The 72,089-nt window shown below is 35.1% G+C and overlaps 3 protein-coding genes and 1 long non-coding RNA gene across 4 annotated transcripts; 2 read left to right on the top strand and 2 right to left on the bottom strand.

Annotated features, from left to right (window-relative positions):
- Positions 1 to 5,995: 5,995 nt before the first annotated feature.
- On the bottom strand, positions 5,996 to 6,657 carry LOC136064307 (uncharacterized). The gene is made up of 2 exons (XR_010625947.1): positions 6,597 to 6,657; positions 5,996 to 6,475 (listed from the first exon to the last, which is right to left on the bottom strand). It is a non-coding gene; the product is annotated as an uncharacterized LOC136064307 (long non-coding RNA).
- A 14,848-nt stretch (positions 6,658 to 21,505) lies between these two features.
- LOC136064012 (uncharacterized) lies at positions 21,506 to 22,963 on the top strand. The gene is made up of 3 exons (XM_065765142.1): positions 21,506 to 21,655; positions 21,743 to 22,256; positions 22,389 to 22,963. The coding sequence occupies exons 1-3, from the start codon at positions 21,506 to 21,508 to the stop codon at positions 22,961 to 22,963; spliced, it is 1,239 nt and encodes a 412-aa protein (XP_065621214.1).
- Positions 22,964 to 27,858: 4,895 nt separating this feature from the next.
- On the top strand, positions 27,859 to 29,316 carry LOC136063993 (uncharacterized). The gene is made up of 3 exons (XM_065765098.1): positions 27,859 to 28,008; positions 28,096 to 28,609; positions 28,742 to 29,316. Exons 1-3 carry the CDS (start codon positions 27,859 to 27,861, stop codon positions 29,314 to 29,316), a joined length of 1,239 nt encoding a protein of 412 aa, XP_065621170.1.
- Positions 29,317 to 36,589: 7,273 nt separating this feature from the next.
- Positions 36,590 to 69,669, bottom strand: LOC111990125 (callose synthase 7). The gene is given in 36 exon segments (XM_065765058.1): positions 36,590 to 37,139; positions 38,979 to 39,164; positions 39,494 to 39,544; positions 39,623 to 40,420; positions 40,861 to 41,090; positions 41,165 to 41,277; positions 43,501 to 43,584; positions 43,743 to 43,861; positions 50,681 to 50,792; positions 50,879 to 51,053; positions 51,184 to 51,252; positions 51,347 to 51,478; positions 51,565 to 51,674; positions 52,092 to 52,243; positions 52,333 to 52,423; positions 52,533 to 52,573; positions 52,575 to 52,631; positions 52,763 to 52,886; positions 52,986 to 53,146; positions 53,235 to 53,316; positions 53,407 to 53,501; positions 59,718 to 60,049; positions 60,273 to 60,390; positions 60,476 to 60,598; positions 60,834 to 60,921; positions 61,008 to 61,084; positions 61,165 to 61,299; positions 66,279 to 66,402; positions 66,526 to 66,617; positions 66,742 to 66,828; positions 67,856 to 68,017; positions 68,139 to 68,249; positions 68,358 to 68,445; positions 68,559 to 68,671; positions 69,209 to 69,309; positions 69,395 to 69,669. Coding segments are annotated over 36 exon segments (5,166 nt in total). The 5' UTR covers positions 69,594 to 69,669; the 3' UTR covers positions 36,590 to 36,905.
- Between the last annotated feature and the right edge of the window lie 2,420 nt (positions 69,670 to 72,089).

Raw genomic sequence — 72,089 nt, 5'->3', positions numbered from 1 at the left:
TTACTATTGTTTCATTGATATTAAATATCAGAACTGGCTGGCAATTCTCTACTTATCACCACAATTCATACATTAGCAAAATAAACTAAAAAATGTAATTTAAACCAAAAAAAAAAAAACCTTCAGAACTGGTTGCAATTACTTTTACTCTAGCTTTATTTTTTTTCTTAGTACCAATGAGATTCTCAAAGAATTTTCAAGAATGGCATACAACATGAAAAACCGAAAAAACCAAATATTGTAAACACCAAAACCAATACTTAGGAATCTCTAAAAAAAAAATCTCTGCCATAACCTACAAAGTAATCAATTTTGTACAAAGAACATTATACTTTCAGTTTTCACAAATCATAACATGCAAAACCCAGAAAAACCCACCATTAAAAATAACAAAATCATGACTTAAAAGTATCTTTTAAAAAACTATCGTCTAAAATCAACAATGTTTAGATAAAATAACATTATATTTTTAGATTTCGAAATCCCACAATTTCAATCCCAAACAAAACCTAAAAATTAAAGTGAAATGATTTAGTTTAAAGAATTAGAAGGATTTCATTTTGCGGAGGTTTTCCCTAAATTAAACAAATAGAGAGGCAAAGGGCAGAGAATATTAGGAAAAGAAATTGGTACCTTTGCTTTGATGAATTTAGATATTCTAGATTGAACAAAGATAAGATTCCACTTCATCTCTGCAGAGAAAGAAATTGAATGATTTAAATCCGAAAGAGAAAAATTCAAACAAACCCATTACCGAAAATATTTAACAATAATAGTGACATATCAGAATTTCAATTGCCTCAACCCTAATTTCTAGAACCAAACCCAACTAAAAGTTTGAAACATGCCGCAAATTAGAAAGAAAAAAAATCAGAGAATGGATAGGAAGCTTGTCGGAGGCGTTGTTAATAGGCAGAGGGACTCATCTTCCGTCTCTTTTAATTTGTTTCTGGTATTACCAAACCTAGCCTACCATTGGTGTGTTTGTTTTTTTATAGTTGACATTAATGACTGTGGTCCCTAGGAATATTTTAGTTAGATGCATCTTTGGGTTGTTTGTGGTCCCATGAAGACAAATTGTTTAGTTGGTTGTGTTTCTTGTCTCTGACCCCACGTTACTTGGTGTTTGGTGTGCAATTGAAATTATTTTGCTTTTGTGTGTTGTCTCTATGCATGTGTTGGTTATGTATTTAATTACTGTTGTTTGTGCATGTGTTTTAAACCTTGCAGATGGCTGCTGAAATTTGTTTTGATTTTACTATTCACCATAGTGGGAATTTTAAGTGGAACCCTAGTTTAGAGTATGTAGGTGGTAAGGTATCTACAATGGCTAATGTTGATCCAGATCTACTAAGTCATTTTGAGATACAAGACATTTGTGCTGAGGTTGGGAGACCCATTAACAGTAGGATTTATTATTTAATACATGGTGGTGACTTAGAGCAAGGGTTAAGGTTAATTACTTCAGATGAGGATGTGACCTACATGTGTGAACTACATGCTGAATGGCTAACAAATGAAATCACACTTTATGTAGAACCTGAAGTTGAACCAATTGCTATTGAAAAACCTATAGCTGAACCAAATCAACCAATTGCAGTAGACCAGTCATGGGAAATGAATGATGAAGATGATGATACTGATGATGATCCTGATTGTGAGGAGGTGACCAATACTGTTAAAGAGTCTATGGTTGACCAAAATGATGTTAGTGAAGAACCTGTTGAGAGTTTAAGAGATGGTAGTGTTGGTGGAGCTGTGCATGTGGATGAACAAACAACCCATGGACAAACTGTTAGTAGTGAAGATGTTCATGTGGATGAACCTGATTGGCTGGAGGAAGGATATGAAGGACCAAATTATCCTGATGACATATTTGGTGCTGAGAACAATGAGGTGCCCAATATGAGAGAGCATCAAAGAGATAGTGAAAATGTAAATGAGGGAGATGGTGTGAGAGAGTAAGTTACAGATGATGGGAACAGACCAGAAGCTACTGCCAGTGATGAAGCTGCTGCTAGTGATCAAGCTGGTGATAATAATGATTGGGCTGAAAAAGCCCTTGATGATGATGATGCTAGGAGCATAGACAGGTCAGAGGATGAGGATGAGAGGGTGACATATCCAGAGTTTAATGAGAATACTGACATAAGTAATCCTCAGTTATGCAAGAGTATGAAGTTCCCAAATGTTAAGGTGTTTAGGGCTGCCTTGAGGGAATATGCAGTGAGAAAGTCTGTGGACATTAAGTTCAAGCTTAATGAGAAGACCAAAGTTCCTGTCTACTACAAGTATGACTGTGGTTGGAGGGTATACGCATCACATATTGCAGGGGAGTTAACCTTCCAGCTAAAGACGATGGTTCCAATATGTACACGTGGGAGGACATTCAAGCATAGCCAGGTCACTTCTACATATGTGGCTAGGAAATACTTAGAGGATTTCAACAAAAACCCTAATTGGGCAGTTTCTGGTGTGAAGCATCGAGTCATGCAGGATGTAAATGTTGACTTGAGCATAAATCAGTTGTACAGAGCTAAGAGGAAAGCTAGAGAGTTCATACTAGGCGATGAGAGGTTGCAGTATGGGAAGTTTAGGGACTATGCAGAGATGATAAGAGTAACTGATATGGGGAGTAAGGTGATCTTGTAAACTGAGATTACTAAGCCTAACACACAACCCAACTTCAAAAGGATGTATGTGAGATACAGTGCACAGAAAGTTAGATTCTTGGGGGGTACAGGCCACTTGTAGGATTAGATGGTTGCTACTTGAAGGGCAAGTTTGGTGGACATATATTATTTGCAACTGCAAGGGATGAGAATGACAATATTTTCCTTGTTGCATTAGGTGTAGTTGAGTAAGAAAATAAGGATTCTTGGGTGTGGTTTTTACAAACATTTGTAGATGATATTGGGAGGCCAGATGAGCTGAATCTGGTGTTCATTTCAGATAGGCAGAAGGTAATACTTGTTTTGTTCATTTTTGCTTTATACTTGTTTGTTTTTATTCTTAGGCTGATGGTGTTCATTATTGATTGTATGTATCATAACCAGGGATTGATACCTGCCATGGAGATGTTGTTCCCAACAGTGGAACATAGATTTTGTGTGAAACGCATTTACAACAACTTTAAGTTAACATTCAAGGGTTTAGATTTGAAGGCTACATTATGGAGGTATGCTGCAGCAACAACAGTTAGGGAGTTTGAAAAGAGAATGCAAGAGTTGAAGGAATTGGACAGAGAAGCATGGGAGTATGTAGCAGATATCCAACCAACCCAATGGACCAAGTCACATTTCACTCCAAGGGCTATCTCTGATTGTTATGTGAACAATCTTAGTGAGTCATTTAATTTTATGATACTAGAAGCTAGGGATAAGCCTATCATTGCCATGCTAGAGTGGATTAGGGTTAGGTTGATGACTAGAATGTACAGTAAGAGGACTGGGATAGAAAAATTCGCTAGTGACCTTTGTCCAAGCATAGTGCAGAAGCTTGAGCAGTTGAAAGTTGATTCTAAGCCATTTTCTGCTATTTCATCAGCTTGCTATATATATGAGGTTGATAATGAGTATGAGAGACATGTGGTTAACCTTAGCAGAAAGTCTTGTACGTGTAGAGTTTGGGATTTGATAGGAATCTCATGTAAACATGGTGTTGTAGCAATCTATAAGAACCTAGAGAGGCCTGAGGATTATGTGCATGCATGCTTTAGAAATGATGCCTATATGGCTGCATATAAGGAGATGATTACCCCACTACTTGGCCAAGATGAATGGGTTGAAATGAGCCAACCTGCCCTTGTTGCTCCAATTGTGTACAAGCCTCCAGGCAGGCCACCAATGAAAAGGAAGAAAGATGCAGATGAGCCAAACAACCCATACAAAGTCTCTAGGTCATATAGACCTATAAAATGTGGGTTTTGCCATCAGGAGGGACATAATTCAAGAAGGTGTAAGGCTGGAATAATTGGTGAGACACCATGGCAAAAGGAGGCAGAGAATTAAAAGGTAAAAAAAATTTATAAGTAAAGCAATAATGTGTCCATTATGACAATTATATTACAAGCCTATTTTTGATGCAAGACAATTCTTTTTGTAGGGACAAGAGGGACAAGGAACAAGCAGCCAAGTAGCCAAGCAGCCAGTCAGCCAGCTAACTAATTAGTCAACCAGTCAGCTAACCAGCCAGCCAGCCAGCCAGCCAGGCAACCACCAAGGAGGTTTGCAAGGCAGCCACCTTTGCCAACCAGGTATCCAACTAGGCAATCAGCCAACCAGCCAACCAGCTAAACAGGCAGGCAGACAGGCAGCCAACCAACCAGCCAACCAGCTACCTAGGCAACCACCAAGAGGTTTGCAAGGCAGCCAGCCAACTAGGCAACCAATGAGTAAGCAAGACAATCAACAAGATTAGCAAACAAGAAGGTCAAAGCCAACCAGTCAACCAAAGCAGCAGAGAACCAAACAACCAGTCAACCAATAAGTGGGGTAGCTAGCCATTCAATAAGAAAGCCAACCACAATTCTTTTTGTAGGGACAAGAGGGACAAGGAACAAGCAGCCAAGTAGCCAAGCAGCCAGTCAGCCAGTTAACCAATTAGTCAGCCAGCCAGCCAACCAGACAGCCAGCCAGCCAGCCAGGCAACCACCAAGGAGGTTTGCAAGGCAGCCACCCTGGTTTGCCAACCAGGTACCCAACTAGGCAATCAGCCAACCAGCTAACCAGCTAGACAGGCAGGTAGGCAGGCAGCCAACCAACCAGCCAACTAGCTACCTAGGCAACCACCAAGAGGTTTGCAAGGCAGCCAGCCAACCAGGCAACCAATGAGCAAGCAAGACAGTCAACAAGATTAGCAAACAAGAAGGTCAAGGCCAACCAGTCAACCAAAGCAGTAGAGAACCAGACAACCAGTCAACCAACAATTGGGGTAGCTAGCCATTCAATAAGAAAGCCAACCACCCACAAGCAAGTCAACTAGTAAACCAGCCACAAAAGCAACCACTGAGGCAACCAACGGGCAAACCCTACACACAGCCAGCCCAAACATCTGCTTCAGCTTCAACCAAACCACCAAGCAAAGTACCTACTGCTCAATGGTTCTTATGCAGCCAGCCCATCTTTCAGATCCTCAGGTATATACACAAACACAAACACAAACACTACCCTTTATACTTACATAATTAGATCTTGGTATGGAGTTTTTATGTATTTTGCAGGCTCGAAGAGGGTTGGTACCACCAAGGGTCATTGGGAGAGGAGATGGATTAAGAGCTGAGACATCTGGTGTAATGTTCTCAATAGGCAGGGGCAAAGGCAAGGACAAGGGCAAGGTCTTTGGAAAATGAAAATTGGAGACTGTGCAAGCAGGAACTTTACTTTACTTTACTTTTTTTTTTGTTATTGTGGCAAGGACAAGGGCAATTGTTTAGTTGATAGTGGCATGTCACCACTTTTTTGTTTTTTCCGTTATTGTGCAGAACTTTATACTGTAAAGTTATTTTGTTGTTGTCTTAATAGGGATAGAACAACCTATTGTGTAGATGAAATTTGGCAATGTTTAGCCATTAATGTTTGGTGGAGTCCACTTGTTTTGAACAATGCTTATTATTTATATAGTATGGAACGGTACTCTTACTTAGATGAAACTTGGCAGTGTTATATATGTATGGTAGTATTATATATAGTGTTTAGCCATTAATATTTAGCAGTATTATAGGTGTATGGAATGGTCTTACTTTAAAACATTATTATTTATGCTTCTTCAATTGATGTATACAGAATCTTGTGGGGTGCATGTCATTGCCTACCCAATTGATGTACAACATACACAATCTTTATAAAGAATAATAGATTGCACACCTTATTCAAATTATAATATCACATTACATAAAGAAGGTAGCATTACATAAATAAGAACAGATTACATCAAGAAGAACACATCACATAAAGAACAACATTACATAGTGCCAAATAAACAACAACATTACATAAAGAATAACATAAAGAACACATTGCATACTATATTCAAATAAACAACAATATTACATAGTGCCAAATACATGGAATGCACTTGTCAAAAGTGGTAGTACCCAAAATTATACAATAACTACAACAAATTGTCTTCAAGGCAGACACAATGGATTTGTTCCAAATTCTCCCATCCTACCAGAAAACACATAAAAAATAGCAAAAAACCCCCATGACACAAGAAGTGCAAATTTGTACTTCTGTAACTTCTCTTTAGCTATCCTCTCTCTCAACCTAGCTTTTTCTTCCCTTCGCTTGGCTTTGTTTTCCCTCTTAATAGCTGCTGTTTCCCTATCACTAGCCTCCTTTTCCTTTTCCTCTGCAACTCTTGCTTGATTCTTGTACATTATGAATCTTGCAAGGACAATGGGTGCAACTTCAAATCCACGCTTACAGGTTTTGCCATCCAACCATCTAAAGTATTTACAAGTAGGTTCCTCATCCTACAAACAAAATCAAATTTGGGTTATTCATAAAGCCAACAAAACCAAAAAACCAACAAAACCAAAAAAATAAAAATAAAAATAAAAACGGAACAAAATATGAAACCCAACTATTACTCACCACATCATAGTAGCTGCACCCATAAAACCTTCTCCCAAAATTGTTCAAGGTCAGAGCAATGTGTAGCTGATAATGGTCAGCAGAGCATGAATGGTGATTGGCACCAGAGTAATAGCTTGAAGAAGACATGTTGAGATTTCACTTTGGCAATCGGAGTACAGAGGGAAAGGGATTTTTTAGGGTTTGAAGGTAGGGAGAGGGGGAGAGCTCAGTTCTTAGGGTTCTAATTGTGTTCTAATTGGGTTCTAATTTTTGGCTTATATAGTAAAGGGGATTTTTAAACGGAAATGACTGAGATGGGTAACGGGTGTCTAATGGAGGTCTCCTCGGATGGGTTAAGTGACAAATTTCAAACCACGGGTGGGCGTTGTTAAAACGGGCCAAACCACAGGTAGATAAATTGCAATTTTCCCATATATATATATATATATTACAAAATAGAAAAGCCATCTGATTACAAGACTAAGGGTTGTAATGAGAGGGAAGTGTTTTGCTGGAGATGAGCTCTGAGGATTTTTAGACCTAAAAGAGGTTCTCCAAATTAGACTTGCCTCAGACTGGAGAGGAGGCTGCCTTATATAGAGGAAAGGAGCATCTTCAACTACTGAAAATCCGAAGGGTAGAATGCTTTCACTCGGGTGAATAATTATTTCGGCCGAAAGCAAATAGTAAAATCATAATTTCTGTCGGGGCACTGTAGAGTGAACAGTAATTGTCACTATATATGAATAGTGTTTTGTCCCCTTGCTTTTCAGGATTACTGTTCATCGTTACTGTTTGATGAATAGTAAATTGTCTGGGTATTGTAGCTGTGCAGAATCTTGCATAGTAACCGGATTTGAGAACTGTTCCAAATAGTGACTGTGCTATTTTGGAGAATCTATTCAGAGCTAGGGTATCCAATAATGTGGCTGCAGAAACTGTGGAAGGGGTAGGAGAAGTTTGTTCTACTGTCTTTTATCTATTCTGCAGGAATTGCTGGATGGGTGCTAGTCTGTATCATAATACTCCGAAGGAGGACTATGATTATAGTCGTGTTCATGGAAGGTAGCGAACTGATTACAGACGCCACACTAATTCAGGGCCTCATAATCTGGTTGTTTAGCAATGAAACGTCTTGGATCATTATTGTAATTAATCAATTGGAGGTTCATGGCTGCTTTAGAATATGGTTTGGTAGTGAAGACAGAAATTCTTCCTGTGCTACCAACAAAATGATAATTTGCCCACAAGTCTTGGGCAATAGTGAGAATTTCATTGGTGAAATAGTTACACCAACAGTCGATAAGGTTATGAGGTTCTTGGAAAGATAAATAAGAATCTCCTTCAAACCAGGGACCTTGGTAGGTGTAACCATTGATGAGAACAAGGTGTCTGGAGGGAATGACAGTCATCCAGTTGATACCATCCCATTGTGGGAGAGTGTTCCAGCATCTAATGGAAACAAATGGACTTCTGATTTTTCTGACAACCTGCTGTATGATCTGTGGGAATTGAATAATTTGATCATGGCGTGTTAGCTTGATTAGTCTAACAAACCCGTATTCAAACATTCTGGAAAGCCAGCTTGAGTTCATGATTTCTTCTTCTGTGCCATCATCTGCGCCGTCTTCATAATTGATTATGAGACTAGGGAAAGGATGGCATTTCTCATAAGCTTTGTGGCTGCTACCAAAATATTGTTCCCATAGAGACTGAGCAAGAGCATGGTCAACTTCTGCGTCAACATCCCTATTTTCTCCAAGGATTGGGAAATGGGTGGTGACCAAAACTTTGAAGTGTTCGCACCATTGATCATAGGATTCAAACATGGCCTTGCAACCAAAAATATTGGTTTGTATTTCTGGGGGCAAGTTGGCAATAGCACTTCTTAGGATAGTTTGAGCCTTAAGGCTAAACTTTGCATAATCAGTGCCCATAATAGTCATTTTATCCGTTGAATGGATATCCTCTTTGCCAAAGAGTTGACTAGTGATAGCATCATTCCGGGCCTCAAGGTTGACTAGGTATATTTCTAGGGCTTTGAGGGTTCTTTGGAAAAGGTTATTTTTTTCTAGGGTCCAGGCTGCTTGGAAGTTATCAAGGATAAATTTGATGGAGAAAGGAAGGTCATTGAAAGCATCCTTTTTCCATTGTAGTTCTTCAGATAAAACTTCCTGCAAAACAATAGCCATGTCACAACTGGAGTATGTCACCTCTGCCGGGACACAATCCTGAAGGGATGATGATCCTCTTTGGTTTCCCTTAGAGGATGCACCTTCATGCATTACAAAAGGAGAATTTCCTACTGCAGGATTCCTTTTGTCTTGAGGATAGCCCGATGTCGGTGCTTTCCCCTTGTTCCTCTTCTCTGCTGAAGAAGTCAACTTACGCCACATTGTGGTGGAATAAGATTTTTGTTTATCTTCCTGCAGGGTTTTACAAAAACAAGTTATATCAAAAGCTTTGTTTTTAAAACTGTTTTTGGAAAAACTATGCAATGTTAATGAGCAAAATCTTTTATGCAGGACATAGGGATGATGTGATGTTTCTTGGGGTGGATCAAAAAGGTTATTAACTGGGACAAGTGGATCAAGGTATTGGGCTTGAGCTTGTTTGTCAAGATGGAAAAGGTTGAGGGTCTTGGAAATTGAAACATTTTGGAGAATGGAAATCTCACTCTGTTCAGGACTTCTGAGAAACTCAAACTTCACTAGTTGGCCAAAAGGGTAGGTAATGATACCTTCACTATCTGTGGTGAAAGGATACAACAACACATAAAGGGATTACCTAATATCACTCTGTCTGTCATGTTTTTTACTAGGACAAATGTGGTTTTGAAACATGTGTTGTCCTGACACACATGGGCTTTTGGTATTTTGAATTCAATCTGCATTTTACCTCCACTTGCAGAAGTTAACCTTTCTCTGGTTTTCGTGAAGTATTTTGAGGGAATGATTCCTTCCTGAATGCAGTTGAGATCAGCACTTGAATCCATTAAGGCGATGGTCTCGAATTCAAAATCTTTGCTTATGACAATCCTGACTTTGGAGTGCCATTTTTGGAAGTTAATCCGACTGATGGTTACCAAGAACTTGTCATTAGGCGGGACAAGGTCTTGGGCTTGAACCATTTCTGCAGTTGGGTTAACTGTTTCATCAACTTCTTCATCAGAAATGTTCTGATATGAGGTTCCTTCCTCATTATCATGATGAGAAGTAATTTCCAGGTTTTTCAATCTTTGGTCAAGGAAATTGTGATCAACTCTAAGGATGGTTAGTTCTTGCTTAAGGGTTCTAACCTCAGACTTAGTTTCCTTGATTTCTCTTTGAAGGTCGTTGACTGTAACTTCCTTCTTGGATTTGGTAAATCTTTTGTAGATTTGTTCCAAATCAACTTTGGGTTCTTGAAGCTTAGTTTCAGGTTTACTGGTTTCCTTAACTAAAGTTCTCTTAAATTCTGTGAGCTTCTGAGCTTTAATGACTGGGTCTTCGATCTGTTCTATGAGATCTAAGAGGAGCTCTTCTTGCTTAGATAGGACATTGAGTCTCTTGTTCCTGCAACAACTATCCATGCATGGTATAGGTTCATCTGGGCCACTAGAGGTGCTAGAAGAAACTCTAGAGGAATCAGAGGATGACTGGTAGATCTGATGAATTTCACTACTAGAAAACTCACTATCTGAGTGGTTGAGTTCTAGGAGCTTAAAGATTTCATCTTTTCCGGCTTGGTCACTAACGAGGGTATTGATAAGGGTTTTGGCCTTAGCCTTACACTCTTTCCTGAAATGACCTTTCTTTCCACAGTTGAATCATTTGCCTGATGCTTTGGGTATGAACTTTCCTGTGGATTTGGATTTACCTTTCTTATAGAAATCATCTTTGCTATACTTTTGCTTTCTATAGTACTTGGCTTTGGTTCTATTCCTATGAGAATGTTCAGAGGTTTCCTTGCCTCTGTATTTGGACTTTCTCTTGGGAAGGATGGAAGGTAAGCCATACTGTGTACAAAAGTTTCCTACTTCGTACTTGGCTTTGCCTTTGTTGGCTTTGCTTTGGATTTTGAGATCTCTGCACATCTTCATTCCTTCACTTCGAATGGTGCTAGAGATGTCTCCAAAGGTTAGGTTATCATAATCTATGACACCTAAGGGGTTACACAGGGTTTCTTTAACCTTTTCTCCAAAAAGGGTAGGTAAACCATTGATGAACTTCTCCTTCCAAAATGGAGAGTTGCAATCACTTCTATGCATGACTCTGGTAGTAAACACATCTTCGTACCACCTAAAGTCTCCAAGAGTTTTACATCTAAGGTTACTCAACTGGTCGTAAATCCTAGATGTGATGTTACTGGGTTTTCCTACGAAGTGTTTCATGATCGTATAGACCAGGGTATTGACTCCGTCAGGGATACCACAACCTTTATCTGTGTCAAAGATGGGGAGACCTTCCTTATCTTTCTGGACAGCATGCTTGATGTCTTCCCTAGATTCTTCTGTAAGGCAATTGTTCCACCATTGGAGGAGTTTACCTGTGAATCCTAAGGAAATGAGACCTATGACCTCAGTATGGGAATGTCCTTCACTGATGTAGTTATTGGCTACCATGGTCATATGCTGGAGTCTGTTCAGTATTTCCTGTTCAGATAAACCATCTATGTTCCATTCATAGAGTTTACCTGAAGTGACAGAAAACTGGCTACTCAAGTTCCTTTCCTCGAACTGGAGGTCAAAGGGTGTAGGTTTGGGATACCAATTTCTGGTCAAGCTAGTAGGGGTTACCTTTGGGTGGGTAAGCCTTTTCACTTCTAAATTTCTGAACTGGCTTTCTAGGTGTTCTATTTCCTTGTCATTGTCTGAGGAGGAGGTACTAGAACTGCTAGAGGCTGTATGGATGTCTAAAACAACTAATCTGTTGGTTTGAAGACAGGGATCAACACTGGTTGAGGTACTAACTGGTGGAGGAGTGACTGGTTCCTTCTTCACAAGTTCCTCAAGCTTTTGGTTGACTATTTCTAAGGCTGTTTTGTCCTTAGATCTAAGGCTGGGTTGCTTAGTTGTAGGGAGCTTGACTAAAGGCTTCTGTATAGCTTTGACAGGTTTGCTAGGGCTTCCTAGTTAGGGAATAACCTTGCTGTCGACCTTGTCTTCTATCCTATCAAGCTGTTTTCCTATAACTCCTAAACACTGGTTGGTGTAGTTGTTTTGCTCTATGACCTTCTTCACTACCGTTTCTTCTGGAGTGGTAGGGGTTTTGAAGGGAGAGGCAACTAGATCTGTTCCACGGTGGTTGAAGACTATGGCTTCCTATGGTGGATGGTGAGATCTAACAACTTCTGGAGGGTTGGGTTTACCACTAGCGTCCTTACTAGGGGGTTTTGTCCAATTGGTTTTGGTGAGAACACAAGACTTCTTGTGCCACTCAAAGTGGTTCTCAAAGTATTCAAAGAAAGGGACATTACTGGATATCTCTTTCATAAATGTTTGCCAATTTGCGAGAACTTCTTTCTTTTGGTCAAGGGTATGGTTGGCTCTATAGGCTTCTCTTTTGAGTCTGTTTTTTTTGGACTCAAACTCTTTGCCTAAGGCATCCATATCAGGAGTAAATTCTTTCCTGATAACCATAAGCTCGTAATCAATTCCAGATTCTGGCTGGAAAGGATCCTGGGGTTCCTGTTGGTAGGGATTTACCATATCACTACCTGTTGGTGATGGAGGTTTTTGACTTTTCTTTTCTTCCTCATCAATAACTGATTCTTGCCTAGCTGTGTAGCAGGGTGTGCTAACCTGGGATTTGGTCTGGACACCTTGGAGCTCTAGATCTAAGTCTCTTCTAGACTTGGAAAAGGGTGCTAGAGGTCTAAATGTACTACACTGGGATGCAGGTCTATTTTTAAGAGCAATAGGGAACTGCAGGAGGCTTTGGTGTAAATAGGCTGGTGATCTAAGCCTAGGATCATCATAACATGATGGGGTGTAAGAAGGTGAACCTACTGGTGGTCTTAATCTAGAATTGTCAAAACTTATCCTAACTGAGCCATCGGCTAGTTGCTGGACAAAGTCTAGATCAGGGTTCCTTGTAGGGTTCTGGATCTGATGAGTGAAATTCTCATTTTCAATCATCCAATCAGGAGGGAAAGTAACCTGTGACCATTTCAGGGTTTTGGGAACCTGAATGTTGGCTTTGGTGTCTGTGGTCTGGATTAGGGTAGTTTCTCCTTTTACTCTCTTGTCAAGTGCTTGAACATTAAAATTCGTTCTCATGCACTTGTAATACACTCTATATATCAAGGCCAACTGTCTGACTCCGGGTAACACAAGGGTACCAAAGGTCTTGATATTGAGGGTGAGGGTTTTCATAACATGTGGGTCTTCTAAAGCCACTGAGAAGTTTGGAAAACAGTCAAAATGGACAGAACCATTACTAAGACTGGTTTCGATGGTTCCTAAGAGGCTGTCATTGAATCTTATATGACGAGTGTCTCTAAGGGCCATAAGGATGGAAGCATTTAATCCTTCTCGGATCAAAGGTTTAACTCCGACCTGGACTAAACCTATGTGGATAAAATTATATCCATCATTCATATGTCTTACCAGGGTTGCTTCAGGTAACAAGTAGCACGTCTCGTACTCCTCGTTGATACTGTAAACCTGTTCTATGGTTCTGACATGGAAACTGGTTTTAAAGGCATTCTTAAGGGTCCAAGAAGATTTGTAGATCTTGTTGGTGGGAACCCTGGGAATGTTCCAATCTCCTAGTTTTAGATCTAGATCTGATACCTCATAATTCTCCGAATTGATTACACCATCTGACTGGGGAATCTCTGGGAGGGATGTACTGGAGGACCTAATGCTGGTGGAAGAGTTACTTCTAAACAATCTTCTCATATTCATGATTAAAAGCCTAGTTAAACAATCACAACCTAATTACCTTTAACCTCAAACTCCTGGATCTATCCTTAGATCTGAAACAGGGTGTACACAAAGACAATCGCCTAATCTCGTGCAACTCAACTTCCTACTGCCACAAACCTTACTCTGAGATAACTCCCTTTCGCTCACGCCCTACCCGTCGGGACTTATTGTTTGATGCGGGACACACACTCAGCCTGGGTTTTACTGGTCTTACTGGGTTGACAACGGCACAGATCTCGGTCTTACAAGTCTCAACAGTACACATCTGCAACAAATTGGATGGACAAAAACAGAAACAAGAAGAAGCAGGTAACTGGGAAACAATTGATCAACATGAACAAATAATCAATGAATAAAAGCAGATAGATAGGAGGCTCAGCCTTCCAACAAAAAGGGTAACAGTAACAGTGGATCTAGAAGAGATGATGAATAGTAACTAGAGAGTTATCAAAAATAGATGTAAAATGTAAAACAGTTAGGAGATAACATATAAATTTAAAATAATGATAATAAATGCACAAAATAATGGATAACTATGGCGGTAGTAACTTGGTGTTGTTATCATCTTAGCCGATAATTTAATTTTAGTAGAAACCGGTTATGGCAAAGCAAGTCAGTGTATATAAACTAAAAAAAAAAAATTCTGATGGTCTCTCTTAGTTTTTGTTCTTCGCTTCCTCTTGCGTTATCTATCTAGTAAAGGTTTCTTTCTTTCTTTAAAAAAAATTGAAGGTTTCTTTAAAGGATCATAATTGTTTTGATATTGTTAAAGGTAAGTATCAAAACGATAAAACCTTATTTTCACTGCTATTGTTTTTTTTCCCTTTTTTCTCTATTAGTTTCTTGTAGGAATTGTGTATGGGGTGGATGGGGAAGAGTCCTCAATCTTCTTCTGGTCTGTTTGGATGGCATGGGATTTCATTTAGGATTTGGATTTGGATGGGTAACTTAAAAAGAGAAGAATTTGTATTTGACCCAAATCCATCCTGGAATTCAAGTTCCAAATCTATTGATTTCAAATCCCTCACTAACCATGGAATTTGGGAAATCCTCCCACAATGTTTGCGTCTTCACTGCATCAAGCTGCGACAACAATGTTAAAGCTGCAACCACCATGGTGTTCAGGTTTGTCTCTCTTAGCCTATCTAAGCTTGTTTTGGGTTTGTCTGTATTTCTGTTTTTGTTTGTATTTGAGTTGTGTGGGTTTCGTTTGGATTTTTCTATGTGGGTTTGTATCTACTAGTAAGCGTGGGTTGGTTTAGTTTTGTTAAGAAATTGTTGGAGATATTTTTTTAGAACCCCAATTTGGTCTAATTGAAATGCAATGAATTGTTTGATGAAATGCCTCTATGAGTTATGTATTTTAATGCATGATAACTTTTTGGTTGACAGTGGTGATAACTTTTTAACTAGTTTAACATAAGAAGTTTGCTTTGTGTATAGCTACATTGATTTCAAACTTTGTCTTGTTGGTAGATTTGTATCAATGCCTAGTCTGTGATGAAAGAAGACTGCCTAGTACTAATTAAGTAATTGATTCCTTTTGTTTCCATAGAATAGGAAGAACCTTTTTTTTTTTCATGTCTAATAAGCATTTTGATGGCTTTGCTTAACCCTGGAATAGCTTTGAAATATATTTATAATGTTGAGTAGATAACATCAATTCATCTCAATCCAACATTAAGGAATAGCTTGTGTTGATTGCAATGTGTAGATAATATCAATTCATCTCAATCCAACATTCTCTTTTTCTCGTTTCTAAAAAAAAAAAACATTCTCTTTTTCTCTTCTTAGTAGTTCTTTCATAGTTTTTCTCCCTTATATTAATCGCAATGTGTGGGATGCTTAGCCAAGGTATGGTCCCAAATTATGACATTTTTTTGCTTAAATTATGATGGGGTATTCTTTGTATTTGCAATTTTGGAACTGGTTGGTTTGTTTTTTGGGTTATGTTATACTACTTGGGTTGGTTTTATTTTCCTCTTGTTATACTATTAAGGGAGTGACATTGGCCATTGCACTGGGGCATTGAATTTTTCTGATTATATTTTTACATACTGTGGTAATATTCATGAATTTAAGATTCAGTTGCTTTGTTTTCTAGGTTTCTCAATTTGTTTATTTGCTTTGATGTGTACTATTCTGATTGTAGGGGTTGTAAAGGCAATCAAAAACATTGTAGTTGTAAATTTTAAAATACAAAATTTTGTTATTGATGTGTTAGTCTAAGTTTTTATGAAATTGAATTTTTGTGGATTCCTTGCCTGACTAACAATGTTGAAAACATAGTTCTCAGAACCGGACCGGACCGGGAGGTCGGACAGTGAAAATCGTGAACCATGATAAAAATCGGTTTTTTAAGTATAAAGAACCGGGCATATGTGGCAATTCCGTGAACTCCTAAAACCGGGGTTGGACAGTACGAACCGGTCAAGAACCATGCGGTCCAACCCCTTAGCAATTTTGTTTTTTTTTTTTTATATAAAAACAACTTAATACAATTTTATTCTACTTAATTAAATTATCCATCTCTTACAAGGAATAAAAAAAATTATAATTAAAATCCTTCAAAGATATTCAACTTTACTTCAAAAATTAATCATAAATTTTAATGTTTTCATGGTTATTATTTTATTTTATTAACTTTCTTATTTAATTATTAAATATATGCTTGAAAATCATTAAATTTCCCTCACATATATAAATATATTAGTCAATTATGCTAGTTTTATAAATTTAATATCTATATTTAGGCTTTAATTAATTATTAAATTAATTATGACGTCATCACGGTTCGATCCCAGTTCGACCTTGGTTCAACCTCAAAAACCTTGAACCTCTTCTTTTTTACGGTTCAATGAACGGTCCGGGTCTAAAAATCTTGGTTGAAAATGCAATTTCTGCAAAAAGTAGATTTCAAATGTAAATAATTTAAGTGGTTACAATGTGCTACCCTTTCAGTTTGAAAATTAAAGGGTATGTTTAGAAGGCCTGACAACTCAGTGTAAAGTGCAAACAAGTTTTGAAACTGTTAGAATTTTATGTTAAACTGTGGTCTTTTGTGAGAACAATATTTATTGAGACTTGCAATTATAAATTAGTAGATTTCAATAGTTTTGTTTCAATTGTGCTAACTCACTGCTTGTCTTTTTTTTTTAATAGAAAATTTCAAAGCTTGTGCTTATAAAAACAAAGTTATTGACAATTGGGAGGTCATTAAGATCTTGTTTGGACCTATTGTTCCTTTTACCTGTTGTTTTGGCCTTAACTTACACAGTACTATTGTTTTGTGTAAATGATTAAATTCTAAATGTTGTATTTTAATATATTCACATCTTGTAGCTTCTTGTCAATTCTCTTGTAGTTGAATATTGCTAGTAGCTTCTGCTTTGATGTAATTGGCTTTGTAATTGGGCAGCCTTTTATTTCCATAAAATCCAATAATTTCTCAGGAGAAAAAAAAAAAAAAAAGAATTTGTTGTTTTTCATTTTTGCATATGCATTTGGTTCATAGTCATGATGCAAGGGTCCATTGTGAGCCTATCTTATTAATTTTTGGATGTATCAGTTTGAAGAAATATCACTTTTTGATGATATAATCTATGCCTTCAACAATTTGAGTCCTGTTAACTATACTTTTGGACTATATATTTTATTGAGCCAATTTAATTATATAACAGTACAAATCATACTTATATATAAATATATATATATATATATAAATAAACAATAGTGCAAGAATTATTATACTTTGGGTTCTTTCTTAAGTCAAATAAGAGGAATTAAGTGTGGTTAAACTTAGTTTACTTGCTTAAATTTGTGTTTTTATTTTTAATTTGTGCCCTTATTCCTATTGTCATGTTTATCAGAGACACACCTTTACTATGTCATGGGTGCTGGCAATGACAAGCATGAGAATTATCATGGCTTCGGGTTATTAGAGTGCCATGAATATCTTAGCATCAACCATCAAAAGTGTGTTGTACTTGGAGATTTGAGAATTGTAACTCTTTTTTAGGGATTGAACACCTTACTTTGTATGTTTTGATTTCGTCAAATTGATGTGTAAATATGTAAATGTAGCAAAACATGTTGTGCCTTTGGTTCTTTAATTAATTTTTTTTTTTGATACAAGATAAAATTTCTACTTTAGCCTAATCTAAGTGTATATGTGTGTGAAGCTCTCTCCTGGAGACTTGAACTCTATCCCTTGCCTCCCACACCCAAGAATTTATACTTGCAGAGTGATTACATTGATCAATATAATATAAATAATGTTAATATTCAATGTAATACAAATATAATTTTGTCCTCTCCATTGATAGTGATTACAATGGATGCAGTTTGCAGATAAATGTTAATTGATATACCTAGACTAATCATGGATGCTATGATGATAGGCAAGTTCTGATCAGGTGTGTGAGTGATGATATGTTAATTTGCATCTTTTAGAGGGATTGGTAGGGTTTAAGGGTATTTTGTGATTTAATAAATAAATAAAATCATTATAATGTGGAAAATTGTTTGACCTCGAAAGTGACGTGACAAAGTATTATAAGTTCAACTAATAATTAAACATTTTTAGTTTTTTCAGATTACTAATCACTAACTTGTGTGATGCACTAAATGTGATGCATTCAATAGTTAACGATTAAATATTTTCAATGTTATAGTTAGTTAAAAATGAATGAAATTCAATATTTAGTTCAAAAATGTTACTAAAATTAAAATGTAGAAAGTTTATGAAAAATAGTAATTGGGAAAATTATTTTATTGATCTTAAATCCAAACCCAAATTTAGGTATCCAAACAACGGAATTTCAAATCCTTCATTGTACAAAAAGGCCCAAACAAGGAATTTAAAAATTAATGGATTTTGTAAGTTCCGTAGTCCTTTTGTATTGGATTTTACAATGAATTTGTAGAGGTGGAAACTTTAGTCCAAATAACCAAAGCATAGATGGAAATTTTAACTAGTGAGATAAATTATACAACGTTGGTAATTTTAACAAGTTTGATCCTTGGGTAAGCTTCCGAGGACAAAGTTCATATCTCTTATCTGTGTACACTTCAGGCATTAAAGATAGGCTTGTTTCTACCAAATTTTCTCATTCACATTAACGAGGGTTACAGCTTAAATAGGGTTTCTTCATACATCCTAACCTTCCATGTGTAGGGTGGTTAGGTAGAGTAATTAGATATTTTTGTGCATCTAGCTTATCGAAAGGTAATAGTGATCTTGCTAGCTGGAGAAGCACTGTTCAGGAGTCTTATTCTCATTGATGTGGCCAGAGCAGCAAGTAAAGGGCATTTAATGCGGTGATGAGGTGTTCTGGAGCAGGAAGCTCCCCCCTTGTGTCAACTTTTTCTCCTCCTATCTTGATGTCCTGCTTTCTCTTTAAATTTTTGAAGTAGATACTGTTTGATCCCGTGACTTTTTCCTCTTCTCGAGTCTTAAGGCCAGATGTTGTCCTTTCAGTGCTCCCTTTACACACTTCGGCGATCCTTTTCCTCTATTCATTCTCTTCAGAAACTACCTCCCTACAGATTTCAAATCAAGGCTTTTTAAATATATTAATTTTAAAATTAATGGGTTTCAAATCAAGCAAATAGAGTGGTTGTATAACATTTTTATTGCCAATTTGGTCTTGCAAATAGAGGTTTTAGGGGTATTTTGGTCAATTTTAGGTTTTATGATAATTTCAGTCATTTTTTAAGTTTCAAGGTCATGTGGTCATTTTTTTTGTCCTAGGGGTATTTTGGTCTTTTTCAAAGTTTCATTATTATTTTGGTCATTTTTTAGGTTTTATAGTTTTTTTTTTTTTTTTTTTTTTTTTTTTTTTTTTTTTTTCCTTAAAAATTGAACTATTTCCAACTCTTAATCTCTACAAATATATCATTATATTATTTTGGGTTCTTTTTTTTATAGATATGGTATTTGTAACCCAATAATGGAGGGACATGCCAACACAACATTAGATTTCCTATTTTTCTTCCCATGATGAGACTGTGTTATATTTTAATTCTTCTAAATTTTGAGGTGCAACCTTTGCACCAATTACTAAATCCTTAATTCCTAAAAGTGATGTCTAATTAGTTGCCAACAGAAAAGAATAAGACCACAAAGAAAACAAGTAAAGTGAAGTTTTATATGTTAGAATCATCATGTACAAAAACTAATTTACAAAAAGGTAAATAAATAAAATACATATTAAACAAACCTTACTTCAGCAAAATGATCAAATTTAATAGACCCTCACTTATATCAATTTCCATCAAAGACCATTGTCAAATAGTAATGTGCCATTAATTCCACCCATGTCCACTATAGACATTTATCGATGTGTCCATATACAAATCACTCGATTGTCATTGTTTTGAATTCCCACAGAAAATCAAAATAATGCGTATACGAATTGTAAGGAAGTGAATCACTTGTATTGCCATAACATGGTCAAAGTTGGTGGCAAACTTGCTAAACTCAGCCAATTGTTCTTACCTCGAAGAAGATGTCTATTAACATTCCAGGTTATGAATTTCAAATGGTTACGGGAAGTTATCAGATTGTATCAGTTTCTATGCTTCAAAAATAGCAATTGCTTCTGCTTCATTGGAACACATAAACTATATCATATTGTGTTTAATAAGAAAAGAAATAGTAAAATCCAAAAGAAATAGTATTGTTAAGATTTGTCTAAAACTCATGTGCATAGTATTCTAGATATTCAAGAAGAGAAAATTCTAAAAAGAAAATCAAGTTGTTGAAAAAATAGCATCACTCAAAATCTAAAACTAAAAACCAAATTATTGTTCATGTACATAGTATTATAGATAGGTATTCAAAAATCAAGAACCAATTAGTTTTTCTATCCACACAACAATTAGCATAAAGCTAGGTACTAATGGAATTTAAAAATAATTCAGTTCTTTGAATTTCCTCACTCCTAAAATACTAAAAAATTTCTCATAAGCTAAACAATCCCCAAAGTTATTCATCAACGAAACAAGCCAACTAAGGTCCCAAACACAAAAATTCTAGCCACAACACAACAGTCTACTTAAGCTGATATACTTTGAAGAATTAGAGTTTCCTTTAAAAAATTAAGATAAAAAAATTTAAACTGTTGTTAGGTTCTAAAACTTTAGGAACTAAATGTATTAGAACTTCAATGTGTAATGTGTTGGCAAACCATGATCAAAACTTAGAGTTTAGATTTAGGCTGCTCAAAGTGTGTTTCTTTGTAAAGTTGAAATTAAATGTACTGCAAGATTTATTGGCTAAATTTGCATGGCTCGATCGATCGAACCTCGTGCAGATTGTTTTTTTTGCAGAATTCTCAACTCAGCCTAAGCCCATATGAGATGTAGGATTTTATGTTTTGCTCCAAGTATAAAAGGAAAAACCCTAGCCATGTTTTAGAGGTTGTTGTTTTGCTGTGTGTTGAATCTCTTGTGAGATCTAGAGGTGTTTACCTTCATACACACTTAGGGTGATCAAGATCAAGATTCATGTCAAGAGCTTGGTGATATCTTCGGTTGTAATTTCAAGAGCTTAAAGAAAAACACAAGTAGGAGAACTTGTGGTTGCTGTAGATCAAGGAAAAAAGTAGTCCATGAACTCGGAGCTATCACGTGGTCGTAGTGGTAAGTTTTCTACTCAAGGTAGCAATAGGATGTTAGTGGTCTAAGTCTTATTGTAAAACTTTAACTCTTTTATAGTGAATCTATTTTATCTTGAGAATAGCTAGGTTAAATCCTCCCTAGATTTTTTTACTGGTTTGGTTTTTCTAAGTTATCATATTGTGTGTTCTTTATATTTCCGCATTGCTTTACATGATATGATTGTTTTGTTATAACCTAGATCTGAATAATTTATCTAAGTAATCACTTGGCTAAATAACTGAGTTAAACAACTTGTGTTTTAAGGGGTCTAAAAATGTACAAGTGGTATCAGAGCAGGTTAGCTCTTATGTTTTAAATCCTTTGATTTGAGAGTTGATCCTTAACTTCTGTTGTTATGGAGCATGGTCACTTTCTTGTGATCCCACCTCACTTTGATGAGAACAACTATGCCTATTGGAAAGTAAGGATGAAAGCAATTCTGAAATCTATTGATGAGAGAGTTTGGAATTCCGTTGAATATGGATGGGAGAAACTGACTACTCCTGTAAGCGAGTGACAAACTTCTCAGAAAGAAGCAGCCGCTTTTAATAGCAAATTCATGAACGCTATTTTTAATGCTTTTTCTATGGAGGAATTCAAGAGGATCTCAAATATTGAGTTTGTTCATACTGCATGGAATATTCTCCAAACTGTGCATGAATGTACAGAGGCAGTTAAGATCAATAAATTGCAGCGGTTAATAACTAGATTTGAAAGTATTAGAATGTCTGATGATGAAAGTTTTGATGAATTTTATACTAAGCTTAATGATATTGTTAATTCTGCTTATAATTTGGGTGAAATTTATGATCAACCTAAGAATGTTAGGAAGATACTTAGATCCTTGATCGAGAATTTTAAACCCAAAGTGACTGCCATTATTGAAAGTAAGGATATGGACTCCATCCTTGTTGATGAGCTAGTAGGATCTCTTAAGTCCTATGAGCTAAATCTACCTAAGACAAACAAATCCAAATCAATGGCTCTTAAGTCAGTTGATGATGTTGATAATAATGGATTTGATGATAAACTCTCTTTTACAGAGATTGCATATCTTGTCAAGAACTTTAGAAACTTTTTTAGAAATAATAACAGAAAGGCAAGAGGTAAAAACACTGTTGAACTTATGAATTTTAAGAGGAATGAACCCACTAAAGTGAACAATACTGAAAAATCTAAAGAGAAAGTAGGTCAAACCTCTAATAATTATTTGGGTTAACAATGTTTTGATTGTCAAGGGTATGGTCATGTGAAATCAGAATGTTCTACATTTCTGAGATCAAATGGTAAAGTTATGACTGTAATCCTTAATAATGATAAAGTTTTTGATCATGAGTCTGGTAGTGATGATGATGAAAACTTCATTACTTTCACAGCTACTGCTGTAGTTGATGAAAGTGTTGTAGTTGATGAGAACTCTTTTGATGGGGAACTCTCTGAATGTGTTGATTTGCAAGAAGCTTATAATAAATTTTGCAAGGTTGCTGCAAAGAATGCTATGAATGTTGACTTAGGTCTGAAGAAAATCAATTCTCTTGAGCTTGATAAGAAAAATTTATTATTGAAATTGTTTGATGCTAATGAATTGATTGATAAGGTAAAGACTGAAAACTTGCTGTTGCTTGATAAGGTTAAGAACTTGGAACTAGAATTATCTGTTGCTAGAGAACAAACAAATAAGTCTGCTAGTTCTAAACTTGAACACATGTTGAGTATTCAGAAGTCATGTGGGTTTGTCATTTTTGTGGAAAGATTGGACATATTCGTCCAAATTGTTTCAAGTTGTAAACTGCAAAGTGAGCAAATAAGCTAAAAGTACTTAAGCACAAGATCCTATGGTACTTATTGGTGAGTTGGTAAAGGCTTTAAACCTTTATACCAATCCTAAAGTTACTCATTATTCTAAAATAAATAATAACTCCAATGCAAGAATTGCATCTAAGACATTTTGGATGTAAAAGACTCAATTTAATTGATTTTTTTTGATATGGTCTTTGTGTTTCAACTTTCTATTCTTTGTGACCATTCTTCTTTTGATGTGGGCAGGAAAAAAAAAAAAAAAAACTTGCTCCAAAGTGAAAATGGTGCGAGGGCGGGGAATAGGAAACCTGCCCTGTTTTCATTCCTAATCTTAATAAAGAAATCATTTTGCATAAGCTAAAGTGATTTATATATTTGCATAAGCAAAATCCCATTTTGCAAAACTAGTTTATGATCGGATGTGGGTTGACTATATTTTGGACTTTATACTATTTTACATGAGCTAGCTTGAATACTCAAGAGAAGTCCACACTTTTGTCTTTTAATTAAAAAATTCAAGAAAAATTGCAGCAAACATTACATCGACTTTGAATGTATAGAGACTTAAATAGTTGAGTGGTGATAGTTATATACCATGTGTACGTGACAAAACTGAAATCGTGCTTTGACATTCAACTGATTTCAATAATAATTCCATTCCACAATTATAATTCAAATTGTGTTTTTAAAACACGATTTTGGTTGGAATATGTATAACTATGTATAACTTAACATGTGTAACAATAGTTAGTGTAAATAATTTAACATTTGGCTTCCTAAAGTGCTTTTCCTTTTAAGATATTCTTTGAGTTTCTCTTTAAAAGTTGTTAGAGATTTATGACCTAAGAAACCTAAACCTATAGGCCCATGTACCTGTAGAGTAAGCACACTAACCCTAATTTAATATAGGGTTAATGTAGGATTCTCTAGCACATAAACCCTACATTGAATATGTTACAACACGAAGCAAACTATTGTAGTCATCAAGACTTATCCTATGAACATAGACTATGGCGGGCCACCTAACGGCAGACCACCTCGTTTGAAAACAGCTTATTTAGCTTTTGCTTAAAGAACCATAAATAAATGGTAAAAGTTAAATAAAATAAGTAGGTAACTCGTATAAGACCCACAAATAGTAAGAAAAATTAGCAAAAGTTTAATAAAATAAGTAGGTAATTCACATGGCAATACTATGAAAAATCTAACTTCTCTTTTCTCTTTTCTCATTCACTCAATAACCAAATGTCACCTGCCAAACAGATCCTTTTACCTTTGAGTTTTCTCTCAAACAACAGTTTCAATGCCATTAATCAGCCTTAAGGGTTCGTTTGGTTGGAGGAGTGGAAAAGTGGGAGGATGGAAAATTATGGGAGGATGGAAAAGTGAGAGGATAGAAAATATTTGGTTTTCCCTCTTGTGTGTTTGGTTGGAGGGGTGGAAAAGTGGGATAGTGGAAAACTCTTTTGTTTGGTTAGAGAGAAAAAGGGAAGGATGGAAAATGTAATTTATATAAATTGACTATTATATCCTTGTTACATAATATGTAAGAAATAGATTTATTTGTACTCATTAAATAATATAAAATTTACCACATCATACATATAAATTTATATTATTATTTTTATTATTATAATAGTGTACATAAAAATTTAATTGGGCAAAAGATTTTGTAACCAGCAAAAACATGGTTAGCAAATTTACACTACATTCACCCTAAAAAAACGTGGTCAGCAAATAATAGAGTCAAATGTTCAAAGGACTTTCACTTGTTCAAACGTGGTCAGCAAACTTTTGTGGCCAACAGTTTCTTCACCTGAGCAAATAATCAAATGTTGCTATGGAGAGAGAAGAGAACCTGGGATGTTGTTGCTGTGCTGTGAGAAGAAAGTGGTAAGGATGAGAATAGGCAAAAGTCAAGTCATGAATAAAGTGAGGGATAGGTGAGAGGGTATTTGTGTAAAATGGATTTCTAAGCACTTTTCTCTCCTCATTTTCCTCCTAATTTGGGAGGATAAAAAAAGTGGGCCCATGAGGGAAAACTTTCTCCCCTATTTTTTGTCTCTCCTATTTTCCTTCCTCAATCAAACAGTGGAAAACAACATTTTTCACCCTATTTTCCTCTCCCTATTTTTCATACTCCCTATTTTGACCCCAATCAAACACACCCTAAAACTCACTCAATAAAAAAAGGTCACCACTAGCTACAACACCCATGTCGCTGCAAGAAGCAGAACATCCCAACGCCACCATGAAACATCATTGGATGTGAACCCACCCACAAACTCACGTGGATCATTCATTAAATCTCTAATAGCGAGATCCAGCAACCTCCACTCCACTCCACTCCACGATCTCTTTGAGCGTGAGTTGCCAAGCCCATCCTTACCTTGGTCTTAATTCCAAGACCTTTATTAAGGCTCTATTTGGTTCGCACATCATGAGATAACTCATAACTCATATCTCAATTTTTATAATTTATAAATAGGACATGTTAACCAGTGCCATTAGGGAATCACAGTGTGCTGCCACATCTACATTAAACCTCCTTGTGCTTTGAATTAATTAGGATGCAAAGCTACCCCATGACAGCTTGTATGCTAAGGATCTAGCTTCAATTAAATTACAGCAATTATTAATACTAGTCACAAACCCACGCAGTGCGTGAGAATATATAATTATTTTGTAATATGATACAATTCATAATTTATTCTTTAAAATTTATTGAAAATAGTTTTCTCCTTAAAAATTGAACTATTTCCAACTCTTAATCTCTACAAATATATCATTATATTATTTTGGGTTCTTTTTTTTATAGATATGGTATTTGTAACCCAATAATGGAGGGACATGCCAACACAACATTAGATTTCCTATTTTTCTTCCCATGATGAGACTGTGTTATATTTTAATTCTTCTAAATTTTGAGGTGCAACCTTTGCACCAATTACTAAATCCTTAATTCCTAAAAGTGATGTCTAATTAGTTGCCAACAGAAAAGAATAAGACCACAAAGAAAACAAGTAAAGTGAAGTTTTATATGTTAGAATCATCATGTACAAAAACTAATTTACAAAAAGGTAAATAAATAAAATACATATTAAACAAACCTTACTTCAGCAAAATGATCAAATTTAATAGACCCTCACTTATATCAATTTCCATCAAAGACCATTGTCAAATAGTAATGTGCCATTAATTCCACCCATGTCCACTATAGACATTTATCGATGTGTCCATATACAAATCACTCGATTGTCATTGTTTTGAATTCCCACAGAAAATCAAAATAATGCGTATACGAATTGTAAGGAAGTGAATCACTTGTATTGCCATAACATGGTCAAAGTTGGTGGCAAACTTGCTAAACTCAGCCAATTGTTCTTACCTCGAAGAAGATGTCTATTAACATTCCAGGTTATGAATTTCAAATGGTTACGGGAAGTTATCAGATTGTATCAGTTTCTATGCTTCAAAAATAGCAATTGCTTCTGCCTTCATTGGAACACATAAACTATATCATATTGTGTTTAATAAGAAAAGAAATAGTAAAATCCAAAAGAAATAGTATTGTTAAGATTTGTCTAAAACTCATGTGCATAGTATTCTAGATATTCAAGAAGAGAAAATTCTAAAAAGAAAATCAAGTTGTTGAAAAAATAGCATCACTCAAAATCTAAAACTAAAAACCAAATTATTGTTCATGTACATAGTATTATAGATAGGTATTCAAAAATCAAGAACCAATTAGTTTTTCTATCCACACAACAATTAGCATAAAGCTAGGTACTAATGGAATTTAAAAATAATTCAGTTCTTTGAATTTCCTCACTCCTAAAATACTAAAAAATTTCTCATAAGCTAAACAATCCCCAAAGTTATTCATCAACGAAACAAGCCAACTAAGGTCCCAAACACAAAAATTCTAGCCACAACACAACAGTCTACTTAAGCTGATATACTTTGAAGAATTAGAGTTTCCTTTAAAAAATTAAGATAAAAAAAATTTAAACTGTTGTTAGGTTCTAAAACTTTAGGAACTAAATGTATTAGAACTTCAATGTGTAATGTGTTGGCAAACCATGATCAAAACTTAGAGTTTAGATTTAGGCTGCTCAAAGTGTGTTTCTTTGTAAAGTTGAAATTAAATGTACTGCAAGATTTATTGGCTAAATTTGCATGGCTCGATCGATCGAACCTCGTGCAGATTGTTTTTTTTGCAGAATTCTCAACTCAGCCTAAGCCCATATGAGATGTAGGATTTTATGTTTTGCTCCAAGTATAAAAGGAAAAACCCTAGCCATGTTTTAGAGGTTGTTGTTTTGCTGTGTGTTGAATCTCTTGTGAGATCTAGAGGTGTTTACCTTCATACACACTTAGGGTGATCAAGATCAAGATTCATGTCAAGAGCTTGGTGATATCTTCGGTTGTAATTTCAAGAGCTTAAAGAAAAACACAAGTAGGAGAACTTGTGGTTGCTGTAGATCAAGGAAAAAAGTAGTCCATGAACTCGGAGCTATCACGTGGTCGTAGTGGTAAGTTTTCTACTCAAGGTAGCAATAGGATGTTAGTGGTCTAAGTCTTATTGTAAAACTTTAACTCTTTTATAGTGAATCTATTTTATCTTGAGAATAGCTAGGTTAAATCCTCCCTAGATTTTTTTACTGGTTTGGTTTTTCTAAGTTATCATATTGTGTGTTCTTTATATTTCCGCATTGCTTTACATGATATGATTGTTTTGTTATAACCTAGATCTGAATAATTTATCTAAGTAATCACTTGGCTAAATAACTGAGTTAAACAACTTGTGTTTTAAGGGGTCTAAAAATGTACAAGTGGTATCAGAGCAGGTTAGCTCTTATGTTTTAAATCCTTTGATTTGAGAGTTGATCCTTAACTTCTGTTGTTATGGAGCATGGTCACTTTCTTGTGATCCCACCTCACTTTGATGAGAACAACTATGCCTATTGGAAAGTAAGGATGAAAGCAATTCTGAAATCTATTGATGAGAGAGTTTGGAATTCCGTTGAATATGGATGGGAGAAACTGACTACTCCTGTAAGCGAGTGACAAACTTCTCAGAAAGAAGCAGCCGCTTTTAATAGCAAATTCATGAACGCTATTTTTAATGCTTTTTCTATGGAGGAATTCAAGAGGATCTCAAATATTGAGTTTGTTCATACTGCATGGAATATTCTCCAAACTGTGCATGAATGTACAGAGGCAGTTAAGATCAATAAATTGCAGCGGTTAATAACTAGATTTGAAAGTATTAGAATGTCTGATGATGAAAGTTTTGATGAATTTTATACTAAGCTTAATGATATTGTTAATTCTGCTTATAATTTGGGTGAAATTTATGATCAACCTAAGAATGTTAGGAAGATACTTAGATCCTTGATCGAGAATTTTAAACCCAAAGTGACTGCCATTATTGAAAGTAAGGATATGGACTCCATCCTTGTTGATGAGCTAGTAGGATCTCTTAAGTCCTATGAGCTAAATCTACCTAAGACAAACAAATCCAAATCAATGGCTCTTAAGTCAGTTGATGATGTTGATAATAATGGATTTGATGATAAACTCTCTTTTACAGAGATTGCATATCTTGTCAAGAACTTTAGAAACTTTTTTAGAAATAATAACAGAAAGGCAAGAGGTAAAAACACTGTTGAACTTATGAATTTTAAGAGGAATGAACCCACTAAAGTGAACAATACTGAAAAATCTAAAGAGAAAGTAGGTCAAACCTCTAATAATTATTTGGGTTAACAATGTTTTGATTGTCAAGGGTATGGTCATGTGAAATCAGAATGTTCTACATTTCTGAGATCAAATGGTAAAGTTATGACTGTAATCCTTAATAATGATAAAGTTTTTGATCATGAGTCTGGTAGTGATGATGATGAAAACTTCATTACTTTCACAGCTACTGCTGTAGTTGATGAAAGTGTTGTAGTTGATGAGAACTCTTTTGATGGGGAACTCTCTGAATGTGTTGATTTGCAAGAAGCTTATAATAAATTTTGCAAGGTTGCTGCAAAGAATGCTATGAATGTTGACTTAGGTCTGAAGAAAATCAATTCTCTTGAGCTTGATAAGAAAAATTTATTATTGAAATTGTTTGATGCTAATGAATTGATTGATAAGGTAAAGACTGAAAACTTGCTGTTGCTTGATAAGGTTAAGAACTTGGAACTAGAATTATCTGTTGCTAGAGAACAAACAAATAAGTCTGCTAGTTCTAAACTTGAACACATGTTGAGTATTCAGAAGTCATGTGGGTTTGTCATTTTTGTGGAAAGATTGGACATATTCGTCCAAATTGTTTCAAGTTGTAAACTGCAAAGTGAGCAAATAAGCTAAAAGTACTTAAGCACAAGATCCTATGGTACTTATTGGTGAGTTGGTAAAGGCTTTAAACCTTTATACCAATCCTAAAGTTACTCATTATTCTAAAATAAATAATAACTCCAATGCAAGAATTGCATCTAAGACATTTTGGATGTAAAAGACTCAATTTAATTGATTTTTTTTGATATGGTCTTTGTGTTTCAACTTTCTATTCTTTGTGACCATTCTTCTTTTGATGTTTTAGAAAAAAAAAAAAAAAAAAAAAAAAAATTTTTTTTTTTTTTTTTTTTTTTTTTTTTTTTTTTTTTTTTTTTTTTTTTTTTTTTTTTTTTTTTTTTTTTTTTTTTTTTTTTTAGGATTTGCATTGCATAACATTCAAGCATTTCATGATAAGTTGTTTATTTTGTTTTGTTTAAAATTAAAAAAAAAAATGAAGGAAAAATGTGTTTTGCATTATTATTCTTGGACTTGTAATCAAGGCTGGTCATATTATCTTTACATAACATGTTTATGTACCTTGTTTAGTTTAGAAAAGTTTATTTTACTGTACTTTGCTAGTTTAAGCTATGTAGTATATGTTGTGTGGGAATTGTTTACAGTCCTTAATCATTTAATCTTGATCTTGAAGTCACATATTTTTGATTGTTTGGACTTGAACTTAATGAGAAAGGCATAAATAACCATCTCACCACTGTTTACTAGCCAATAATGAACACCTTAGTGCATATTGTAAAATTTTTTGTTCGAGAAAATGTAGCACATGTATAAAAAGAACATAAGGTGTAGTCTCAGACTAAAGCCAAAGTTGGTGTGTACATTATTGGGCTATAATAAATTCTAAATGAAATAAAATTGGTGTGTACATTATCTGGCTTATTAAATATTTTCACATTGAAATAAAATTGATATGTACATTATGAGGCAAAAATAAGAAACTTACATGATTGTAAGCTTGTTTTCTAGGAGATGTGAGAGTTATATGATGTAACTCTTTAGGTGATAGTCTTTTTCAAACTTATGTGATGAATTTTGTAGAAATTGTGATTGATCACTCTTTACTTATCACCTCGCATGTATCTCATGCTATTGTTAGTTGCACACACTACACAAATTATTCCTTACTAAACTTAGTACATGATATTGTGTGTGATCTTATTGTGGCCATCCAAGATTAAGAATTCCTTGATTTTAATGCAAAATGTGTTTAAGATTTGAGTTTTTGAGGATAAATTGGTTGAAAAACTTGTTTTTGGGAGATATAGGTTGAATACAATTTTTTTTGAAAAACTTTTCATCTCATACTTATGCATTTCATTCATAAAACAATGTGCTTTAAGGAGTTTCTGCAATAAAATGCTATGTTTTTCAAAAATATGATTTTTTCAGATTTTTGATCGATTGAACCTGTTGCTCGACCGATCGAAAATGCGATAAAAACTTTGGTTACAATCTGCCTGGCTTGATCGGTGCTGGATTAGTGCTGGATCGATCAAAGTTGCTCTTCGATCGATCGAAAGTTGGTCAGTGAGTTTTTAAAAAGGTTTTTCTCTCACGTGTTTTTTACACTTTTCAAAAGCTCTTTCACTATTCTTGCTTGACCGATCCATTCTAAGCAAAGTTTGTCATTTTCTTCCAAATTTTTCTCAAGGTTTTTGTCATCTTGTACTTGTAAGTCACTTTGACCCCTTCTTTTTCATTTTATTTACAATTTTCATGCATTTTTCATGATATTTTCTAACTCAATATTTTGGGGTTTTTGATTTTTAAGTTATTTTCTTTCACATTTAATCATTGGGTTTTTGTCTCTAGATGATGTTAATATGATTCCCATGCTTTAATTTGACTAAATTTGTGATTTCGGAAAAATTTGAAATTCTAGGGCTTGAAACTAAATGAAATTGGGGATTTTATTCAATTGGGCTAAATTTGATGAAATTGACTTGTATTATTGATTGATTATGTCATTACATAATGTTATCTAACTAGTGTAATGATAAATTGATCAATTTGTTGGGATTTTTGAAATTGGGTTTTTCAAAATTTGGGATTTTTGTTCTAAAACTCTATGTTCAAGTCAATTGTTGGTTTATCAAGTAAAATTGAATAGTTTTCAATGCATTAGAGCATGCATCATTTGTTCATTCATGTCATGCATCATATAGATTGTTATTTTTTATATATATTTTTTACTCTGTCTAATGCATGGTTTTAAAAACCGGTACCGTGAAAGAACCGAAAAAATATCTAATTACCGATTTTATGGTCGGACCAGAGTCCGACCGATGGTCCAACCGGTGACATTATAAATAATTTAATTAAAATATTAAAATAATTTTTGTTTAAAATTTGAATTTTAATAACTTATATTAAGAAAATATAAAAATTAAAAAAAGTATTTTTTTCTTCGTACCACCTTTCTTTTCTTGTCAGTAATGGTTGACAAAACTATTAATATTTAAGTTTCATCTTTTAGTTTATATAAATATAATAGTATAACTTTAACTATTTATTTAACCAAGAAAATTTAAATAAAGAAAAAAAAAAAAAAAACTCAAAGTTAGATGACTAGACAAGTCACTAACTTATGAGTTATGGCTCTTTATTCTTTAACAATCCAATTTCCCACTCTGCCACTCTTAGCCACACGTTTTTGTTTTGTTTTTTCTGTTTTGTTTTGTTTGTTTGTTTTTTTATTTTATTTTTTATTTTATTTTATAATACATCTCATGAATCTAGCACTCCACTCTGGCACTCCCTACTTTACTTACCATCAAAGACTCTTTGTTTTTCCAGTCTTTTGGCCTCCACAAAATCCTTATCTTCCTCTCTATCTAAGGAAGTTAGATCCATTATTTATCTCTGCAATACCATCATCAGTTCCTCTCATTTCTCTATTTCTCACTGAAGATTTGTAGATACCACTCCAAAAAGCTAATTTCAACCCCAAGCATGAATATTCCGTCATTTTGTCTCTCTCAAGCATAGCCAATCTTAAGAAAAAAGACTTTATTGCAACAATCTGTCCTCACCATCAACATATCTATGAAAAAAGAAGATTTTTACTGCAAAAAAAGCTCCATGGCAGATCTCTTTCAGCAATTTTACAAAACTGGTTCGACCTCCGGTTTTTTCGGTTTTCAGGTTGAACCGACCGGTTTTTACTATTTACCGGTTTTTAAAGTAATTCCGGTTTTTTATCATAACCGGATCGGATTGAAAGCCGGTTCTCGATTGAACCGGTCAGACCGACCGGTCCGGTCCGATTTTTAAAACTATGGTCTAATGTCGTCTGCCCTTGGTTTTTTGGTTTTTTTTTTTTTTTGGTTTTTTTTTTCTTTGGTTTCTGCTGTGTCTTTCCTTTCCAACCCTTAGCATCATGGTTAGGAAGACTAGGGCCAACAGGAAAACCACCTCCTCATCTACCCTGGCTTTCGATAGTGAAAGGTTTAGGTTTGAGAAAAACCAAGAATCCTATGAGAAGTTGAACATTTTTAGGTTTTTCTGGGCTGAGAGAAAGGTTATTTTAGATGAGTTAGATCTGGAGATTAGGAGAAACTTTGAGCATAGGGGTTGGTTGCCTTTGTTGGATATATCTCATCCTCTTCCGGCTGCCTTGATTAGAGAGTTCTACTCGAACCTCTCTGTCCACTCCGATGATTCCAATGTCTAGTATGTGATGAGTTGGATTAGGGGTGAAGAGTATACCATTACTCTTTCAGTAGTGGCCTCTACTCTTGGGGTACCTTTGGTACAACAGCCTATCTACCCTTATTCTGAGACCCTTCCTCTTGATGACATTATGTTATATCTCACCGGTACTTCCATTCATTGAGGTACTGATCCTCATATCACCTCTCATGAGCTTACTGAGATCCATTATTTGTTTTTCTAGATTTCTTGTCATTCCATCTAGCTTATCTCTCACTTGCACACCATTCCTATTGAGCGATGTGCATTTTTGTATGCTTTTGTGACTAATCCTCCTATGAGTTTTCCTATTATTTTCATTTGTTCTTTGGTTGAGGTCTATAGGAGTAGTTCTACCTCCTATGGTCTTTTCTTCCCTGTTTTTATTCATAGGATTTTGTTACATCTAGGTTTAGAGGATTTTCTTGCGTTTGAGCCCATACATATTATTGCTCCCATAGGTGCCACCTTCCTTAGGCAGAGAGCAGCTCAGATGAAAGCTAGCTCTAAACACCCTAAAGCAGAGTCTTCCATAGGTGTTGTAGCTCAGCCTTCTTCTTCAAGTGACCCTTTTGCTGAGACTTATGTCGATCCCATTGCCTTTGGCAAGTGTTCAACGGTCTACTCCACCACCTCCTTTTGATGATGAGTCTTGATTGCCCTTTGGCAATTCGTCACAAAAAAGGGGAGTACATATTGATGGGGATAGGGGAAGATTTTGATGTTTTTGGAGCTTTGGAGCTTTAGATTGTTTCTAGGTGCTTCATGATGTATATTTTTTTTGGCTTATGATGTATATATTTTTATTGGTTGTATATGTTAAGGGGAGACACTTTTGTTTTGTTTTTTGTTTCTTGATTCAGATGTGATACATTGTTTATTGATTTATATTATGAGGTTATTCATGATATATGTATTTTATTTTCTATTTTGTGAAATCAAGAATTTAATTTAATTTTACTTGTATTTTCCAAACATGCGTTTATGTGTTTGTTGAGTGTTTCAGGAATATACAGGTTGATTTAGTCGTGCTGTTGTCTACACTGGTAATTGATAGATAGTAGTTAAGTTGAATTGTTTTTGGGCGTGTTTAATGTTTAATGGGCTGTTTGTAACTTTGAGCATTTTAATTTGTTATGTGTTTTGTCACGGATTGCCAAAGATGGAGCTTGTTAGGTCCTAAAACTTTAGGAATTAAATGTATTACAACTTTAATGTGTAATGTGTTGGCAAACCATGATCAAAACTTAGAGTCTAGATTTAGGCTGCTCAAAGTGCGTTTATTTGTAAAGTTGGAATCGAGTGTACTACAGGATTTATTGGCTAAATCTGCATGGCTCGATCGATAAAAAATTAGACTCAATCGATCGGACCTCGTGCAAATTGTTTTATCTACAAAATTTCGAACTCAGCCCAAGCTCATATGACGTGTAGGGTTTTATGTTTTGCTTCAAGTATAAAAGGAAAAACCCTAGCCATGTTTTAGAGGTTGTTGTTTTGCTGTGTGTTAAATCTCTTGTAAGATCTCGAGGTGTTTACCTTCATACACACTTAGAGTTATCAAGATCAAGATTTATGTTAAGAGCTTGGTGTTCTCTTCGGTTGCTGTTTCAAGAGCTTAAAGAAAAACACAAGTAGGAGAACTTGTAGTTGCTGTAGATCAAGGAAAGAAGTAGTCCGTGGACTCGGAGCTGTCACGTGGTCATGGTAATAAGTTTTCTATTTGAAGTAGCAATAGGATGTTAGTGGTCTAAGTCTTATTGTAAAACTTCAATTCTTTCATAGTGGATCTATTTTACCTTGAGGATAGCTAAGTTAAATCCTCCCCAGATTTTTTACCAGTTTGGTTTTTCTAGGTTATCATATCGTGTGTTCTTTATATTTCTGCACTGCTTTACATGATATGATTGTTTTGTTACAACCTAAATATGAATAATTTATCTAAGTAAACACTTGGCTAAATAACTAGGTTAAACAACTTGTATTTTAAGGGGTCTAAAAACATACAACTGTGACATCCCAAGTTCCATACACAAAAATTTAAGATTCAAACTCTACTCTCTTTTCTCTTCCATTTTTCCCGCACTTTCTAGGACGCCAAACACTCAAATTAAACATAAATGATAAATTATTAGTATAAGGAAATGAAAATCTAATATAACTAATGTGTATTGAACCATAAAAAGCAAATTTATCAAGCACCACCAAGAAAAGCAACAAATTTATTTCTCTTTCCTTCAAAAGGTTATAGGAAAAGAATGGTTACCAATTGATTAGTATGACCTTCAATAGATTAAAAAGCCTCTAGTGATTGCGAGTCTTGATCATTGACATCTATCGAGGAATTGACAAATGAAACGGAGATAAAAATGAAATTTAGTTCAGCATATAAGATGACTGGAAAAAGAGAACAATAGCAATTTCTCTTTAATGAAAATGAATAAAACGCTTTCTATAAAACAAAGACCAAAATAAAAAATCACATTGAAGTTAATTGTCATACATTGTAGCAAACATATTGAGAGTAACATTCCTACAGTCTAGAGAAGGGCAACCAGAAAACAATTTATAACAACCATGATCAAATGCTCAACTCAAATCAATTTTAAAAAAGAAAACAAATATTTTAATAGTTTTGAGACCATGAAAACTCAATCTCATTCGGAATGAAATCCCAAAATTGAACTATGTTTTTTTTTCCCTAGTAACAAGATAGGAATTAAAAAAAAAAAAAGAATAAAAAAAAAATACAAATAGCAGAACTCGTTTTTAGTTTATACCCTTTGGACCTAGCTACCAATGTTCACCTCTCATCTGCTTCAGTTTCGTCTACAAGCTCTAGACTCATTATGTGTCTCTTGTGAGTCCAAATTTTCTGTCCTACTTTTTCTACTCCACTCTATAATCCACCAATAAAAATTTGCCACATGTTCATCTAATTAATTAAATACTACAATTAATTAATAATGGTAGTATTAATAAGTCATTAATATTAGTATTTAATTAATTAGATGAACATGTGGCAAGTTTTTATTGGTGGAGTATAGAGTGGAGTAGAAAAAGTGAGACAGAAGATTTGGACTCGTCTCTTGCACTCATTTGATTGGGTTTTGGTAGACGAACATGAGCCATGACCAAAAGAACAGAAAAAACACTTAAGAAATTATCGCATTGAAGGCCATACCGATCAATTTGTAAAGAGAGAACAGTTGAAAATTTATAGGAAAAAAAAAAAGAGGTGAAGAGTTGAGGAGGTTGCAATCTATCGGTGACTATAAGAATACCATATAATAGCAGCATCTCAAGAGTTTGGGTTAATGGAGAGACATGATAGATTTGGAGATAAAGTATCAGTGACTATAAGAATTCTATATAATAGCGGCATCTCAAGAGTCTGGGTTAATGGAGAGATACACGATAGATATGGAGATAAAATAAGAAGAGACTCAATAAATGGCAATTGGTAAAACAAAAAAAAACAAAAAAACAAAAAAAAGAAAGAAAGAAAGAAAATAAATGATGACATGATCATGATGTGGCTTAACTGAAACGTAGTAATAATAAATGCTACGCTTTATCTTTTAGATATACATAGATATAGATGTGTAATAAGAGAACAAATCCATTAATGAATCAAGATACATTGAATTCCTTGTAACGAAATTTATACCTAAAATGAATACATAATTCAAAAGTCAAGTAAAACGAAGAGAAACTGACAACATCAAACTTGGTTCGGGTAAAGATACATAGGATAGGAATGTATGGTAACATTTCTTCTAGAAGAAAAAAAAAATTTGCCACAATGATTTTCAAGGAAAGAATATTACAAAAATCACCAAATGTCATATACAATGACTTCAAAGAATATGGTAACATTTGGATTGAGTATCGGTAGGGAAATGCAAAATTCTTCAAGCTGCTTTCTCCTTCCTTCCAGCAAGAATCATTGAAATCTGGAGGCCTCTACTAAATGCTTGATTGAAGAGAAGTCGTGTTTGGAACTCCGATACAAATGGGAACCAAGACAAAATGGCTGTCGGCATGAAGATTATCAGCCCCATTATGTACTCATATGCTCTCCCTAGCTCCTTTATCGAGTCCCATACTTTTAGCCACTTCAAGAATGGCCTGCATGCTTGCCCAATCTTGGATATACAAGATTAGGATGATGATTTAGTAAATCACAATTAATCAGTAGACAAATGTCCGTGTCCGACCTAAATATCTTTCCAATAATTAAGTCATTAAAGATCCTGAGCTGATATAAGAAAGGGTCATGTAGTTTCAGAAAGAACAAATTTGAAAATGTGACAAATACTATCACTTTGTTGCAGTACAAACAGGAAATTGCAACTTCAACAATCAAAATCTAAGTCTAGTATTTTAGGAATTGTGGAACTTGCAAAGTAGGGTTGAATTCTCATCTTAGGAACCAGCATGAAAATATCACATAAATAATAGTAAATGAGTGGTGAAATAGAATCTTGGGCTAGAAAAAAATGATAACTTTCTTGGCCATGGCAATACATGAAAAAAAAGAAAAAGTAGCATATGTTGTCATTAATGGATTATTCATAATAATTCTCTAAAAATAATTCGGACTTTTGAAACATTTAATTGTAATCTTTTCTTGAAGAGGAGTTCAAATACACTTTGGTGGTGTGGGATAAGGCTTGATTATCCATTGCTCAAGGTGGTTTGGGCATTAGGAAGATAGGGAGCTTTAATCAAGCCTTACAAGGAAAATGGTTATGGCTCTTTGGAATGAACATATGCAACAATGGCATCAAGTGATAGCTTCAAAGTATGGGGTGGAAGGGGGTGGCATTTGAAACCAAGTAGAGGGACTCATGGCTGCAGCCTTTGGTGGAGTATTAGAGTGAACTGGGATAGATTCTTCCAGCATGTAGCATCTGAGTTAGTAAATGGTACATGAGTAAGGTTTCAGCACGATCAATGGAGTGAACACCATTCTCTTAAGCATCTGTACCCTGCTGTGTATGCATGCCTCAGTTTTGCTTGTTTGGATAGCCATTTGCATGGAGGGATCAATGTTGGAATGGGTAATTTTACAGACTTTCGTGATTGGGAGTTTAAGTTGGTGAATTCCTTTCTGGCACTTATCTACGCACAGGTGCCTAGGGGAGAGGTGTGTGATAGGTTGAGATGGCATTTACATGGGAGTGGAAAATTTAATGTTCATTCTTATTATAAGGGTATCCGAGGTACCGTTGCTATTATACTCACTTGGAAGAGTTTTTGGTGTGCCAAGGCCCCAAAGAGGGTGGAGAAAGATTGTTACCTATGATAACCTTATCAACAGGGGTTTCTCTTGGTTGGTATTGTATGAGTTGGTATGGTGAGGAAATGGTGGACCATTTGTTGCTCCATTGTGATCTAGCATATGCTTTTGGGGCATAGGTTTTAGGGTGTTGCTGAAGATGATAACAGGCCGGTGTTTGGGGGAGAAATTGGTTTTGTGAAGCACCCTTTGGCTGTTTGGAATCTTACTCTACTAGGTTTGATGTGGATGGTGTGGAAGGCGCATGATAGCCACACATTTGAGGATAAAGAAAGAATACTGGATCAATTGGAATCCTTGTTCATTTGAACTTTGTTTGATTGGTCTCGCACATGGGATTTTAAAAATTGTAACTTTATTCTTGAGTTCAAAGACTCACTTTGTTTTTATGCATACTTCTTTGTAATTTCTTTTAGCTAGTCTATGTTCACCAATGTGAACATCAAGTAATCTCCTCTCTTAATAAAACACCATTACTTAGGAAGAAAAAAAAGGTCATTTTGAATAATATGCCAGTACAACAATGTTTGAAAATGGAACTAGTTTGGCTACAATGCTCTGCTAAATTAAGGTATTTTCAACAAGGCAGTATGTTTTTAAGACACACATGGCATGGTTAACCTGAAGTTCACAAGATACTATGTTCTTTCTACTTTAAGAATAGGAAGAATTTTAAACTTACAAGGAGAAGGGCCCATCCCGTGGGTGTGAAGGCAAGGATAGCAGCAAATAAATCTGATATAGTGAGCCCACATACAACAAATAGGACAGTCATGACTGACATGAAGCCAAGGAACAGGAGTGCTTTGAGAATCCTGAACATGAGTTGAAAGTCGGTACCAAATCTTCGCCTACCCATTGATACCATCTAACAGCAACATGGGAATAATAAAACAGAAAAATAACAGATGAATGAATATGTTTGTTCAAGATGAAATGAAATAAATAGAACACGCAAGAAAAAGGAAAACTTGCACATGTTGTAACTGTAACCTGCTTTTCTTTCCCTTTAATCAGTAACTCTGTTTTTCACAATAACCGGGTTAACAGAAGTCTAAACAACTCCTTTAAGGTACTTTGAGGCACATTTAATTCACATACTGTGCATTATTTTGAACATTCACTAATGCTAAAACATTTTCATTTAAGCTTACTTGGGATATATTAAATACATATCAGTGCGTTCCATTTGCATACCTTTAAGACGATAAGAACAGTTGCCATAACTAACCAAGAAAGTCCATAAACCTAGAAAGAAATTAAGTTAGTACCATACATCTAAACAGACATTGGTAGTCCACAAATATTGAAATTAAGAAATTTTACCAGCAAGCTCTTGCTGCGGTGAGCTATATCAAGGTGGTAGACAATTCCATACTGATAAACAAAGAAGCGAAATGCAAGTATTATCTCAATTATTCTCCCCCTGATATTTGTGTATTTGAGGTGTTCCTGTTCTTCATCCCACCACGATTCCCAACTTTTGTCAGGTGCAATCCCAATACCACCACGATTTCCCATCCACCTCTTCCAATCTGTCCAATCATCTACTGTCTTTTGCCAGTCAAAACCAGATGGATTGAACACAAAAGGAGCAAACAACCAAGAAGCAACAAGAAACCACATAGAGAAAGTGATGAACAAAAAAAGATTTGAACTGCGATATGATTCTCCATAAACTTGATATATGATCAATAGAATAAACAGCTCTAACCCCTTCACAAAATGACTTCGTGAGTACAGCCTGTAGTTATCAGCAAACTTTGCATGAAAAACAACAAATCCTCGGCCAGTAGCTCGATATTTAGAACCTCCGTGCAAGATTGTTCTTCCATAATAATGTGCTTTTGTTCCAAGCTGGAATGTAAAGAATACAGAGGCCAGCTGTAGCTGCATGATGATAAAATCACCAAGGGCAGTGCGAAATCCTTTTTCCAGGCCAATTTCCATAACCATGGGCAGTACCAGCAATAAGCCCAATTGGAAAACAGACTGGGTGGCCAGAGCCTGTTCAAGGGCCTTGCTCTGTTGTATGATTGGATTTTCAAGGATCTCTCTCTCCACTCCACTCATAACCATGTACAAACGTCCATATAAAAATACATATACAGTAAGCACGGTCACCTGAAACAACAGAATGTCCAAATCAAGCCATAAAAGAATATTTCTAAATAATAAAAATAGGTTTTTGTGGAAAAACAATTTTCTATGGAATGGTAAGTAAGACAACAAACACATTTAGCCAAAAAGAAAGAAAGAAAGACAATAAACACATAAATATTGGTTGGAGGACTCAAATTGCAGTTGTAATATATATCAAGTTTTTATAGGCCATTTACAAAAAAAAAAATATATATATATATTATTGTTATATTAGCATCTTAGAAGGTAATTCTTTAAAGAATGTAATCATCTTAATTGAAAAAATCAAACCCTTTGACCAAAAGTAACCTGGTGACAAAATTTGCAAGTACATTATACTCAAGTGTAAGTTAGCAGTGTTTCCAAATATACTGGCGTTCTAAAAAGAGATTATATAAAGGAAATTAGTTTGCCTAACATACCATACTGCTAAAATAGAAACCCACTGTTGTGAAGTAGAATGACAACATCCTATAGAAGTCAAATCGACGTCCAAGACGATAAACATCACGGCTAAGTGTCTGCTCTCCATTTCCATTTGCAACTTTAGCCTCAAAAAGGGATATTTGATTCATCCCTACATCACGGCCCTTGCCTACTTGGATATACTCATGATGGGTTATAAATCCCCCACGCATAGTTGAATTATATCCTGAAGAGATCAGTCCAATTTAAGTGACCAGATAATAACAAGTACTCAGTCATCTTCTGATGAAGCAAAATTACCTGCAAATATATCCTCGCTTAAGTTAATTATTTTTGAAGCTTTACTTATGCCACCCCTTGTTATGTGGAAGATTCTGTCAAATATATCAGGATGACCATAATGGAACCGGACCCTGCAGAGTAAGGATGGAATTGAATAGGCAAATAGTAACATCCAGAAATAAATCAGCTAGCACTACACCTGAGTAAGCAATGATTTATGTAATTTGAACATTCGAAGATATTTTTTATGGTTGTATATAAATTAGGGAAATGATAAAATAAAATCAAGATCAAAGAATTATAAGGTACAGAAGCACATATATGTTATCAAGAAAAAAGTTACCAATATATTTCGATCATTATGCAGTGTAAAGATGCCTTGTGGAAGTTGATTAAGTCCATTGTATTTCTGATATAATTAAGTTAATTAAATGTATTCTTCTTGTCCGTCTAAACAAGGACATTTGAGATAGGAGATAGGTGATCGGGAGAAAGCAAGCTTAAAAACCAAGTAAATCTCAAAATTAGCTTAATTTTGAAGAGGCCTTATTAGAAAAATCTGTAGGCTATCCTGATTACTACAAAGTCCTATTTTTCAATTTTGTTCGAGTTTTTGTTGTTATTTTTAAATTTCGTTGATGTTAACCTAAGCTGTTTTTCGTTTTCAACTTTGGTAATTCCTCATTCTTCACAAATCTCAGGATTTGGCCAGTGAACGTTATGTCCTTTCCTTTTGGCTGCTCTTCCTGGCTTGGATGTGATTGACGTATCTCTGGCATGCCTACTCGCACTGGATCATGGTTAGAATCAAGAAGGCCATTGAGTGTCTCGGACTCTCGGTGAAACCCTGCCCTCACAACTCTTTGCCCTCTAGAATGATCATCAATCCTCAGTTCCTCGCCACTCCAAACTCCATGATTGATAAAAGCCTATCTCTTTAGCATCACCTTGACACCCTCCATACATGACTTAATAAACTGTTGATCCTGTGGTTGCGAGAATATCTCCACCAGCATTGAGTGAAGTGACGAAGCTCCTTCCTTCCTTAGCAGCACATTGTGCATGCGGTTCTTTCCCCTCTCAAAGATCCACAGCCCATATGTTCTTCCACCCTCCTCCAATATCAACTTGAACAATTTTGACTCAATGTAGAACAAATTCAATCCTTCACATGAGCCTTAATCCATAATAAATCTGTGTTTGAGTTTAGAGATATATGGCTAATTCAAGGTAGCTGAGCGTTGTCTATGTTGACTCCTACATTTAGGAATATGTAAAGAAAGTGAGCCACTAAGATAAATAGTTGGATCCAAGCCCATTGGTTTAAACTTTTTGGCTGCGTAGTGTCCAAAAATGTATATCAAAAGACTTTTAGTAAACTCCCTAGTTGTCTCTCTCCCTCAACAAAATGGAATCACAGCTAATGGTTCAACTTCTGATTAAACAAATGTCTTGGTATTGATGCATTTCGTAGGCTTTGTTGAGAATGTGAGAAGAATTGCGCTTGATGCCCTGCATTTGGTGCAATTCATATGCACATGACACTCAGGGATTTGTGAAGACTCACACATGAGGGGAGTTAGGTCAATTTGGTAGAGAGTGATGCAGCTCTATTAAGTGCCTAGGTGTCTACCTAATGTAGCAGCCTGTCCTAGCCTTGGCCAATTGTGTTTGTTTTGATAATCAGCTTTAGTTATGTGATATGTAAGTGGATATGATAAGCTAGGGTTTGTATCGTAAATGAATCTTGATTGAAACAGCAAGTTAGATAGAAGATAGGGCAGTTAGTGTAAGTTCAGTACCTTATTAGTTAATTAGAGACTTAGCCGATCACATGACTGCTTTTGTAACTAGCTAGCCAACTCAAACAGCTTGCTTATGTACCATATAAATAAGCAAGGCTGCCCTTGGGATATACGAGTTGAATTTGTGAATGAATAAACCCTATACCCGAGAGGTATTCTTTCCAAGAGTATCTGTTGAACAGCTAGCCTAACCTTCCATTCTCTAAGTAACTTAGCATTCCAAACAGCAAACCGATCATCCAATACCTTCCATGAAGAGTCACATAGGGTAGATTTCTTGTGAGTGCATGTGTGAACGTTGAGTCATACATTGAGGAATAAGTAAAGAAAGTGAGTAAATGATATAAATAATTGAGCCCAAACCAATTGGCTTAACATTTGGGTTAGAGTGAATGAGTGATGTCCCAGCATATACATGAAAGGGTTCTTGGTGGACTCCCTCTCTCTCCAGCAAGTAATTTAAAGATCAATTCAAATGCAAATACTATTGATAAATTCATATAAAATCACATAAGCACTCAGTCGATTTCCTGAAAACTTAAGACTTACCTGAGAGGATTTGCCAAAATTCGCTGCCCAATAGTTACAAAACTAGTCTCCTGATTGGACATGAACCATGCAAGTGACGAAACACTGTAAAAAAAGGGTGGGGGAGGGGGGAGGGGATGAAGATGAGCATATATACTAATAAAAAAAAATCTCAATGTTACCCTGCAGAATGATTTTCTGCATTGCCATTACCACTCATTAAGATCCAATCTATAATTAGACATATAATAATAAAGGCTGACCTTCCAGTGAATATATGCTCCCTTAGTCCCAATATTGTGGGTTTCCGTTGGCTACGCCGTTTTTTTAAGAATTCTTCTAACACATTTCTCATTTTGAAAGCTTCTTCAAAGTAATTATCCTGGGGGGGGGGGGGGGGGGGGAAGAAGTTACAATAATGTTCTAAATCTGATGTTGACGTGAGTCACTGTTACAATTCATTGAACAATAGTATTTCTCCAAAGAGATTCAAGATGTGAGTAGCATCTTAATAATATTTCAAATCTGTATAGGTATCCTTCTCAATGCATTGCTTACATAGATGAAAGGGAGGAGATAGCAAATGGAAAATCTCAAAAGTTATATTACTCTGTTCTTGTCAAGGGAGGGGAGATGTTAGATGAGATATTACTCTGTTTTGATCTATTTTGAAAGCTCGGATTTGTGCTAAAACACAAGAGCTTGTTCAAACCCCTAATTAAAAATTACGGCTAGATTGCTTTTATTCTAACTTAGACTAAGTGCGGAACAAGAGTAAATAAGCACAACAAACCGATAACTCTACCCTAAGCCATATTCATCTATCATCAACAATAAAATGAAAGCTTAAAGAGTAGGGAAAAAAGATGCAAATACAATATAACACCGAGATGTGTTATCGAAGAGAAAACCGAAAAATTTGGCAAAAAACCTCTTTGCAACCCTTCAAGTCGAAATTGATCCATTAGAGAATAAAGTTGAAGTACACGAATAAAAAATGACTTTCCAAGCCTAGTCTACCTCATGTACTCAAGCCCTCCAAGCTCCTGCTATCAATGGACTTCTCGGAGTCATGTCTTCTCTAGCGTTTCAAATCCCGCAATACGCCTGATTGCATCCGCCAAGCCTCATCGGCTTCTTTTGGCAAATCTTCAAAGTTTCCTAAGCTCCAAAACACTCTCTACACTCTGAATAGATGTGGGTTGTGTTTGAGTACANTCAACAAATCATGGAAGGAGAAGGTAGTCCTTGCACTCACACTTGCAATTAAAAATGTTTACTATTTTATCTAAGATCTTCTTTGTATTTATCTCTTATGTTTCTCTATAGGTCGTTAGGCTTCATTTGCTTTTGACCGTCAAGGAGTCTGCCATAAATGTGCCTCAGAACTTGGAGGCTGCCGACGCATTACCTTCTTTGCCAACTCCCTATTTATGAATATGCCAAAAGCTCCCAAAGTCCAAAACATGCTGTCCTTTAGGTTAGTCACTGAAAACAAAAAATTTGTCAGAAAAAAAGGAATTTAAATGGAAAGAATACAAACAATTTTTAAAAAAAGATTCATTGTTACTAATATGGAAAGAATATGGTATGATGCCAAAAACTAACTCCTAAATCATTTGTGACTAATTGCTGCAGCTTGGTATAAATTGAAGGATTAATATGGTTCTGCTTATGTTATTATTGAATTCTAGATTTGGTTTTTTTTTTTTTTTATTACTTCACGATTTACTCTTCTGCTTCATTACTTGATAGCATATGAATTCTTGCATGCCCTTATCTACAAATTTTTGTGTGGAGATCAGCTGGTAGATTACCATCTATTCTCAAACTATTATTCCAATGACATTTCATTTATTTATTTATTTTTTTGGATTTATGGCCTAGTGTTTTAACTCCATATTTCAAAGAAGATGTACTTTATTCTGAAGATGAATAAAGAAGAAAATGAGGATGGGATATCAACTTTGTTCTACCTTCAAAAAATATATCCTGGTTAGTTTCAATTTCATTGCTATGTTATACTTTTATTATATGACATAGCTGTGAACTTAGAACTGCCTATCTGGTCACAAACTAGATGAATGGACCAATTTCCTAGAACGCATAAAAGATGCTATAAAAGATTCCAAAGAGGAGAATCTTGAGAAAGAAAAGATGGAGTTCATTCGTCAATGGGTATCTTACAGGGGGCAGACACTTGCTAGAACAGGTTTGATAATGAAGAATTTTGTGGTCTGTCCTTACCATAATTGTTATGAATCCAACTTATTCTTTGCACCTCTATCAATGTGTTTGTGCCAGTGAGAGGGATGATGTACTATAAGCAGGCTCTAGAACTTCAATGCTTCCTGGAATTTGCTGAAGATGAAGGTCAGTGTTTTCTGTACAGATACATATTTAATTGTAAACTATTCATTCAACTTTTTATTCCAGCATATTTTAAAAGTTAATGCTATGGCAAGACATTTTTAATGATCTATTCATTGTTTTCTTTGCAGCTATTCTTGGTGGCTATCGGAACTTGGATCATAAGGAGTTTCAAGATCGTGCACAAGCCCTGGCTGATTTGAAGTTTACATATGTTGTTTCTTGCCAGGTTTATGGAAATCAGAAAAAATCTGATGATGCTAGAGACAGAAGTTGTTACATTAATATTCTGAATCTGATGTTGACGTGAGTCATTTACAATTCATTAAACATTGATAGTTTTTCAAAGAGATCCAAAACGTGTCTTTGAAATATTTAAATTCTTTTTAGGAACCATCTCTACGTGTTGCTTACATAGATGAAAGGGAGGAGACAATAATGGAAAATCTCAGAAGTTGTATTACTCTGTTCTTGTCAAGGGAGGGGAGAAGTTAGATGAGGTATGCAAGAATAATTTATTTATTTTTAGTCTTTATATTCTGTTTGTTGGCTGAAGCATTTAGTTTAAGTGGTTACCCCTACTAGGCTTATCATTTGTTCAAGCTGCAGTGGTATGGACATATTTACAAGTAATCTCCACAAAAAAAAAAAAAAAAAAAACCCTAATTAGAATGTGTTATACCAATAATCCAATTGAAATGAAGCAAATTAAAGTCTATGTTCCTTGAATCTCAATTTAATTGGGTACCGTTATTGTAGCACATGATCTAGTTAGTAAATTCCTTGTGTATATGATTGTTTGGCTGATTTGTTTGTCATTCATTCTTATCAATGGCTTGTGTTATTCTTATTTGTCTCTTATTTAGGATAGAGTTGTTGTAAGGCCTTGTTATATTTTATAAGCTCCAACTTCATGCCTTTCACAAGGTTGTTAAAATCAAGATCCTACATAGGTTCAGTGGAAGGACTTTATAGATCTTATCTAGAATGAATTGAGGATGTATTGATCCTAGTTTTCATCAAAACTAAAGACAAAAGAACATTAGTAATGATTATTATGTTAAATAATCATTAAAATGTCCTTCATAAAAGTCAAAATTTAATATAGTGTAATTTTTTATTCTATATAGATACATTTCTATTAACTAGAGTGATATTCTTTTAAAAAAAAAAACAAAAAAAAATTCTCCAAGATCCAAGTTGCAACTCCAAAATAAGCTAATATTAAAAGAATTAAGTTAACTACACTCTTTAGTTTCCAAAAAAAATTTACCGAAAATTTTGATTGAAATAGCTTAAACTAAAATTTATAAGGAAAAAAGAACACAAAAAAATTAGTGGAAAAATAGCAGCATAATCAAATTTGTGATCACCTATATATTTCTTGATCTAAATGAGGACCTAAGGAGCCAATCAAATTTTATTTTCATTATTGAGTCAACTAAATAACATTTCTATTAAATTTTGTATTGTCGCCATGAAGAAGATAACTTTAGAAACCTATTACAGAAAAGTAAAAAACCCATAGAACCATATGAAAATAAGTTTATATTCTATATGCATTTAGATATAAACATAGAATTATCCCAACCCAGAAAAAAATAAACTCTGAATTAAAGAGTTTTGGTCAAACCCATTTACAAAAAACTGCTATGGTTAGGAAAAGTGAAATGAATTTATTTATATAAAAAAATAAAAATAAAAAATAAAAAAAAGAAAAGAAAAGGTAGAAGAAGCTCAAGAAGAAAACCATAGGTAAAGTTAAGAAATGTTTATTGAATTGTTCTTGGATCAAATTTCGTAAATAGTTCAAACCCAGTCAGCATAGTCTAAGATTTGTTTAACCTAGAGAAAAAAAAAGGCCCATAAATGCTTGGATGGTAAGATTGGTGCGATTCCACTGATCCTTCTCCACTGTTGCTCTTCCAATGATTCTAATGCGTTTGGACAAAGTAGGATCATATGTTCCAGATGATAACCAATGAGGGAGGTAAAGGGCTGGCTCTATTACAATTTTACCTAAAGAAAAATATTCATACTAGTAAGACATTTTCTTTATTTGCTGCAGCTGTTATGATACCTTTGTATTGTTGTTCGGCCTAGTTTTGTTTTGTATATTTGTTTTCTCCTGTGCTTAGTTAGAGCCATTTGTTTATTTCTTTTGGGCTAGGCTCCTGTACACTAAGCCTTGTGTGTGTGGCTAGCTTATTGCTGCTTTCTTATTTGCTTAAAGGTCAGAAGAAAGTGACTTTAAGTTGGCTACTTCTTGTCTCACCTTTAAACAAATAAGCTAACAGCAAATGATCCTAGCCAAACGCAACAAGTCAGTATATGATTTATACATTCTTTCTATGTAGTACTTTTAATGTTTACTTCTGTGAGAAAGGAACTAATTGTTATCATGCTTCATCTACTCAAATATCCAATAAATATTCAATTGTAGATACATGTTTCTCTCTAATGCTAAAAAGTTGTATGTTCATTTCAACTCCATCCACTGCATTCTGAATTTTAAATAATGCACCTATGTTTTACTAATAAATATGCTCTTTCTAACCATAATAGGAAATATACCGCATCAAGCTTCCAGGTCGTCCAGTAGATGTTGGTGAAGGGAAACCTGAAAATCAAAATCATGCCATCATCTTTACTCGAGGAGAAGCCTTGCAAACGATAGACATGAATCAGGTAGCTTCCCATCTCCGCTATATGATATTATATTATAAAGTTGACCTACTGTGTTTTCTTACCGTGTTTTTTTTTTTTTTTTTTTTTTTGATAAGTAACGTAAAAAATTTTATTAAGAAAACCAAGTACACTAGAAGTGTACTATGGTGGCACAAATCAAAAACCCATATTACAACGATCTATAATATCAGAGAGAGAAAAACAAGAATAGGAAAGCAAAACTAAACTCCACTCAAGGAGTGTACCGAAAAAGAAAAACTTAATGTCAAGAATAGACTGTTCACAATCCTTAAGGCATCTCGCATTCCACTCCTGCCATAAGCACCAAAACAAACAATGCAGCACAAACCTCCATAAACCTATATTTCGATGTCTACCAAACTTCCCCTGCCAAGAAGCTAATACCTCACTAACTTTATATGGCATAACCCAATGTATACCAAACAAAAAAACACCATAGACCACAATTTATATGCTATAGGACAATGAAGAAGAAGATGATCCATTGATTCTCCACACCTTTTACACATAAAGCACCACTCTAGCACTGCAATGTGCCTCTTCCAAAGATTATCCATAGTTAAGATTTTACTTAAGGTAGCAGTCCAAGAAAAGAACGCTACTCTAGGAGGAACCTTGTATTGCCACACCATTTTCCAAGGAAAATCAATGACAGAAGGAGATAAAAAGTGATAGAAGCCTCGAACCTCAAAACCTCTCCTCATTGCTGCCTTCTAGCAAAGTTTGTCATCACCAACACCACACACATTCGTGGAATAAAGCACAACCCAAAAAAGATCAAATGATTCTGACTCCCAATCTTGCGGTGGATGATAGATCCGAATGTCCCAATGAAGCCTCCCATTAGAGAAATGCATCACCTCTAACACAAAAAAACTCCCTTGCCCGACTAATAATATACAATTCTGGAAATGCTTCCTTAAGGGAACAATCCTTACACCATACATCCTCCCAAAACTTTATCCTAGTACCATCACCCACATCAAACTGAAGAAATTTAGAAAAAGTCCAACCAGCCACTTCTAATGAATTTCCACACACTAACACCATAGGTCCCTAACACCGATTTGGTAAACCAACCACCCCCTTCATCCCCATATTTAGCTTCAATGACCTTCCTCCAAAGGGCATCTCTCTCCGTTCCATATCGCCACAACCGTTTTCCTAAGAAAGTAGAATTAAATCTTCTCAGCCGTCGAATCCCTAAACCACCATTTTGCACTGGCATACAAACCTTAACACATTCCACTAGAGGAACCACCGGCATACAAACCTTAGCCCATTTTTCCTTATAAATTTTAGTTTAAGCTATTTCAATCAAAATTTCCTGGTAAATTTTTTTTGGAAACATAAAGAGTGTAGTTAACTTGAATTCTTTTATATATTAGCTTATTTTGGAGTTGCAACTTGGATCTTGGAGAATTTTTTTTTGTTTTTTTTTTTAAAAGAATATCACTCTAGTTAATAGAAATGTAGTCCTATATAGAATAAAAAATTACACTATATTAAATTTTGACTTTTATGAAGGACATTTTTAATGATTATTTAACATACATAATCATTACTAATGTTCTTTTGTCTTTAGTTTTGATGAAAACTAGGATCATACAATCCTCAATTCAATTCTACGATTAGATCTATAAAGTCCTTCCACTGAACCTATGTAGGATCTTGATTTTAACAACCTTGTGAAAGGCATGAAGTTGGAGCTTATAAAATATAACAAAGCCTTACAAACAACTCTATTCCTAAATAAGAGACAAATAAGAATAACACAAGCCATTGATAAGGAATGAATGACAAACAAATCAGCCAAACAATCATATACACAAGGAATTTACTAACTAGATCATGTGCTACAATAACAGTACCCAATTAAACTGAGATTCAAGGAACATAGACTTTAATTTGCTTCATTTCAATTGGATTATTGGTATAACACATTCTAATTAGGGTTTTTTTTTTTTTTTTTTTTTAGTGGAGATTACTTGTAAATATGTCCAATACCACGTGCAGCTTGAACAAATGATAAGCCTAGTAGGGGTAACCACTTAAACTTAATGCTTTCAGCCAACAAACAGAATATAAAGACCTCAAACATAAATAAATTATTCTTGCATACCTCATCTAACTTCTCCCCTCCCTTGACAAGAACAGAGTAATACAACTTCTGAGATTTTCCATTTATTGTCTCCTCCCTTTCATCTATGTAAGCAACACGTAGAGATGGGTTCCTAAAAAGAATTTAAATATTTCAAAGACACGTTTTGGATCTCTTTGAAAAACTATCAATGTTTAATGAATTGTAACAATGACTCACGTCAACATCAGATTCAGAATATTAATGTAACAACTTCTGTCTCTAGCATCATCAGATTTTTTCTGATTTCCATAAACCTGGCAAGAAACAACATATGTAAACTTCAAATCAGCCAGGGCTTGTGCACGATCTTGAAACTCCTTATGATCCAAGTTCCGATAGCCACCAAGAATAGCTGCAAAGAAAACAATGAATAGATCATTAAAAATGTCTTGCCATAGCATTAACTTTTAAAATATGCTGGAATAAAAAGTTGAATGAATTAGTTTACAATTAAATATGTATCTGTCACAGAAAACACTGACCTTCATCTTCAGCAAATTCCAGGAAGCATTGAAGTTCTAGAGCCTGCTTATAGTACATCATCCCTCTCACTGGCACAAACACATTGATAGAGGTGCAAAGTATAAGTTGGATTCATACACAATTATGGTTAAGGACAGACCACAAAATTCTTCATTATCAAACCTGTTCTAGCAAGTGTCTGCCCCCTGTAAGATACCCAATGACGAATGAACTCCATCTTTTCTTTCTCAAGATTCTCCTCTTTGGAATCTTTTATAGCATCTTTTATGCGTTCTAGGAAATTGGTCCATTCATCTAGTTTGTGACCAGATAGGCAGTTCTAAGTTCACAGCTATGTCATATAATAAAAAGTATAACATAGCAATGAAATTGAAACTAACCAGGATATATTTTTTGAAGGTAGGACAAAGTTGATATCCCATCCTCATTTTTCTTCTTTACTTCATCTTCAGAATAAAGTACATCTTCTTTGAAATATGGAGTTAAAACACTAGGCCATATATCCAAAAAAATAAATAAATAAATGAAATGTCATTGGAATAATAGTTTGAGAATAGATGGTAATCTACCAGCTGATCTCCACACAAAAATTTGTAGATAAGGGCATGCAAGAATTCATATGCTATCAAGTAATGAAGCAGAAGAGTGAATCGTGAAGTAATGAAAAGAAAAAAAAAAAAAAAAACCAAATCTAGAATTCAATAATAACATAGCACAAGAACCATATTAATCCTTCAATATATACCAAGCTGCAGCAATTAGTCACAAATGATTTAGGAGTTAGTTTTTGGCATCATACCATATTCTTTCCATATTAGTAACAATGAATCTTTTTTTAAAAATTGTTTGTATTCTTTCCATTTAAATTCCTTTTTTTCTGACAAATTTTTTGTTTTCAGTGACTAACCTAAAGGACAGCATGTTTTGGACTTTGGGAGCTTTTGGCATATTCATAAATAGGGAGTTGGCAAAGAAGGTGATGCGTCGGCAAGCCTCCAAGTTCTGAGGCACATTTATGGCAGACTCCTTGACAGTCAAAAGCAAATGAAGCCTAACGACCTATAGAGAAACATAAGAGATAAATAGCAAAGAAGATCTTAGATAAAATAGTAAACATTTTTAATTGCAAGTGTGAGTGCAAGGACTACCTTCTCCTTCCATGATTTGTTGAACGCCAGTTGGAAGGCTAGCCTTTCAAACCATTGCTCTTTCTGACCATGGTGAGCACTTTCAAGGATTCTAACAAGGAACAGAAAATCCAACAGTATACCGGAGTCATGAAGGTTCATTCTAAAGTTAAAAAAACAACAATTATGTCTCCTCTAAGTATACATCTCTCACTACTTACTTATGACCATCAATCATAATATCCTGTGTTATAATCTCCTTAAAGGTCCTGGAGGGCATTGATTATTTGAGGCTCAGAAAAATGTTCACTTTCTGCTAGCTGTCAATTTACAAACATAATTAGCAAGACAGTAAGAATTAACGAGTACAATGTCCATACTATGTCAATCAGTTCAATGATGAAGTTTTCAACAATTAAAATACTAGGGAAACATAAAGGATGAATGTTACCAAGAGCTTTAGAAATTTCTCCAACTTCTCACTGAGCTGAGGCAGCTCGCTCATCTTGAAATGATTTATAAATCTGTTCCGCTCTATACTCTGTTCTACTTCATAACATATATTCCTTAGAATCCTGATTCACAATAAAAATTAAGACATCATGAGTCTTGCAAGGTCGCCTCTAAGATTATTTAGACCATTCAAGCTGGTAATGCAAATGATTCTGACTTACATCCTATCTGATTCGTCTTCCAGAAGGGCATATATAATATCTCTGAGTGCCTGATAGCATTCAATAACTGCTGAATGCATATAATCATCACTTGTAATCTTCCGAAACAAATCATCATCATCCTTCCCTTTAAAATCTGCCATGTCTAATGCTATAGGAATCTACCACATGTGAGAAAAAAAGTGTGTAAATAACAAAAATCTTGTGTTCAATATTAAAATTAAAGCAAGTAGCATGAAAAGAATATACCTTACTAGCAAGCAAAAAAGGAGGCCACTGCACAACAGATACATCACTTGAAGAATATGGAACAAGCAACAAGTCTCTGTCCCTGAATGATAAAAATTCAAATAAAACAATTAGAGATATAATATGATTCATTTGATATAAAATGAATTCCTGGAAAAGCAGCAATCAGAACCTATTGCTTATAAGGTCTTCCATTCGCATTGAATATATGAATTCATTCCACACTTGAGAAAACTTCGCAATGGTCTTCCGGTGAAGGAGGTTCTCCTGCCGTGACAAAGTTTAGAATGTAGCAAAAGACAATGAAGATGAAAGACACCAAGTCAAACATATAAAGATTGATCAACACACCTGCATAAATTTCCTGATCACATAGGTGTGAAGCTTTATTTGTATTCGGTAAAAAAACAAATTTATATTTCAAACATAAGTTACTGAAGTTTCAAATGCTAAAGAACTTTGAGCGAACATTACAAGATTGATTAAAGTTGAAATTACCTTGTTTTCCGGACACTGTTTCTAAATAACTGTAATACGGTAATTATTTTGTTAGTTGGCCAATTACGAAAGAATATGTAATATTAGCATCTCGAGTTTATAAAACTCGAGATTTGATTTAGATCTCGAGTTTTGAAAACTCGTTTTTGTTATTTTTCAATTACTGACTGGACAAAGTTTTCCACGTGGATAGCGAGTTTCAAAAACTCGCTTTATGGCTCTCGAGTTTTTAAAACTCGCTTTCTGTTTAAAATTTTTCAAAAACTTGCTTTATAGCTCTCGAGTTTTTAAAACTCGCTTTCTGTTTAAAATTTTTCAAAAACTTGATTTATAGCTCTCGAGTTTTTAAAACTCGCTTTCTGTTTAAAATTTTACCACGTGCATAGCACGTGATAGCGAGTTTTAAAAACTCGCTTTATGGCTCTCGAGTTTTTAAAACTCGCTTTCTGTTTAAAATTTACAAACTTTTTAATTTCTTAAAACGGCACTCTCACTCTCTCATACTCACTCTCCAGTCTCTCGCTCTAAAATTTCAAACTCTCTCGGACTCCACTCTCTCAGACTCCACTCTCTCACTCGAAAATTTCAAACTCACTCACTCGTAGTCCCAAATCACCCTGTGCTCTCAGCCTCCGCGGGCTCTCTTCTGCGTTGTTTGTTGTCTTCGTTCAGCTCGCTTTCTTCGTTCTTCAGCTCGCTTGCTAGGTAAAACTTCTCCGTTCCTCTGTTGCGGAATTAATTTTATGGGAATATTTGGGCTTTTTGCATGGTGGGTTACACATTGTTGCTGCTGTTGTTTTTGTTTCTGGGTTGTGGATTTGCTTGGGTTTTCAGTTGCTTTTGATACATGCCCATTTGGGTTTTGTTTGAAATTGCTTTATATTTGTAGACATAGATGTCATTGAAATCAGAATTTCGTTTTGGTGGGATTGAGAATAAATGGATTAAGGAGTTTTCTTTATTTTGTTAGCAAGTTCAATAATCAAGATTGTGTTTTTGGGCTTTTAATAGCAGCCAAACTTTATATAGGAAGGGGCATGCATGAGGATAGTTCTCTCTGCTGAAGTAAGGAAAAAGATTTTTTTTCTTTTTCTTTTTTCTTATCTCCATGGATTAGTTCAAAAGAGCTTTTCTATCCATTTTGTGCTATTCCTTTAAATCTGGTCTATTATTTCTGCTTTGATTTGGAGGTGGATTTTTCAATTAACAGAATTCCATCTTCTTATACTTAGGTATACATGTTTTGGATTATGCTGTTAATCAGCAAGCTTGCATTAGCTACTATGTGGAGGTGAATATTCCTTAAATATTTGTTTTGATTCAATGTCCTTAGGGTTCTATCTTGTTTTTAATTTAGTTCAAATGCATTTTTATGAACACAAATACTCATATGAATACATCTTGCATGTAGAATCACACATGCAAACTTAAATGTAAATTTTTATACATCTGTGCATGTATTAACATAGGCCATAGGCATAACTAGCGTATTCTTGGATTCTAGACATGCTGGTGAGTTTTCAAGATGTTAATTTTATACCTTCTGCTTAGGTAAAGATGATTAAAATTTCAATTTTAACAAACTTTGTAAAACTTGTACTTCAGACATTTAAAGTGCCCTTGGTTTCTGCTAATGGATGTCTAAAATTGGGAATTTAGGGTTTTAGATGTTTGGAGAGCTTAAGCTGCAGATGCTACGAGATGGCTAAGATGATGAATCAAGTGCTTTAGGACGTTTGACAGCTTAAGCTGCAGTAAATAGAAAATCCAACTTGACTATGAGCTGATGCTAACAAGGAGATGCTGAAGCAGATGGCATTGATTACGCAAATGATTTATGCATTTGGGCCTCAATTGCTGATACCATGTCCTAATCCCACCACTCTACCCCCCACCCCTAAAACTTTTCCTGTGGAGCGCAAAAGAAAAAAAATGATTGCTGCCCTGAGAGTCTTGTGAGAATTCCACCTTATTCAACTTGTCTAACCAATTTCCAAGTCACTTCAAAAGCCTCAAAATCCTGTCATCTGTGTCGAAATTCTAACATTAATATCATCATCCTTAGCCTACCATGTAATCAATTGTAGACAGCATTGAACTACCTTCCCACATCAATTATAATTTTAATATGCAATGAATATCATATAGCCCTAACTTAAAGACTGAGCATGCAAACATGGCTAAGAATGTCATATAATATGCTCCATTTGTTTCAGCAGAGAATATTTTCTGGAAAATAGTTTTTGTATTTTCTAGTATTTGGTGTGAGAGATGTGTTGGTCAACGAAAAACAACCAAGAACAGGCAGAAAATATATATTTTTTTTCTTTTAAGAAGCAGAACACCTTTTTTTGCCATTTCCTTGTGCCCTCATCTTCTCCATTCCTTTGTGCCGCCAACACCAGCACTACTTTGACCACCATCATACTAAATATTAACGATTTTCCATTTGAGTTAACTAATGGCGCAACCATATCATGGTTAGAAAATAATATCTTCTTTGGGAGCCTAAGGCTAAGGCAAAACCCAAGGATGAGTGTTCGTGGTAGTTAATAAGCAATGTAGCAAGGATATGGACACGATACGTAGTACAACAACATGACATTTCTTGAAAAACTAGGATACGACACGTTTAGGATACGACAATAAATTAATTAGTATCATTTTTAGGTACATATATTTTATATTTGGACATAATTTATGTTTATTTTGGATTTAAAAAGTAACAACAATGAAATGGTAAGGTCTTCTTTTTTCTTTTTCTTTTTTAATTCTAGAGTCAAGGGTATTTTAGTATAAGTGTCCATAGTACTTAGTTAGGTTTTTTATATTTTGTTTGTTAATTCTACAGTCAAGGGTATTTTAGTAATTTCACACTTGTTGGGTATGGGCCATGGGTTTCTTTTATTAATGAGTCTTTATATATGGGCTTTGGTTTAATTCAAATGGGTTTTGGTTTACCAGTCAAAGTAGAAGTCCTAGTTCTACCATGGGAAGTTAAAAGAAGGTTATATGTAAGTGTTTTATTGTACACAAAAAAGTTAGAGTTGATTAATAAAGTTATTGATTGTTAAGAGCAGAGAGGCACATTGGCCTTTGTGGGTTCTTCTCTCTCCTTCTTAAGGTAGTGTTCATACTGCCCCTAAACACCATAATGATCTCTCTTTTTCTTCTTCCTCACAACCCAAATCAATCCCTTTCTTTTACCTATCAAAACCCTAAATTCCACCATACTTTCTTCTACTAAATTGCCATCAAATAACTCATCAAACTACCTTTTTTAACCCTTTCTTCAAAAACACTAAATCTGTTTCTAAAAACTCTCCTAAACCTTAACCCACCACAGGTCCACAACCACACATAGACAAATTCCTCAAGCCCTTTCTTTTACCTGTCAAAACCCTAATTTCCTACATACTTTATTCTACCAAATAGCCATCAAATAACTTATCAAACCACCTTTAACCCTCTCTTNCGGGTGGTGCATCTCCACTATGCAATAACACACAAGCGGCACCCTTGCTGTCCACGTACCCCTCCCTGCAACGCAGAAGTCAGGAAGGTGGGCGAAGTGTGCCTCGTATGGCTGCCATACAATCTACAATAGAAACAAAAAACAATTATCATAGCATCTTCAAATGTGAAACAAGAGAGAATATATAGATACAAGGAAAAACAAAAATTAAAACGGAAAATATGTTAAAGTATGAAGCAATCGTATTCTTAAGGAAAATTAACATAACCAAACAAAATTTTTGAATATTATTACCTGGTTCGGCTGCATTGTAACTAATTGCTCACGATAGACGACTAAGGCCATCCCGGATGGCCTACTCTTCGAGCCTGGCACACGCACCCACCTACAGTTACGAGCGAATAACATAAGATAAGTAGCTACTTAGTTACTAAGAAGAGTACATTGCATAACACACTAAATATCAAAAAAATACTTACTTAACGGCAAGTGGAGCATACGGCCACGGGCCATAATCACATCCAGGAGCAGGCTCTATCCTCGGGCACAAGAATGGCAACCTTGCCCATGCCCAATACTGGATCAAGGTGCACGCCCCACCAATCTGCGATGCCCCTTTCTCATTTGCCCGACACAACTCTCGATACAACCAGGCCAAGCAACCACTGCCCCAACTATACTGTGGCGGATCACGCAAGTTCCGCAGTTGCTCCAAAAACATCAGATGCACCCTATATCCCGACTTGTCCATAAAAAGCTTATCCCCTAGTAGCGCTAAAATATAACACCGGGCATACTTGTGTATCTGAATCTCCGTTGCGTCATGAGGCAATGGCGCTGCAATGGCCTCAAGAAGGCGGCTGATAAGAAGTCTTTGCCCCACCAAAGTTTTGTTGTCATCCGCCGGAGTAAAACAAAGCAACTCCATGCAAAGAGTCCTCCAAGTTCCATCTAACACATTAGTCGGCCCAACCAATACCTCACCGTCTATAGGAAGTCCGAAAATGACCTCCACATCTTGTAGGGTGATCGACATCTCACCATGTGGAAGATGGAACGTATGAGTCTCTGGCCGCCATCGCTCAACTAGGCCGTTATAAGACAGTTATCTATCTCTCTAGAAGGGCCCTAAACAATCCTTCAAGTCTCAGCAACTTGATAATGTCAATCACCCGATTATCTCGCATTTGAATGTTTGCCATCTCCTTAGTGCGACCACGGCACGTCAGTGGGCCTGAGTCCTGCAAAATCAATAAAAATTATAGCAGTTATTAGAACTACAAATACAATTTTGAAAGAACTTGCTAACTAAAAGTCAAAAATAACGTAAAAATTAAAGCAGTTGTTAAAACTAGATATTTCACCTCGCCATTCCAAATGGCATGTGATCGATGATGTTGCTGTCGCGTCAACAATGACGCATCACTAGGACCAGGCTGCAAGATCCGTGACCCGTCATCAATCCGAGGCTCCATACTGCAAAGAGTGCTATAGTGTGAGGGCAAAGGAAGGGGCAAAGAAAATAATAGATATAATTCATCTAAAATTGACGCATGTATAGATTCAATAGGGTCACTAGCTTATTCAATTGAGCATGACAAAGATCCACAAAGAGAGATTAAGTTCTTCAATGATTTAAACCAACTTGACAAGCTTAAACTTCTAGCCGGAGAACATCTTACTGTTCCAATGCATAATATGAATAAAACTATAAACCAGCCATTTCACCACAAATCACGCACACATACAAGATGAATTGTTCACAAAGTGAAAACCCAAATAATAAAATCGCTCTAGAGCCTAGCTTAATTCACACATCTATTATGAAGATAGTTGCAATATAATACAACTTACAAAACCTCCAATATATGTAATTGAACTTGTATATTATGAGCCCAAGCCCCCCACTCCTACTGCAAAAAGTTGAACTAGTCACTCTCTCTTCACAGAGAACCAATGTCGCAAATCAATCGCCAACTACAAAGCTATCTCTTTGTTACTCCAAGAGTACTTGAACATATGTGATTGTTTTTGTGAAATGTAAACGAATATTCATAATAGCAATATGTAATGGTCCTTATAAAAAAATTTGACTCTTTGTTCATAAGTTATGCAAAGTTCTCCGAGCATAATGGAACTTTTATTTCTATGGCCTTAGTTACAATTATACTTCCTAAGTCAGGACTTGGTATTATCAACATTACTCAAATTCTTTGTCTTCCTAAGGAATTCAAGACATTATAAATATCCTCTCATTTCACCTTTTTCTTATTCCTATATGGCCATCCAACAACACACATAGCAAGGAATACCCATTCAGCTTTTTATCACTACAGAAAATTAAAATTTGAATTTTAAAAAAAAAAAAAAAAAAAAATCAAAAAATCAAAATAGGCAAAGAACACTCAAAAGAGAGATTGAGAGGGGGGAAAAAAGGAGACATCAACAAGAAGAAGAAGAAGAAGAAGCAGAAAACATAAGTTAAAAGTGACAATGTTAGACATGCTTGCCTGAGCCCACCACATAACAAGAGTGACAATCCGCCAGTTTGAACGCTCCATGTGTCTCCGTAAAGGTGGAAGGAAAAACAGTAAAGCAGAGAGGATATTGGGTATCAAAAAAAGTGCAACAGCATAATCATAAAATGAATGATTCCTCCAATCCCCAGCCCAGCTACTGAAAAATTTCACCACTCCTGTTGGGTTCTGCACAGAACTGGAATAACCAATTGGTAGAATCACAGCCCACGCAGCTGCTACTGCAAACTTCAGAAGGTATCGTAGTATTTGGCTGAATTTCAAACTCTTCCAGGCATTCCAACTAAGAACTATATCCAGAGTGGCTGCAGAGCAGATATAGAGAAGATGAGAGAACACCATGAAACCCCAGTCAGCCCCCTAGAATGACATTCAAACAGGATATAGATGCTATTTTAAAACTAACTGCTGCACTAATAACCAATACAACAGTTTCAAATAGTTATAAAAATATAAGACCTCTATTTTGTGAACGTCCACCCAAAGTGCCACCAAAGAATTAGCTACATGGAGAAATAACACCAGTACCTTGGAAAAGATTAAGAAAAGCAGAAGTAATGAAGATGCTCAAAACACTTCTAAAGACATCTGCATCGAAAAAAGCAGCAAGAGATCCAGATGGACTCCATGCAACAATTAACATTGCCTGAAAATCAGAACTAAATCAGGTAAGTATATTCCAACCAGAGAAGAGTCAAAAAGTAAGAAAACCTTTTTAAATAATAAGCTACCTGGAAAGCCAATATAAAAAATATCCACATTCGATTAAAACTTCTGTAAAGGTGCAAAAATGTGCGGACTTCTACGAAATTTGTTTTAGGCTTTCTCTTTCCAGCAGCAGCTTGATTAACTCTCTGCCAAATACAAATGAACTTTGACAATATTCTTTTAGAAAAAGCCTACGCTACACACGTATGCAAATCTATGTTGTATGTGTAAGGACTTGCATGCACACAATAATGTCCAACTCATTAAAATAGGACAAGAATGAAATAATTATTTCATAAAATACCATAAAATATACAAAAACATGACTTAATTACAACTTATTAACTAATTTAAAAGAATTAAAATAAAAAAGATAAGTACCTCATTTGCAGGTTGCATTGCATCTGAATGAATGAAAAAATCTGCTTTGGGGTTCATTGGCCACCCTAGCTTTAAACACCTATCAGACCTAGAGAAAAGGAATATGTTTTTTTTTTCCAGCTATTTAGTATCTGTCAGAAGTATGAAACAGAATTAAAAATTCAAGAAACTCACCAAAAGTACTCATTTAGATCATCATAATTTCTCCATCCTGAATGGCTTGCCTTGCCTCCTTTATTTCTCTTAACTTCCTTTTGCATTGAATGGAAGCCAAATTTCAGACTGAAACATGTTGCAAAAACTAATGCAGGCAGTACAAGATCATAATTACCTTGAGCAAGACTTGGTAGATAGGGGTTATAACGTCCTTCAAAAAAGATTCTTCATCACGAGCTGCTTCTTGATATGTTTCTCCACTGACAGGGTGGAGATTGCTAAATAATACCCCATGTACCTCATGTGCCATCTTATGCAATTATAAAACAAGAGTTATTTTCCCATACAAAATGTTTTTGAATCAAATAAAATTATGATAAAACGATAGGTATAAGATAATTACTTTATATTACATAAAGTTGTCTATATTCTTAAAGGAAGACAGATTAGTGGACAATTTATATAAACAACCCAGAAAATAAATCCGTATCTAGAAAAGAAGAGTAATGTAACTGTTTTTACTAAGTATGTGGTTTATTAAAACATATTTGTTGGGAGATTGTAAATAAAATTATGACGCTATTTACAATATCCAACCAAATCAAAAGCAAAAAATTTGCTCTATTTTTGCTATAACATCATCTAATTGTAGATTTGCAATTTCAATTGTCAAATAAGTGAGAATTTGAATAAACATATTGAATTTTTTAGGTTATGTGCACCATAATCTCTTTCTCTCTCTCTCAAAAGTCATACTAATCACATTTGCACAATACCTCAAAAGAGAACAATGATCTCACGCAATTCAAATCCACACAATCTTGATATGGTATCACAATTTCCTCCACTCAAATCCTTAATGCCCTTATCAAGGGAACTTGCCTTGTGTTGCAGTAACTAAAAGTTGTATTATATTCTTAGGTTGACACTGATACCGTTTATATTAATCTAAGGACATACTAGCCACATTTTTCGATACACCAAAAGAAAATATTCACAAATAGGGCTTCCCATACCCATTTATATAACTCTAATCAACTTAGTATGTGCCTGATATAGGACTCCACATACACCCATGCAATGGCCTCACACACAAAATCCTAATGGATACCTCTCTCTCTCTCTCTCTCTCTTAATGTGAAGAACATAATCATCAATGTTAAACACAATCATCATGTTATATGGTGAAAGATTTCCAGCACTCAAAGTTGCTAGTTGGTAGTCTTAATTTATGTAAAGTTGATATTAGTAATTTATTGGAGAAAGAGTTTTAGTTAGTACTTCCTTTATTGAATGATAAGAAACAAGTTTTGTTAATATGCAATTTCTAGTAAACTTAATGTATTTTGTACAATATCATTAACCAAACTTTTCTCACCCATTATCTTCCTTTCACACTTAACTAGTCAATGTTTTTGTTCTTTTGAGGTTCATTTACTTGGGTTTTAATGCGTGGTTAGAACCCATTTGGTTTAAGAACTATGTTAAGTCTTAGAAGGTTTTACCTATAAAAGAGATTACAGTTTTCTCAATAACTATCCTAAGGTAGCGAAATTCCTTGTCAGATAAGTTACATCCTGCATGAAAGGTGTAACAATATGGGCATTGTCTCAGAAGGAAACTTGGTGATATAAACATGTTTGTGATATAAATAAATTTATATTTTTTTGATGCAGTTATAGTTTTGTTTAATTTATTTCTTAAGTTGAATAATAAATCAATAAAAATAAATTATCAACAATTAGCACCATAAAAAACAAAAAAGGAAAATCCAATTAGAGAAAGAAAATGAAAAAGAGTAAATGAGTAATGCTGTTACAAATATCATCATATAGCTTTACAAATTGATATCTTCACTTTCAAATTCAAAACAAAAAAAATAATTAAAATTTTATTTATTATATTGTTGATACTAACAATGTCAATTTGTAAACCAGTACCGAATTTTTTAGGCAAACTAGATAACATACTCTTAAGTAACATCAATCTACCATCCTTTGATAAATACAGCTTCTTCCACCCAGCTAACTTCTGCTCAATTTTTTCTAGAATAGGATTCCAAATTGAGGGTGATTTATAAGAAGCCCCCAACGGCATACCAAGATAAGTCATAAGCAAAGTCCCCATCCTACAACCCAAAATCTCTGCCCCCAACCGAATTTTGTTGTGCTGGATTTTTACTTACTTAAGCAACAAAATTGGATATTAATGGAATTCCAAATTTTGATTCTCTTTATTTTTCTTTTTCTTTTTATTTTTTATTTTTTTTTATCTTATCTATTTTTTTGTGGCAAAACTTTGCCTAGAAAATAGAGGAAAATAAAGGACTTCAAATTCTAGGCCACACAGTAGAGTGGCGTTAGAGTACAGTACTCTACAATCTACATTCATTTATTAACTTCCGTAACATCCATTTTTCTTATCTTTGCTCAGCGGCCAAACTAGTCATAAATGAAAACCAAAAATGAAATCCCTAGTCTCACAATCACATTAACAAATTTGAATCTAACAAAACATGCACAGTGAATCAAATCTTTCAGAAAAAATAATTTTCGCTTCTTAGTTCAATTTAAGTGTGGTTTAAGTTGGTTAGATTTGATTTTTGCATTTTGAATTTTAGAACAAAAAACAGGGCCTAAACTCAAAACTTAGCACAACAAAAAGACCCTATGAACTTCACTATTCCTTGGGATTGGCTTTGGGCCCTTCTTGCACAGCTTAGGTGGAGGGTAAAGAGAGCCTCCTTCTGGGGCCCAAGTTGTTAGTGAGATTCTAGACTCCTTCAATTAATTGGCATTTCTTGTTTAGAACTGATAAACTACCACATGTCCAAAAACTTAAGTTGTTAGGAAAGGGTGAATTCACCCATTTGACTATTATTCTAACACTTCCACCCATGAGTAAGAACTCTCCCTTAATAAGTGAAGCTATTAGGAAATGGTTAATTCACCAATTTGACTATTATTCTAACACTTCCCCTCATGAGTGAGCACTCCCCCTTAATAAGTGAGGCTCAATATGTAAGATTTTTAACTTTTTAAATGGGAAGTAGAGCATGATTTTAGGTAGGATAGAATAAAGGAAAAGAATTCATGTGGCTGACCCAATCTAATCTATAGATGATCCATAGCTGACCCCAAATTTTGGGATTAAGGCCTTGTTGTTGTTGTAAATGGGAGGTAGAGCAAACAGAGATTTTGAACTTAAGACCACCTACTTTGATGCCATAATAAATACAATTGTCCCAAAAAAAGAAGAAGAGTAATTTATCATGGTATTAGACAAGGTGATGTTGAATTCAAACCTTGTCTCCACTCTATCTCCCATTATTAAAAAAATGTTATAAATCCCACATGTCGGACACAACCTATTAAAGGGGAATGTGATCCCACACGTTAAGGGGAGTGTTAGAATAATAGTTAAATGATTCAATTCTTTCCTTCCTAATAGTTTTAAAGTTTTAAGTGTTAATTATAAATTATAAATAAATATGAAAGTTCAAAATGTGTATAAAACACCCTTGAATGTTTAGATCCCAAATTATAAAATTACCAATTCAAGTTTATAATCAAAAAGTTAATGTGCGGAACATGAACATAAGTCAATCACAGAATTGATAACTAATCTATGCCAAATATAAACACATCCACAGCAGTAAATATAAGGTAAAAATAAAGGGAAAGAAGATGCAAACACACGGACAACACACGATGTGTTATCGAAGAGGAAACCGAAGTTCTGGGCGTAAAACCTCTCCGCCGCCCTCCAAGCGGTCAAATAATCCACTAAAGAATGTAATTGGGATACATGAACAGCAGAAGACTCTCTAAGCCTAATCTACCCAAGTACCTAAGCCCTCCCAGCTTCTTGCTCCAACGAGGTTACGCCAAACTCATTTCTTCTTTAGTTTCCCGAATTCTGCTACTAGACCATAGCATCAACTAATGTATATTGGTTCCTTCCAAACTGCTTCCCTTAGCACCAAATGAACCTTCTCACAGACGTAGGTGTGATGAGATAAGGATTTGGTCAATGACCTCTCAAGGATGTGACAATGAGAGGAAAAGAGTAGAGGAATTTGTAGTCTCTAAGGTAAAGATTGGGGATGAGGCAATCTTGTTTTTCTCTAGGGTTTCTCTCACAAAATTCTCTCTGGAAGCTCTCTCCGTTAAGTGGGTATAAGGGTCTATATATAGTGGTGTGTGTTTGGAATACGAAGAGACAATTTTTGCCAAACAGGACTGATTGGCAGCTTGACCTCGCGGCTTATCCAAGTCGCGAGTTCAAGTCGCGACGTAACGGACTGGCCAGCCTGAGACTTTTGTTCTGTAGTGTGATAGCTAGCGCGACCCTTCAGCTCCCCATGTGTGCATCTCACGTGCCTGCAGTTGACGGCTTGCCAGTTGCGAGTTAGCCATGAGTCTTAGCTATGAAACTCTGCTTTCTTATACATACTTGAACTTTTCTTCACATCCTCTCACACACTACTCTTACAATAATCCCACCTAAATACAGGGTTACTAAGTGCTAAATTACAAGCAAATTGGTACGGAATAAAGCCAACAAGATGGTTGATAAATTTCAACCTTACAAAATAAATAAATAAGATAAAAACAGTTCTAAGTGATTGGGACAAGACAAGAACCCTGTAGCTTAACTGGCATTTTTTAGTATTTCCAACAAAATCGGCCAGGGTTCAAATCCTCCCTCCCGCAACTTTTGAATTATCCGTAAAAAAGGTGTTTGGGACAAGCGTAAATGCTTGATTTGTGCTGCAGCTCCTGTTGGATGTACGGACCTTGGTGCAAAACCACGTTCCTTTCCATCTTCTATCTCTCTCCATACTTTCTACATGCTGTGTTTTAGCCTCCAATAAGTATTCCCGTCACAAATACAACCAAAATCCTAATTTTAGTCACCTGTGAAAGTTTCCTAACCTGGAATCCTCAATTAGCCAGGGAAACTATCTACCTGGTAGTTTAGTGCTGAAATTAAAAAAAGCTCATGCAACAGATTGGTATCAGAGGATATGTTCTAAGTTCTAAGTCAATCTCTAATGAATTGAATGCATAAGGATAAAGATAATATAATAAGTTGATTTATGTAGAGCTAGGCAATGGCAAGAACAAAGATAAATCTCACGATTAAAAGAATAAATAATAAAAAAAATCTAAGGATTCACGATAACATTAAACATAGTAATAACAGAAGCTTTGTTAGTCAGCTAGTGCAATTAAAGAAACAATATGATAGCATAATGGAAAATGTATACTTGAATAAGAAACATACATTATGGAAGATGAAGCAAAGGCATTCAGGCATGAATCTGACATTTGAAGCTTCACCCCATATGAGAAGATAAAGTCCAATATAAATAAGGTCTACCTGCTTTGTGTCACAATCTCGAGGAGTCCTGTAAAGTGCACACAGGAAAAAAAAAATGTAAGTGCTAATGTGGTAAATATGGTTTGGTACCAAGTCTAATAGAATTGTAACTTTTTAGGCTTATGATCTGGACAGCAAAAAAATCACTTACTTATTATTTTTTTCAATGCACAAATAATTACACCACGAAGTATAATTCTTGAAAATCTTAATCTTTAACTTCTGTACAGTGGCACTATCCAGCTGCAATAAGCTTCTTATCAATCTTTAATATATAAAGATGAAACTTAAGGAAGTTACTGACAAATAGAGAGAAATGAAAATCAAATAACAGGCATTCCACAGCAAATAGTAATTATGATTTTACCTCAGTATGATCACTTTCCTTCTTCCGTATGTGCATATTGGCAAGGAGCAATATTAGATGTTCCCTCTGGTTTGCTACATTCCCTTTCTTCACGCCCCAAAAAGATCCAAAAAAACAAAAAACTAGTCCGCTGTACTGATATTTCCTGCATAAATATTTCATATGATCGAATAATATAACTAGTAGCACAATAGAATGAAGGATCATTGCTAAAGTCACCCTCACAGGTATAAGATCCCAGATTTTACACAAAGAAGGAATTAAAGTAAATGGTATAGGTTCCTCAGATATAAGTCCTTAGCAAAGGAAAACATTAAAACTTCATTTGTGTCAATGTGTGTGTGTGCGCCCACACTCCTACACTCTTGAGAGAAAACCCTTCACAACGCAAGGATTTGAAGAAAACAACAATTTACTAGTTGTATTTCATATTTCCTTCAAAAGAAATATCATTTTAGTGGAAACAAATTTAAAAACACTTGTGGGACTTCGAGTGGTTAGTTTCTGGATTTAGTTAACAGAATGCATTACATTCTATAAAAGGTTGGAAGGGACAATTGAGAGGCAGGTCATGTTTTGGTGTTAAATCTAGACCCTTCTTATGTCTATCTTTGACTGTGCTGTAATCTGTGACAGCAGACATTAAATCAAGATTCTTTTGCTTTTTTCATTGTTCTCTCAGTACTTTTCACAAAATGTAATGATATACATTTTTTACCAAGATAACTAAGTTTCTTTTAAGAGACCTTAACATAATCCTACAAGAGGGTCAATAGGACAAGCAAAAAGTTCAATTTCTGCACCACACAATTTTCCTGTTATTAGACCTTAACATAATCTAATAGCTTCTTTATTAGTTTAAAATAATAACAATAATATATATATGTATGTATGTATGTATGTTTTAATGAAGAAGTTGTGGTCCAGTGGTATAAGCTGCACCTCCATTGAGGGAAATCCAAAAACCAGGATTACAAATTCTTTTTAGCAACTTAAATCTGGTGCAGTGGAAGCCTACACAATGGGCCATGCTTAGGGTAGGCTTACCAGCCTATGGCAACTAAAAAGTAGATATGAAATAAAATTTAAAGGAGACATTCAAGACACATCTTACCTGAAATCCAAAGATTGATGAAAGCCAATCAAGTATGTCATTGATAGATTTAACCCTCTCTGCTGATATTACTGGACTGTCATCAGGGCCACCATGAGTCATATGGATTCTAGGCATTGGAAGATTGTCCACATTACGTAGTGCATTAAGTGCTGCTTTGATCTATATCATTATTTTAAAATAAGAAGGAAGAAAGACAACTAAGGTGAAATTGAAGGATTAGTTAGAACTGGTCTAATGAACACAAAAACAACCAAGATCACATAAGCTGCATTTTAATTACCTCCGGAAATTCCATAATTGGTGGTATAACCCCAACTGCATACAGTGGAAGAATGTTATAGTGTTCATACTGTTCCTTCTTCTTGTCAACATCTTTGGCATATCTTTCTGTCTGTGATTACAAAATCAATTGGACATCAATCAATATTTTCAGCATTTTCCACACCAAATGGGTACTAAAAGAATTCCTGTCAGGAAACCAAAATTAGATAAACAAAACCTTTTCATCAGTTTTTCCAGCAGGTACAACTGTCTTCAGCACCTCATACAATACTGATGCAATCTGACAAATCTTAGCCATCTCCTCCCTTCATCAGTTGAAAAAATAAAATTATTAAAAATAATAATAATAATATTTGAATAATGTGCTTAACAAAAATTTAGGCATGTCAACAGTTCAAACTTCAAAGCCAAGCCTCACGGTTTTTTTGTATGTTCGCTGCCTATGATATTTTCCTCATAGAATTTCTGGTAAAACAACTGAATTTCTTTTGGATCGTTGCTTGCAAGGATACATTCTGTATCGTCTTCTTCCTGCAAAGGAGATTTTGAAAGATTAAAAATAATTTTCATTCACATTTAGAACCTGTGAAATAAAATATGGAGTTTAGTCTTCACAGTCATAAAGTTTTATATTTTAAAAGTTGTGACAAGGCTAAAATTATTTTTCAAATTTCAATTGAAGTCAATTTTCATCTTAAAAATTGCACACTTAAATTTTTCATAAAAGTTAACGGTGTAAATCACATCAGATTTGGTATTCAAGCTAGCTTAAGAGAGATATGCAATAAGAGAGATATGGACAATTATGCAATAGGATGTTGAGATTAACTATAAATAACAGCAACGCGGCTAAAAAAGTAACTGACAATTAACTATTATGAACATCCTGTAGCTATTATTAAATTTAAAGGTATCACAGAATGGAGGCTAAGATGAGAATTCAATTTTATATGTCTGTAGTAGTAATCACAGTACAGTATTACAGTAACAACTAATAACACTCTCACCTATTATATTATATGTCATGAAACGCGGAAATTGGAATGAAATAGAATTATAGAGAAGTACCATTTCAAGTCTGTGCAAGAGATATGTCTTGAACTGGCGAACACCGCGTCCAGTTGAATTTATATCCAAGTAATGCGCCTTCTCAAACGCATGGAAGCGGCCTAATTGAACCAAAAAAAAAAAAATCAGAATATATTTTGAAGAAATTAAAGCCAAAGAAAGAAGGAAGGAATGGCGGTTAGTTACAGAGATAAGCGACTCTAGGATTTAGGGGCTGGATCTCATTGGCGACGCGGAGAATAGGGATGATAGGGGCTAGGGAGGAGGGGACGAGCTCGCTGTCGATCACTTTCTCATCGTCGTTTTGGAGATCCACCATACGCGTCGGCGCACGTGTGACCCTCCGAGATAGCGACGGCTTCAAACCGCTGCTCGTACTCGCCATCTCTCAATCCAATCAATTTGTTCTTTTCTCCAATTTCGATCTTCTTCTGCTTCTTCTTCTTCTTCTTTTTCCTCGAGTTGAGAAAAAAAAAAAGTGAGAGAGAGTTGTTGGATTTCTCCGGATGGAAGAAACGAATTAAAGTATACACATTTGTTGTGATTTCTGCTCTCTCTTTTTGTTTTGTTTTCCGTTGCTTTTTTCTGTTTTTTTAAAGCGCAGAGAAAGAAAAGCTTGATAAAACAATTGAGTGTGAGTGGTGATAGCCGTGAAGCTTTTCATTTCTTTACTCTCTGATAGGAAGGAAGGTATAAAGTGGCGGGAACTGTGGCGGGAATGATATATAAAAAAGTCGGAAATTACATAGGAAGCCTTAGGGATTTGATTTACGTCAATTAAAGGTCCAAACTTATCAAACCGTTTCAATTTAATTTTTTTTTTTTTATTCATTTCTTATATTTTGACATATAATAAAGAGGAGTGTTATATTCACAATATTTTCACAATAAATTATAAGTGGTAAATTGTTATTAGTTTTAATTTAAATTTACAACTTAAATGACTTTTTTGCCCACCCATAACAATTAATATATAACAACCCACCACTTAGAATTTTATATAAAAATGTTGTGGTTATACATTTCTCTATAACAAATAATGAATAATAGCAAACTATTTTCAATTTGTTGGCATTCATTTTCTTACTCTTATATTTCCTCTCAAAAAAAAAAATTCTTACTCTTTATTGAATTTAACTTTCTTACTCTTTATCAAATTTTTATCTCTAAATAAAGACACCTCTCTTTAATCTTTGTTATTTATGTTCTATGGTTGCGAAATGGATTTATGAACCAATGAAAAATACAAATTTAATTAATGATATCTTGCTTCTATCTATTTTGTTAATGTAAAAAATTAACAAATTAGAGATAGATAAAATTTTCAAATTAAAACGATTTTATAAATTTAGGACTTTAAGTATCAAAAATCATATGACCTAAATTGAAATATAATAGAAGCTCTGTGTTGTTTTATATAATTCCCCCACCCCTCCCCAATAAAGTAAAAAATGAGAAGGGAGATATTTGTATCAGACTATCTAAGTGTGTATTTTTTTTTCCCCCCACTTTTCACTCCTCCATAGTCCATACACTATTGGAATTTGAATTACCATGGCTATGGCCAAAATTGGGAATAAACCCTGTTTGCCAAACAATATAATTAGTAGACACTGTTATAAAACTATATTTTTTACTAACATCTCAATTTTAAAAGACTCGATTTAGGGCTTATAAATCGAGTCTTAAAGACTCAATTTTAATGTTCTGATCACGTCTAATTTGACGTTTTTTTTCACATGGCGTCCACTTGGAAATCGAGTCTCTAAAACTCGATTTATAAGCCAACCCTTTACAAAACAAGTAAAATGTTTTAAGTATGCATCTTCAACCTCCTTACACACATGTTCAGCTCTCCCAATCAACGGCCTCCATTCCATCACTACCATCACGCTTCTTCTCATCACCACCGTTCATCATCAACTAATTATGACGATCATATTGATCATCAAGACTGAGCTTCTTCACCTCAGCCACTAAGCCCAATTTAGAGGGCCATAATCAATGCCATTCATCATCGAACCCTTACTATTGTTGTGCAAAATGAAAGCCTTCTTCTTCATCTTAAACAAACGGCATCGTTTCCAAGCCTTCTTGCAAAGACCGGCAGGAACCTTATAGAGGGCGAGGATCACAAGGTTCACGAGACTACATGGACAGCAGCAACATATGGCGGCACACTCCGCCTCCATTCCATCATTGCCATCATGCTTCTTCTCATCACCACCGTTCATCATCAACTAATTATGACGATCATATTGATCATCAAGACTGAGCTTCTTCACCTCAGCCACTAAGCCCAATTTAGAGGGCCCATAATCAATGCCATTCATCATCGAACCCTCACTATTATTGTGCAAAATGAAAGCCTTCTTCATCTTCAGCAAACGGCGTCGTTTCGAAGCCTTCTTGCAAAGACCGGCAGGAACCTTATAGAGGGCGAGGATCACAAGGTTCACAAGACTGTACAAACAGCAGCAACATATGGCGGTGCACTTCGCCGCCATTCCACCTACCTCCTCCGCAATCCATCGCCTCTCTTTCCCTTTATCTGATAACAGTGGTTGCCCCCAATTAAACCCCGGCATCGCTTTTCTCTCCATTCAATCACACAGCCAACGACAATCCTTCTCATCAGACATGACCACCATAGTTGAAGCCCTTACATTGCCGCCTACGGCCTCTCATCACCGCTATCGCGATGGTCGCTTCCTTCACCTTCATCTGTTATGATCTCTCTCTCTCTCTCAGTGAAGCCTCCATGGCCGATCGGCCTCCATGACAATGGGTTCCTCTTAAGTTCCAATTTGACTTTTAGGGTCGTGAGTTTTTGGATTTTCTTGCAAAGAACCCCGATCAACAAGCCAAACGGGTCGTGGGT

The sequence above is a fragment of the Quercus suber genome, unplaced genomic scaffold (assembly GCF_002906115.3).
Source record: "Quercus suber isolate HL8 unplaced genomic scaffold, Cork oak 2.0 scaffold_2, whole genome shotgun sequence".
Lineage (NCBI taxonomy): Eukaryota > Viridiplantae > Streptophyta > Magnoliopsida > Fagales > Fagaceae > Quercus > Quercus suber.
This window is presented reverse-complemented; position numbering and strand designations above follow the sequence as displayed.

Excerpts from the sequence above, each read along its gene's own strand:
- LOC136064012 (XM_065765142.1), top strand. The coding sequence starts at position 21,506 with ATGGAGCATGGTCACTTTCTTGTGATCCCACCTCACTTTGATGAGAAC. Across the intron at positions 21,656-21,742 it reads GGGAGAAACTGACTACTCCT|GAATTCAAGAGGATCTCAAA; the intron begins GTAAGCGAGTGA and ends TTTTCTATGGAG. Across the intron at positions 22,257-22,388 it reads TAATAACAGAAAGGCAAGAG|GGTATGGTCATGTGAAATCA; the intron begins GTAAAAACACTG and ends TTGATTGTCAAG.
- LOC136063993 (XM_065765098.1), top strand. The coding sequence starts at position 27,859 with ATGGAGCATGGTCACTTTCTTGTGATCCCACCTCACTTTGATGAGAAC. Across the intron at positions 28,009-28,095 it reads GGGAGAAACTGACTACTCCT|GAATTCAAGAGGATCTCAAA; the intron begins GTAAGCGAGTGA and ends TTTTCTATGGAG. Across the intron at positions 28,610-28,741 it reads TAATAACAGAAAGGCAAGAG|GGTATGGTCATGTGAAATCA; the intron begins GTAAAAACACTG and ends TTGATTGTCAAG.